General features: G+C 37.9%; 2 protein-coding genes across 4 annotated transcripts in view; both read right to left on the bottom strand.

Annotated features, from left to right (window-relative positions):
- Window positions 1–5,477: 5,477 nt before the first annotated feature.
- mink1 (misshapen-like kinase 1) lies at window positions 5,478–48,156 on the bottom strand. 3 transcript variants are annotated; one of them, XM_084731026.1, is made up of 32 exons: window positions 46,819–48,156; window positions 38,681–38,746; window positions 38,084–38,266; window positions 37,884–37,994; window positions 37,698–37,788; window positions 37,475–37,605; window positions 36,407–36,461; window positions 32,966–33,044; window positions 30,182–30,357; window positions 29,978–30,047; window positions 29,676–29,886; window positions 25,195–25,302; window positions 24,557–24,643; window positions 21,681–21,857; window positions 20,938–21,108; window positions 20,361–20,627; window positions 18,729–18,808; window positions 18,502–18,605; window positions 18,307–18,398; window positions 17,994–18,017; window positions 16,443–16,594; window positions 16,130–16,247; window positions 13,803–13,919; window positions 13,394–13,502; window positions 12,631–12,780; window positions 11,697–11,840; window positions 9,672–9,806; window positions 9,437–9,537; window positions 9,174–9,323; window positions 8,929–9,088; window positions 8,676–8,815; window positions 5,478–6,671 (listed from the first exon to the last, which is right to left on the bottom strand). In XM_084731026.1, exons 1-32 carry the CDS (start codon window positions 46,873–46,875, stop codon window positions 6,588–6,590), a joined length of 3,900 nt encoding a protein of 1,299 aa, XP_084587152.1. In that variant the 5' UTR covers window positions 46,876–48,156; the 3' UTR covers window positions 5,478–6,587. The 3 variants fall into 3 exon arrangements, with proteins under 3 accessions (XP_084587152.1, XP_084587154.1, XP_084587153.1); XM_084731028.1 differs by having other exon boundaries at window positions 20,361–20,519; XM_084731027.1 differs by lacking the exon at window positions 17,994–18,017 and having other exon boundaries at window positions 46,819–48,155.
- Window positions 48,157–51,915: 3,759 nt separating this feature from the next.
- pld2 (phospholipase D2) overlaps window positions 51,916–57,688 on the bottom strand; it is a 19,040-nt gene continuing 13,267 nt past the window's right edge. The window contains exons 18-23 of the mRNA XM_084731025.1: window positions 57,631–57,688; window positions 56,174–56,220; window positions 55,751–55,885; window positions 54,310–54,463; window positions 53,903–54,020; window positions 51,916–53,002 (exon numbers count right to left, since the gene is read on the bottom strand). The exon at window positions 57,631–57,688 is cut by the window's right edge and continues 56 nt beyond it. Of these exons, the coding sequence (XP_084587151.1) occupies window positions 52,778–53,002; window positions 53,903–54,020; window positions 54,310–54,463; window positions 55,751–55,885; window positions 56,174–56,220; window positions 57,631–57,688 (737 nt within the window). The 3' untranslated portion in view covers window positions 51,916–52,777. The remainder of the gene's footprint in view (window positions 53,003–53,902; window positions 54,021–54,309; window positions 54,464–55,750; window positions 55,886–56,173; window positions 56,221–57,630) is intronic.

Below are 57,688 nucleotides of genomic sequence, written 5' to 3'. Positions count from 1 at the left end.
CAATGACAGGGACAGCAGGCTTGAACAGATTTTTAGCACCATCATGTGGTTAAACACTCATGTGTATTTCACATGTTCACCTTTATATTGTTTTAACACTGTGTACTTTGGACACCAAAAGAGATGATTTTAATTACTCTGCCTGATAAGGCCTCTTCTCAGGACTGTGTGGGCATGTGCGCACAGATTAGAGCAGGACAAATTACACCTTTATCATTCTTACAACATTAAAGTCTGGTGATGTCATTTAATTGTAGTGCAGCTCTGCCCAACTCCATCCTGAGCAAAGATCTGTTCAACCAGTCACTGATAACACCTCCAGGAGGGTACTGGACTGTTAAAAAGTATGTAAAACTATTATTTTTTTTATTTTGGAGAGCTAAGCTCAGACCCCTAGTAATTTTATTTCAAAGAAACATATAATATAAATTGGAGAAGGACCAGTTTGTAAGATTTATGATGGTTTATATGGGAGAAAAGGAATATAATATTCATAACCCTTAAATGTTTTATGTGTCTGGGGGGATACAGTCATTTAACAGGCTTTGGGGTGGAGGGTACTAAGTGGGTGCACTTTATATCATGAGAAACACTGTAGGAGAGATAGGTCATGTGACTTCATACCAGCATTCAAAAATATCCTCACCATTTCTATCAAAATACAAGACAGCAGCGTATGTGGACAGAGTGTTATTTTTCATTTCATGTATATTTTTTGTTTTATAAAATTATGTTTGATCGTATAAGTTTGTCGAAAAATTTTTATTATATTTTCTCGACTGTGGTAATCAGGCACTGAATGTCTATGCTGGAGGATACATCGCCCCGATACGGATATAAAACAAGAATAATCACTCAAAAATATACTTATGATGACAAAATATTTATATGTGCTTGCCCTTTGTTTTCATTCTTGTGTTTTCAATACCTTAGAATGAACCTTTTATATCTGAAGCGGGTGCACGCTGCTTCTTTAAATCAACTGTATAACGGATGCTTGTCAGAATATAAAGAAATGAAACAACTAACAACAGACTAAGATGAGATCAAGGTATTTTATTTTTCAAACAATTCTGTATTAAGACATGAATTCATTCAACACAATCTTTTGAAAGTTTAAAGTTTATCAGTCTATGAAATACAATCTGGAGTTAACCTCTCACAAGTAACACAGACGCGCGCACACACACTAAAACATTGCAAAGATGTTTACCGTCTTAAAAAAAAAAAGTTATTGAAAAAAAAAGAATAGATATTGTAGTTCTGTCCAAAGATCCATGTTGTTTTAGAGCTCCCCAAGTTTGATCCGCCTCACTCCCAGCTACAGCTGCTAATCCATTCACACATCATTGATTAGAAATGTGAGCTATAAGAATGAAGTGCCTCGTCAGAATGTTAGTTCAGAAAGGCAGTTTGTGGGATTTCATTGCAGCAAAACAAGAACAAGCATCCCAACAGGTGTTAAAGTGACAGAGAGAAGCAGTTATTTCTTGTGATTACGAACAAAAGTAAATTACAGAGCGGTTTCTGTAACAAGCAACACACAAACCAGCCTACATTCAGTCTGCCAAAGGCCACTGAAGAATCACCTCCTGCCAGTCACACTGAGGTGGACAGCCAGCCACGGGTTTGACTTGTTCAAATGCTTGTATTGCTTCTTAAAAACAAATGTCATCTTCCTACAGGACACCTGTCTCTCACATGTTCTACACCCTCAGCGCTCCACCTACGATTCGGTGGTGGCTCTTTCTTTTTTTTTTTTTTTTTTTGATGAGAAACTTTGTGTCAAGTTCCATGAATTCAGCAGTCAAATGTGGTCATGCTTGCACAAAGTTTCCTTAAAACTAAAGAGCTGTGAGGTTAAGGTCTTTTAACGGCTCTTGGCACAAAATGGAATTGCACTTTTACATCTTAAAGGTGCTTTTAGGTAAATCAACAACCAGAACCACTCATCTGTGTTATAAACAACCCATTATAAGAATGTCCACTGCGTAAGATTAGATTAATAATTGGAAGTGACTGCCTCGATCAAGTTGATGACATACAATATAACCTCACCCCAAAACTAGAGGCAGATATTTATCACAAGGCTTTCAGACCAAGTTTATTAGTAAAATAAGGGTCTCCTTAAGGGTGGGGTATGCAACTCCAGAGCCAGACTGTTGATATTTGAACTAATCAAACAAACAAATACACCCCTCCCTTCAGAAGCACAGAAGTATATGTGAGGAGATATCAGTTGTATCTGTAAAAATTGTATTGGATTCAAATCACATACCCTACCTTTAAAATAAACAACTGCTTTTACTAAGTCAAATGATCCAATCCAGAAAAACAACTGTCAACACAAATTAGGCAATAAAGATGAAAAGCTATCTCCTGTGTACTTTAGTTAGAAATCCTGTTTATTTAACCGCAAGTAGTTTGATGTGCAACAATAAGCTTGTGCACCATAGCCGAGGTAGAAATACAGTTAAAGTATTCCAAATAAGTTTGACATTATGGAAAGTACTTGTGTTTAAGGAGAACTTCACTGATTTTACTCATCAAAAACACTGAGTAACTAGCTGGCTAATGACTGATGTAGATTAGCTAGTTAGGCAGAACTAATCAACATCAATCCTTAGCTAGCTAGTTACATTTGACAGCTAATTTTAGCTAATTAAGTAGCTAGCTAATCTACATCAATCAGTAGCTGTCAGAGGTAACTAGCTAGCTAACAACTGATGCAAATCAGCTGTCTAGTTCATTTGTGTTTTGCTAACATTACCTCATCTGATGTCACTAGCTAGTTAGTGATTGATGAAAATTAGCTAGCAGAGTAAAAATGATGGGAATTGGGGTCAATTGCCACTAAATGATCAAAGCACTTAAATGCTGCCATTTTTGATCCACAATCCAAAAGCCAAGAGCCAATAACCTCACAAGGGCCATCGCACTCTTCACATCACAACTGCACCACCTGTGTGATGATACCTGTCGTCACCTGAGCATATTAACCGCCTGTCAACCTCACATAGGTAAGTTGCACCCAAGGCCAGATCAAACTCGAACCTGAGTCAAGACAAGCGTCTGAATCAGAGCCACAGTCGACTCTTCTGGTAACAGGAAGACAGACATTATTCTTCTGTCTAGATAACTGAAATGTTGCAGTAATTGACAGTGTCCACATACAGACAGCTGTCCCAGCGGACTCCACCATTCACTACAACCAACCACTCAGACTGGTTACATATTGACGAGTTTGACGACTGCTGAGTGAATGAGGGAAAATAAACTCCATCTCTCTGTTTTACGCTAACTTATAACTTTGATCTCTCGGCCTTAAAATACATTGTGCTTTGATTAATAGAGCGGTACACATTTTTATATAAATACAAATCTGTCTTATAGATGTACATTCACTTTATTTCTCAATATAGACTAATTTACATATTTTATAAAATAGGCTTCTCAGAATATATCGAGCTAATTTCCCCACTACGAGACCACACAATCAACATCATTAAAGAAGAAGCGCTTAAACTCATCCTTGCTGCGAAAACCTAGATTTTTTTTTTTTTTGAGCAGACATCACACAGACTTGAATTTTAATCTGTGCACAAGTACTAAGTTTTCTCTACAAACATGTTTCATACGTATGGCTTTTCTCTATGCTGGCTCCCACTGTCAGTTCACCCTTTACATGTTACACTGGTTTAATTGGACATTTATTAACTAGCTTCTCTGTTATTGCAACTTTCTGAATGGATTATTATCTCTTGATCAGTTTAGGTAACATATGTGGTGCCAAAAAAGCATTTCAAGTCCATCTACAGGATATTGTGGATTTGACTTAAGTGCACTTAACTGGCACAGGATTTAAAATCGTAACAAGTGAGCAAATATAGTTGTGCCTCTTCTTCAGGAGATTTCAAGTAAGAGACAAGTGATGGGGGCTCATTAAACCTCTTGTTCTCAACACCTCTCACTAACTTCCCAACTCCAAGGCACTGCTTAAACTGTAAACATGGCAGATTGATAAAAAATTATGATTTGACCATAAAAAGCATGAGTGCCAGAGCTCCTGGTGGATTGTAATTGTGACATTTGAAATGTTAGTCATGGCACATAAACAGATATTTAAGAATAAAAACACATTCGCTAAAGGGGAAAACAAGTTCGATACAGTACTCTATACTCTTATTTCAATGGCTTACATGCACATCAAAGTATCTGCTCACGATATATCTGTAATGTTTACTGAAGTGAAAGTGCTTTCCATGCCCATTTATACAGTTTGTTTTTATAATCTTTTATAATCTTTGATTAAACGCTCTCTGCCCTGACCGTACAGTATACTGCATTCTTAATAGCTTTCTTTCTGAGTATATAAATATACCTCCTTAGCTTAAAAAGCAGACTATCCCATTGATCAAAAACCAAGATTCCTTTCAAAACATCCAAAAGCTTTTCATACTCGCAGTTTGATGAAAAAATTACAGATGTTTTCTCTTAACATTAACATGTCAGCAATTATTTATAAGCAGATGAAGTAAGTTGTTGAAAAATGATGATACTGTCTCAACTCCATGGTGATAAGCTGCATGAAAGGAGTGAAGAAAAAAGCTCGACTTTAAAATGTCCACCTGTTAATAACAGTAAAGTGCTGTGGCAGCACGATGTTGTTGTATCCGAGTGAATCATATGTTGACCTACCCTCTGCTGACAGAAAAATCACGAGCTACTTCCTGGTAACACTGCCTCATACTTCTACCATACTGCCTGGTGTATGAGAGCACACAGAATCTCCCTTGTGAGGCTGCCTACACAAAGTGGACCCCTGAAAAAGGAAAAACCTACACACTACTAACAAACACACAATGTGAGGATCTCGAGCAACTAATAAAGCATGATACCATAATATTATTATTATTAGTGAGAAGTCAGCTGACATTTTTGGATGTATATACTGAAAGGAAAATTGGTTAGTGATCTTTAGGAAGAGTTTCAGCTTCATTCCCCTTTGGCCTCCCTGTTGCAGAATATGCTGTGAACTTTGGCAGAATGTATATAGATATAAAATATATTAAGTCTCATGTGTTCCAGCTGTGTTCTCCAAAGTGCCTGATGAGATGGAGCCTTCTGTGGTATTGCAGAGTCACCCTACGTTAAATCTTTCCACTGGCCTAAAGACAAATATGAACTGTGCCACACTAAGAGCTGTTCTACTGCAATCCCCCGGGGATAAACACTTCTCACAAAAAAGATCCACACTAGTAGCGAAATAGTCTAAGAACTGAAATATAATACAGTAGAGTAGATCACTGCAGTAGGAGGGTGAAAAAGCCCCGAAAGTGATCTCCCTTAGTCACTTTAATCTCAGACACGCCCTCCTTCTTTCCACGTTTCTCTAACGTCCTCAATTGTTGTAAGACTACTAGCCAAACACACTGAACTCCCCTCTTCAAACAAAGACTCCACAAGAATAGCGTATATTGCAATATAATAGCAATATAATTACAGTAAAATTAAGGATACCAGTAGGCTAATACCAATACAGAATCACTACATATAAATAACAATTTTTTGTATTTTTGTAAATCTATGAAAACAAAAAGTTTAGATACAAGCCTGATGGTTTCACTTAAAACCATAGAAAAAAAGGCAAAGCAGGAGATTTCACAGTACTCATTAATGTGTACTGTACATTTAATGAGACATCTGATTGGTTTTCATTATTTATTTGTTCTCAAAATGAAATTTTATTTTGCTTTTGAAGCATTGTCATGATTAAAAGTTGCAACGTCATTTGCCATTCAGGCCAGAAAAAGTTAGCAAAAGCAGGACTTCAGGTTACTGTCTACTACAGATAACTAAAAATATCTAAACAAGCTACTTTGTCCTGACTTCAGTGTCCCTTTGTAGTATTTTTTGTACTAAATCCTTCCGTTTAGCCTCCCTGAAATTGTTGGGGGAGAGGGTCCATAAGCCACTGCAGATGGACATTCCAGCATTTTATTATTTGACGTCTGTGTGTCCGGTGATGACACACTGAATGGAGGCTAATAAGAGGCCTGCATGATTTAGATCTAAGTGTAAGGTGCTACCTATTTACAGCTTCATTTCGACGTACAGTATAGGTAAATAATGCCTTCTTCAAAACCTACTGTAGAACCATCGAGGAATGTGTTTAACATACTTCACAATTAGGAACTAAATAGTCACGACTGAACACAGGTCCACCAAGTAAAGTAAATCAAGACGAGAATATATACAGTACAAATTAATAGATGGAATATTAACATTTGAAGCTCATCAGTGATTTTTCGTGATGATTCAAGGGAGAATGTTATCAGGGGGCCTCGGTAGAAACTGTGTCTTCAGGAGTGTAGGCTGGAATGGATTTAGAGTGTTTGTGTATGTGTGTGTTTGTCTATGTGTGTGTGTGTCTTTGGAGCATGAGTGCATGAGTGAGAGCGAGCTGGAGAGAAAGAGATAGAGAGCTGTTCACATTTGTGTGCATGCGTTTTGTGAGATTTTTCGGATGCACTTCTTTCTCTAAACCCTGCAGGATTCCACACACACTGACCGCAGCAGCTGTTCCTTCACCAGTTCATGATGCAGTTTCTGTTCAAGGTCATGAAGTACACCTGGCTGCTGCCACCAGACCGCACTGATGCGAAGAACACCTGAGGAGCAGCGCAGACACAAAGGACATGTGTGTCAGTAATGTCTTTAAATTCAGCTGCTGTTAGTGACCTGACTGTCCAACGGTTTAAGTGTCTAAGTGTCCAAAAATACATAAAATTGGCAAAGATAGCAAATAATATACGGTGCAGGGAGAGGCAGAAAACCCAGTGGGTTTATTTGAAGCCTCCAACTGAATAATGTTAAAATTTCACAAGATTATTGAGAATGCAAATTAAAATCTAATAATAACAGTGTTATAATGTGTATGATAACAAAAATAACAAAAACCGTATAATATCCATTTACTGCTAAAAAAATGAATGTAATGTAAAAATGAGATGTAATGATACCAAAAACTGGAGGTGCTATAATATTGAGATAAAAGGTCCATGATACAATAATTAGTACATTTAAAAAACAAAGAAAATGACAACTTGTCCTTTATTACATAATGTATATGATTTGCACAGCATTTTGTTTGCACAGAATTGTGCATGTACAAAACACTGGCATGAACTGTCTTTGGCAATGAATGCTTAAACTTTGTATGCAAAACACCGCAAAACAAAAACAGTGTAGCAGTGAGAAGTCCTTTTCTAAAATAAATTAAAAATAATAAAATAAAATCATTAACACTGTAATATCATGGCAGATCGTCACAGTCTAGTATTGAGACATTTTATTGTTGCAATATTGTAATATTCAATATATTGTTAAATTCCTAGTAAAATGCACATCATTATGAGTATAGCAAACAAAAAATGGATAACAATATATGACGAAAAGCAGTTACAAAAAAATGTGTAAAACGTTTAAAAAGTAAATAAGACCAGAAAGCAATGACTTGCAAATCCTTTTTGACCTATATTTAGCTGAATACAGTACAAAGATAACACATTTAATGTCCAAACTGATCAACTTTATTGATTGTTGTAAATATACACAATTCTGAATTTGATGCATGCAACATGTTCCAAAAAACATGGGACAGAGGCATATTTATCAGTGTTACATCACCTTCTCTTTTAACAACTTTCAGTAAGCACTTGGGAACTGAGGCACAAATTGTTGGACTCTGAAAGTGAAATTCTTCCTCATTCTTGCTTAATGTACAACTTCAGCTGTCCAATTGTCATATTTTGTGCTTCATAATGCACCACATATTTTCAGTCAGGTCCAGACTGCAGACAGGCCACTCTAGTACCTGAACTCATTTACTATGAAGCCAGACTGCTGTAACACATGCGTAATGTGTTTTGGCACTGTCCTGCTGAAATAAGCAGGGATATCTGTAAAAAAGATGTTGTTTAGACAGCAGCATATGTTGCTCCAAAACCTGTATGTACCATCCAGCATTAATGAAGCCTTCACAAATGAGACAGTTACCCATGATGCCATGGGAACTAACACACCCCCATACCATTTGACTTTTGAAGTTTCCGCTGGATGGATGGTCCTTTTCCTCTTAAGCAGGGAGGACACAAAGCCATGATTTCTAAAAACAATCTGACATGTAGCGATTTCTCTTAATCATCTGAATCGATTGTAGATGTGAAATCCCTAAATTCCTTGAAACTGCGTGTAGAGAAAAGTGGTGAATCTCACCCAATCCATGCCTGTGAATGACTGAGCTTTGCAAGGATGTTCCTTTAATATCAAATCATGATACTACCACCTGTTACCAATGTTAATGTTATGTTAGTTACTGTTGTAACTGTCAAATGGTCCAAGCAGGTGTTTTCTGAGCACTCCTCTACTTTCCCAGTCTCTTCCTGACCCTGTCCCAACTTTTTTGGAATGCTACAGGCATCAAATTCAGAATGAGAGCACATTTACAAAAAACAACAACAAAGTTTATCATTAAATATCGTCTTTGTATTGTATTCAACTGCATGCAAGTCAAAAAGGATAGATGCAAATAATTTCATTTACACAGTGTTTTTTGGATTTCATGTTTGAGGTTTAAATGCTTTTTTAAGCATTTTTTGTAACATCTCTCTTACCTTGTCATTTCGCTCACAAAGGAACTTCAGCCTCTGAGCTCTTTTGTGCATGAAGACACCGTCCAGGTGGCCGGTCTCCACAGAACGAATCTCAATGGCCTTTTCTCCCCATCCCATGATCTGATTTGAGCAGATATGAGCTGCAAGGAAAGACGTAATATTTACAAAAAGCAAGCCGATTACAGTTTATACAGATGACGTGTCTACTTTTATCTAGTATTTATTTATTATCTTTTTTGCAATCGACCCGCACCAACAGATGTGGGCATCTCGCCCCACTGCAGAACCACATCTTTGATGATGCGTCCATAGGTGTTGACGTAGACGCCCTCGTCTTCATAGCACAGCAGCATCTCCATGCCATCTGAGCTGGGCAGGAACACAATTGCGTGTGGTGTCACGTGGCTCTGGATCTGTTTGAGATGAAAATGGGAGGGATGAAATCCTATAGACTTCACAGCTCACAAAACACTGCTGTCTGACAGCTGTATGACTTACATGAACAGGGATATAAATGTCATAGTTGTTTCCAGAGTCCACATCAATGGCATGGAAGCCAGCACAAGAACCGTAGATGACCTTCAACCTCTGACCCTCCTCCACTGTCAGGTCAACTAGGACAGGCCTGTGTGGTAGGTCTGCAAAAGACTGGTTAAAAAGGAGACAAACAGAAAGTGAGCATGAAAAGACAATCAACTCAAACGCTCGTCTGGTTGACTGATTGCATAACTAACCCAGCTCAGGGGAAAGGGGAGACTTACCTTGAAGGCCATGAATTTGTGATATGGTTTAGGCGCCCAAGCATACACTTCCACGGCATTCTTCAAAGCAATCACCAGGAACTTTATCCTCTCATATTTCACTGGACAGAAAAGCCACAAGGCCATCAGACATCAGATACTTATAATCAATAATTCACTGAGCCAGATGCATTTATGAGAATTTATCCAGAGTGGAACAGACGGCTGTGATAAACAGTCATCATCTGTCACTCACCCACTTTGTAGTGCACACAACCCTCCATCTCCCCCACAGTGGTCCAGCCCTGCTTCTTCTCCACCTCGGGATCATTGTGGAGAATCTTGTTCCTCAGCCAGGCCAAGTAGTAGACACGTACCTTGTTTTTCTTGCCTTGATAGACACAATGGAAGATCAATTAAAATGAAGATAAATTTCAGTAATTATTTAAATGAATTTAAACTGCTGTTAAAACATATTTTCACCTTATTACCATTTGCAGACTATACACAGAAGAACAGAGTTATATAACCTAAACTTAATATGATGATTTGGGTTCTCTCAAAACTATAATATCTAACTCCTGGTCTAATAGGTTGCTTTACACTTATCAACACACAATGTTTAAACTTTTAGTTGAGCAAATATGTTGGCTGCATCCTTCTGCTTATTATTAGCATTACTACTGATTGTTTCTCCAAATTTTTTATGTTGTGCCCACACAGAGAGACGTGTCCCACAACTTCCAGCATCAAACTGCTGCACTTGATGGGCAGACCAGTTCTGATCTGATAGGTCACAACACAAAGACCACAGCAGGATGAGTCCGTGTTTACATCATTGATGCTTTGTGCTCAAACACAGTCAAACACAGTCAAAGTTGATGGCAGTGTTTGCCATATGTTGAACTTTTTATGTGATGATGTTAACTATACTATCATCCACTTCTTATTGCTGCTGTTTTACATTCAACCTGATGCAAATTCAAAAGATGTACGACAGAAGTATTTCCTGGGTGTATTTGTGTACATGTCTAAATAACTGTACATATTACTTTATTTTACTGCATTTTATATTAGCCTATTCTACTCTGAATTGAATTAATAATTAATAATAATAATATAATAATAATAAGTAATAATTTAATTATCTGTATCGCATGTGTGTTTAGCATGAAGGAACGACAACTCTCACTTCTCAGTGCAACCCTGTGTTGTATGATGATAATAAATTACCTTGATATCTTGATGCAAATATCTGATACAAGCATCAGCCAAGATCTGCTTTACTGTAGTACAGTATATTGTAGGCCTGGACCATAAACCAGGCCTGGAATTTAATAATTTTAGAGGCCACTTAGCCTACAGTTTTGTCAAATCCATGCAGTAAAACAAATAAAACAACAACAACAATAATAATAATAATAATAATAATAATAATAATAATAATAATAATAATAATAATAATAAGTCCACAGAAATAATTAATTTAATGGGAAGGTTATTCAAAAAAGGAGTCAGAGTCAGCTAAGGCAACATAGTGATATACAAGCAAAACCTAACATGATATGCTGAGTTTCTTGTCTTATTTGTTCACTAATTTATCAAACTCTGGTCATAAATACGCTGGGTTTAATAAACGCGCTGTCAGAATTCAGAAGCTGCAAGAATTCAGAGTCTCAAAAACAATAAAAGGTGTCTAAAACGGAGTGACAGGAAAGAGGCAGAGGACAAAATGTTGAACTTTAACAATGAAAATAAGAAAATGTTAAATATTTTCACTTAGATGCATTAACTGCAAACTGCCATGAAAGCACTCAAGGATTATGCTCTTGCTCATAAATAGCCTATGATATCCCCTGATAATGGAGCATAGCAACTGTGACACGCAAACAGCCAACAGGTGTGTTGTTCAGTCAATATGTGACACAACAACAGAAACATCCTGGGTTGAGAAAATGAGTGCAGAAGGTGAGGAAAGCATTTCAAATATTTTATCATGATAATTGTTTCTGTTATTTAGCCCAAAGCCTAGTGTATTGAATATTATTTGCTATTTCTAATACTCCTAAATCAAAACCTTGATGAAAAGGAGGTATTTGAAGTGCAAAGTTAAAATTAAATGCAAAATTATTACTCTGAAGGCACAAGCACAATTTGGTAAGTAGTGTTTGGTGTCCCATTAGCAAAGTTAGTAGTAGTCAGTAGTTAGTAGTAGCCAAAAGCAGAGACAGCTTTAACCAATTGTAGTGAGAGCAGACTGGCGATGAGCCACAGTAATGACCTGATATAGTGATGAGCAGGTTGAGGCCCTCTAGGACGTCCATCTGTTGGAACCTGCGGGAGTTGATGAGGGGGTAAACCTTACCCTGACCACTGCGGTCCAGCAACTTCAAACCGTTCTCTGTACCGACCAACAGGTTCACACCTAGGGGCACACATGCACAAATAACTAGCTATTTCATTTTGAATAAAATTATTGCAATTATTGCCTTTCCTCTAGCCACAGCTAAAAATATAACATGATTTTTTTTTTTGTTGTAACCTTTGTTATTTGACATCTCATATGCTTTCATTTTCCATTATTATTTCCAAATAACAACCTGCAGCAACTCTAATGCCATGATATGTCATTTCGTTTGGGTGAGAAACGAAAAAAATACAGCTTTAATGAATATGTGATGTAACTGAGTGTGACATCACCCATTACTAGTGTATCTACAAGCCTGTTTGTACACACAGTTTGGCACATAACTACTCAACTTTGAGATGACTTTTTCCACATACCACTGAGACGAAAACAGCTTTTGAGAGGAGGCTTGGAGAGCAGGAATTGATTTGATAAAAATAGCTTTGATAATGAAAGCAGAGACACCATGTTCTCTCATGTAGAGTTATTAATGTCACACTAAGACTAATTGAAGGTACACCAGCGGCCTCAAATCTAATTTTCACATCACAGGTTTTCAGTTGTGGTCATGTTTGCAACCAGCGGAGCTGACATATTACTTCTTTGTCAGGATACTGAGCCGGAGATAAGAAGGGTTAAAATAATTTGGCTCTGACACAGCACCAACAATCTGACTGACCTGTCAGTACTCAGAGTTTTTATCCTGAGTCTGGTCACTCCAAATATAAATCATACTTTGAATAACAAGTTGGTTTTAGGTATCTAATCTTTCTTTGCATTTACACTCAAGTACTGAATCTGTTCTCACCCCAGAGCGCAGCACACAGGATCTCAGAGTTGAACCTCTTCTTGTACTTGCGGATCTCAGGTGTGTCATTGGGGGGGCGTGTGTTGGTGGGGTTGACATTCACCATAGATCCTTTTCTCACCTCCATCTTCAGCTGCTCAAACCTGGAGCCTACACATGGAGGCAGCAATGAAAATGGCTTAAATGAGGAAGGAAAAGACAAACCAGGGCAAAATGCTAAATCTTAAATAAAATAATAATAATAAAAATGAATCTTCCATTCATCCTATTAAAGGGAAACAACTGTCAATTAACAAGTTACTTTGTATAGAATTTATGTTGTAGTGTAATAGAAAATATTCTATCTCAAGCAAAACCTAAATTTCCAACAGTACCTGCACAAGAAATGTTTAAGATGTGTAAGAAATGTTTAAAGGGACAGTTTGGATTATTTGAAGTGGAGTTGTATGAGGTACTTATCCATAGTCAGTTTGATTGATTTTTTTTTTTAGGTGGACCTTTTTTCATGACCCTGTCCACAGCTGTTCACTGCTTAGCTTCTGTGCTGGTACTCCTCTCTGTTTCTCCAAACTGGGGTGTACCAACCACCATCAGCTGTAGCTAATACACTGACTATGGATAAATACCTCATACAACCCCACTTCAAATAATCCAAACTATTCTTTTAAGGTTGGAAATACTTTTTCAGTTGTAGCCCTTATGTTTAATGCTCAAGTATCTCCAAGCAGATGTTGCTGCAAATCTTAAAAACCTTCTGACTCACCAGTGACAGACATGTTATCCCCTGTACCTGGTGACTGGTACATTCCCAGATCCACAAAGGTGGTGAAGGAGGACTTGCCAGATGCTTTAACCAAACCTCTCGATTGATACTGGTGGAGAAAAAAATGTGTATGAGTTATTAAATGTTGTTTTAGGTTAACATCATATCTGAGAAGATTTTAGTCTGTCAGACAAAATGTTAAAAACTAACATTTTCTAGGCATATATGGCATTAAAACAGCAGTTCTAAGATCTATATTTTTGATGGTAGTTCACAAACAAGATGAACTGATTTGTCATGAGATTAAGTGTGCTATGGGTGGACTGTTTGGCAAGAATGATGGCCGTTAGGGAACATAAAAATAAACCAGGAATTTAGGACTGATATACTTAGCATCAGTTAAACTCACATCATAAACAGAGTCCTTCCCAGGGGAGGAGTGAGTGGCTGAATCAGTGGGGGAGTGGGAGGGCTGAACCACATCTGGCAAGTTAGTGTACCCATTATGGCTCCGTTTCTCTGGGGTCTTTCAGGTAAAAGAGAAACACACACACACAAACACCTCCATGTATTGCATAACGTCAATGACAGACTTGAATCTAGGTTAATCTGCTGCACCAATTACCAAGGCATGATCTCTTTGGTTAACATACCACAGTAACCACAAGAAGTGAAGTAACAGTCGTGACCACACTTTCTTTAAAAAATCAAGTTCATGTTCTAAACACTAGCAGAACCAGCCAGCTGTTTTGTCTTGTATTAATATATAGAATTAATATAATTAATTAATACACAAAACAAACATATTATGCATTTACAGTATAAGGGTATGGAGATAAAAGATGACCTGAAACACCAGCTGTAAACAGTGGAGGTCTACTGACAACACCAAACACTGCCGGTGGCTGACAGACGTAGTTTAAGCCCCTTGCTTGACCTTCAACCTCCACTGTATAACTATTTTTCACCACATTTACACATCATAATTTCTGGACTCAGTTTTGCCAACTTTCCTGCCAGATTTAGCAACGTCATAAACCCTCTTAGCACCTTTATTTCTAAAAACAGATAGCGACAAATTTAGTGCCTTTTTCAGGCCATAAGGGAAAAGGTAAGAAATACATTCATTTTTTTTTTTTCAATTTTCTTCCAAATCTCTGGATATGTAAATAGTTTGTTCGATTTTCTCCCTCTCTTCGTAGATTTACTTTTTGTAAAAATTTAAATATATATTGTCCCTATAGTGTAATTTGTGATTATTTGGCGAAAGCTTTCTCTATCTATATGGCTTAAGGTGATCTCTCCCTCACTGCAGCTGATATAACCACTTGTTACGGTAGATCACCATCAGTGTTGTAATCTGTCAATCTGTCCGATTTTTCTGTCATTGTTTTAAAAACTCTGTCAGTGATGGAAAATATTTGGTTAATGCGACCTCTGATGAACAGTATATGTCTGTAGTACATGATGTTCCCTGAAAAATTCATGAATTTCCTGAAGATAGTTCACACCCTCCATTTTGTCTCAGAACCATTATTAGACACACTCAGTGGTAAATCTCATTCGCACAGTGGTATGAAACATGATATTAATTGTCTAATCTCGTAGGTGACAAAAATGTCGGACTGGCGCTGTTCAAATGTGATGCAGCTGAATTTATGTGCTGTCAGTGAGGTCTGAAGACTCGCTGTAAATACAGACAGCATATGTACTGTATGTGTGAGCTTATCTTTCTTCCTGATATTCAGTAATGTAACTGTCGCTTGGCACAAATGTACAGCACTTATTGCATCTTCAAATACACACACAAAACTATTGCACTTCAGTGAAGGTGACACTTCCCACATTCAACTAATCATGAGCCACCTGCAAGAAGCAAGCCGTCTGTCACTGAATCATATTGCTGTGACTGTCTCTCCACAAATCTCACTTATGCCAACCCAACACAGGGTGGCTTTAGGCAACACAGAAAATAAAAGAACAATATTGCAACTTTATTGACACATGCACATTTACAATGTAACTATATACAAAAGGCTTGCAGAAATTCTCACTGCCACCTTTGGGCTGAGTGAGCTGCCTGTGAGCTACCCAGCAGCACTACTTTTTTTCTAAAATTCATAAAAATACCAACAACACATGGATACTGAAGCTGTGGCTATTTAATATTAGGGGTGGGCAATATGGCAAAAATCCTCTATCACAGTGTATGTAATTTTTTATCATGGTAATGGTATATAATTACAATACACTAATTCTTCTGTAAATTCTGATTTTTTGTACTTGATCACATATGATTATTTTCTATTTTCTTCTTTTTTGGAAGTTCAGAATTCATCAAAATCACAATTCAATTTGACATTTGATTTTAAGGTCATGATTCAATTTTCGATTTGAACATATTTTTTAGCACTGATTAACTCTTCCTGAGTGCTGGTACAAAATGTTGACAAAGACTGTCTTGGTTCTTATTCTTCTTGATGTTTTTGACATCTTATTTTTTTCTGCTATTAAACTTCATTAAGAGCACACATACAATGGCTCCATATAGCATCATATCTTCTTATTTGGTCAGGTATGTGTAAAAATAAACAAAAAACATATAACTGTAAAAAACAAAATGGACTCAATGCCCTTGTCCTGCTGCTCTGTGATATTCTTTTGACATGTGTTGCATTGATTTCTCCATCAAGTCACAATGCATTTTAAGCACCATTATGTATCCAGATGACTCACCCTCTGCACCAACATGGTTTGATCCCCGTAACCTCCAGCCTGCTCGGCCTCTCCCGCCTCGCCTTCATCTTCATGAACCACCATGGTGTTGACTGAGTCAGTGTCTGCATCCCTGTGACTGAAAGCACAAGAGAATTAGAAGTCAAGGATGACACAGGACCTTGAGCTTGATAATGGAAGGGAGTGAAAAGAGAGTAGCACAGACTGATAGGAAGTATTGAATACTTAAATTAAAAGTAAAGTTGAAATATAAAAACAATCCCCTGCTTCCTGAATTGTTAGTATTTGTAGGCGTAAGTGTTGTTAGTGTTACCGGTCTGTAGGGCTCTCTTCCTCCTCTGCTCCCTCGCCACTCTCACTCTCCTCACTGCTCTCGCTGCTCTCTGAAGAGGAGGAGTAATCATTGGCCTTGACAGGAGGCCTCGGCTGCTCCTCAGCACGCTCCTTGGCAAAGAGGCCATGGTCCTACACACAGATACATACCATCATTTACTTTAAGAATGCATTACAAAAATATGAAGCTATATATGAACTAGGCAATAACACATTTATAAATACAACGCTAACATTAAAGGGAAAGTTCAGATTTTTTGAAGTGAGGTTGGCAGAAGAGTTCCAGCACAGAAGCTAAGCCATGTACTGCTGTGGACAGGGTCAAAAACAAAACGTATTTTAGACACTTTTAGTCCCCCACCAAATATTGTTCTGTCCAAAGCAACCAGACTCCTCAAGCAAAAACATTAATTTTAAAGTGATAGTTCAAATTCACTGCAGTCACACAATAATACAAATAAATTAAAAGATCGAGGCAGCTGAAGACCAACAATTCCTGTGTTCTGTGAGGTAAAATTACTTATTTTCCTTACAGTTCACCCCAAAAATAGTGCTGTTTATCCATCTTAATTGTTTTGGTGAGAGTTGCTGAATTTTGGAGATATCGCCTTAGAGATGGCTGCCTTATAGTGGAGCTAAGTGGCACCAGGCTTGAGTTTGTCAACATAATGCACAGACCTTGTTGTGAGCAGTTTCATGTGGGAACTATTTTCTAATTCACAGAAAGAAAGTAGTTCTTGTAGAGTCTACCATAGAAAGAAGGTAGTTCCTACATAAAACTGGTCACAACTGACCATTTAGTCCCATTATATTGAAGAGAAATTAGACATCTCTATGACTGATATCTCCTAAACTTAGCAACTCACACCGAAACAATCTAGATGGATATATAGCAACATAGGCCAGAGGAAAAAATATGTATTTCTGATTCTGGGGATTTTGGGTCCTTTTAGGGAGTATGGTTGATTAGGAGAGAACAATATTTGGCTTACACAAGGGCACTTTCCCTTCGGAGAGGGCTGTCTGACAACAAGCTAAAGTGGTAAAAATACTCTAAATATAGCGTATACTTAAATTGGTATTGATTTTATTGGGTCAACCCTTTTTAAGTGGCTAAAACACTTATTGTTGCTGACTCTGTCCACATCAGTTCATTGCTTAGCTTCCATGCTGGTACTCTTCTCTGCTTCTCTAAAGTAGGTGTGTGCTGACCTCCATATACTGTAATTGCTACCTCATACAACCCCAGTTCAAATAATCTTAACTATCCCTTTAAAGCAAATCCAAACACTGATGAAATTTTTGGATGATTTTGAGGCATGGTTACAAGGCCTATAATATGTGTGGGATGCCCACATTGTAACGAAAACATATAAAGTGCAATTTCATTCAAAGACAAAACATGATTTACCCAACAAATGAAAAAAAAAAATGTGTAGCGCATGCAAATCATTCTTCGTACTACGGCCAGTAGATACAAGCAGATACAAACTGAGCATTGCACAATACACACAGACACATTGATACTAACCTCCCCTATAGCTCTCTTGTAACTCTGTATTTTTTGAGGTGAAGTCAACAAACAAAGAGATTTGAGAAGAGGAGAAACATGAAGGAAAACAGCAACAGTATGGAGTACAGAAGGTGAGAAGGAAAGGTATCGTGAGGAGAAAACCTTCAGTTAGTAACAGGTGTGTTGAGATCAAGTAAGTTAGTGCTTTTTATTTTACAACTCCTTACAATATATGTCGCATGCACCCCTTTAGCAATATTAAAACTTGTTCTACAAGTACAGATTACGGGAGACAATGCCAATGTAATGTCTGTTTCAAAGACCCACTTACAGCAGGGCGCCCAGGGCGGGAGGAGGTGCGAGACTCCCCTGGCTTATGACGACTATCATGGGATAGAATGGGTGAATCCATTTTGGAGGAACCTGCAAATAGCAGAGATGTTGTAGAGTGTAGTTATAATTCTGAAATCAGACTTACTGCAACGACAGTCTGCAGAGAAATAGCACTGGGGAGGCAGGGACTCACTGAGGATGCGATGCCTCTCTAGAGAACCTGTCTGGGGCAGATTGGAGATGATGCTCATACTGTCTCCTCTCTCCCAGCGATCATTGCGGCTGAGATCTGGATTGCTGCCATGAGGATATAGTTAGGATACAAATCAGTTATGTCAAGTCGTCACTAAAACCTACCACCATTTAGGAGGCACTAATTTAAAGAGATGTCTTATCAAATTGTTTGGCTGTCTTCGGTACCTGGCTCTTACTGGATGCCTTATGCCAGAGCTCAGGTTGGTGTTGAGAGCTGTGGCAATGGATGCTGTCCTCTGAGGAATCTGAGAAGAGCAACATAATAGTGTTACAGTTATTTTGCAAAAAACAGTAGCTTACAACACTGGTTCCCAACCTGGGGATCTCAAACCCCTTAATATGGGTTGCCAAAGCTTTATGGTGGGGGTCACGAGGCCTTCTTGATTTTAAGGGCTATCTCAGCATTTCATTCATTTCTGTGAATAAAACTAAATGAAATTGTTATTTTTGAAGTTTAGATTATTATTCAGGATATTAAACTTAAAAAAAATCAGATTAAGGGCACACTGAAGACCTGAGCACAAGCTACATTTACAGGACTTTCACTATCTGCGGAACGACGACGCCCTGAAAGGTATGCAGTTACAACAACCAAAGAGTTAGGAGAACAATGGCCAAGTGTCAAGCAGAAGAAAATAATTTGTCAACAAATAAGCCTATTAAGTATGTATGGTGTTAAAAATTAAAAATATATAATAAAGACAAAAAAAAATGCATTAAAGTTAAAAAAAAAAAAAAAAAACTCAGGAAAATGCATCTCTGATGTAGCATTCACAGGAAATAATCTGCTAAAATTCACCATCAAATAGACCAAGCAGCCTTTACTGAAAATGCAGGAAAAAAATGCAACAAAAAATTTAATTGCATAAACCACCTTTGAAGGTATACACATAAATTTAATCCTGGTTGAGAGTTTTCCCTCAATGTAATAATTTGAAGACATAGTGGGATATTAACCACCACCACCACCACATGCAGGTCAGAGTTCGATGGATGAAAATGTTATACTGTGTGAGGTAAACAGTTTTTATTTCTTAAAACTGAGACATTTCTATGTCAGTTTAGTAAATGTAGTGCAGCTAACATAGATATGGGAGTCTTGATAAAAACAAGAGCAAACTGGGGTTATGTTTAGTGTTTGTACACCTACTGCTGAGTCAAAACCAGCTACTAGGGCTCCGTTCACACTGCAAGCCATAGTGCTCAATTCTAATTTATTGCTCAGATCTGATTTTTTTTGTTTGGCTCAACTGATCCACATGTACAAAAGAAAAATTACAAAGACGTCCCATGCTGCTTTATAGAAGTAAATGTGGTGGCCACTGAAGTCAGCATTTACCATTCCATTTATAAGGTGATGTGCACTGGAATCCATCAAATTCATGAGCAGATGATAACACAGACAAGGAGGAGACTTTTTTTTAAAATAATGGCTTTTTGCAGAGCAACTGCCCATTTTTTTGTTATGGAGACATGTGTGGATGCAAAGCTGGAGCCTGTAGTGCTGGGACTGTGATGTGAATGGCTTCACAGGCACAGATTTCATTCAAAATCTCAGAATGTTAAACTACTATGTCTGTCAAGGTCTCTCTACACCAGTCTTGCAGCAAGACAATATGACTGTTCAGAATGAGATCACATTGCAAAAAATCAGGCCTGTATCTGATTTAGGACCATGTATAAAAGGGGCCCATATTGGAAGTGAAGAGATCAAATTCCATTCCATGTGATTTGTGCTGTTCACGCTGGCAGGAAAAAAAAAGGAAAAAAGAAACAGGACACTTTTGTAGATCTCACCTTAGGTGGCAGTTCCACATCAGGAAGGCGGATCCAGGGTCCACGATCCTCTCTGATTTGGTGTGCCTGTGGTGCCGGGGTTTCAGAAGTGGGGTCTGAGTTTTGACGCACCAGCTCTCTAGAGTGGATGGGGCGGGGGGTGGGGGTAAGGGAGGGATCCTGGGTGGGGAAGGCAGACATGGTCTTAGTGGGCTGATCACAGAGGGACTGGGAGCGAGGGACAGGGGCAGCATAAGGCTTCAGTGGAACCAAGTGAGCCATCTGGAACTGCAGAGGACAGGAGCAACAGCAGCAGCACACCGGGAGGGAGGAGCAGCCGAGTGGAAGTAGAAGGCACAAGACAGTTGGAGAAGCAGGCCGAAGAGGAGGAGAATGCAAGGTGTTGTTTGTAATCCAAGGTGATATACGTTTGTTTTGGTTTTTTATGTTTAAGTGATTACAGATGGGTGGAGAGGGAAAGGAGGGAAAATAAGAAAAAGAAGGAATAAATAAGGTAAGGTAAAGCAGCTAAACAATCAGCAGCAGAAAGGCATACGCAGTTGTATCATCTGTATTTTACACATTTGCAAGTACCCACCTTTCCCTGCCCTCCTTGCGGTTCAACAGGCCTCTGCATTGGTGGTGTCTGAGCAGACTGGACCACTCCTGATTGGCTGATTGAGTCAGAGCGCGATTGTATGGCAGTGTCAGAGACAGTGGTGCAGATCTTGGGTGAACCCTGTCTGTTGAGCTTGCTTCGTTCCTCCACCTAAAATAAGGACAACACGGTGAAAGCAGGTTTTCTCCACAGATCAGCATACAGCAGTTTAACTTTAATTCAAAGTTCAAAGTAATTCAACCCAAATTCCAAAAAGCTGGGATGTTGTGGAAAATGTAAAGGAAAAAACAAAATGCAATGATTTGCAAACACTTTCCCAACTATATTTGACTGAATACAGTATAAAGACAAGACATTTAATGTTCAAACTGATTAACTTTATTTGATGCCTGCAACATAAAAAGTTGAGAGAGAAGCATGTTTAGCACTGTGATACATCACCTTTTTTTCTTTTCTTTTTTTCTCAGTAAGCATTTGGAACTTGAGTAGATGTTTAAGTTTTGAAAGAGAAATTCCTTCTCATTCTTGCATGATATTTGACTTCAGGTGCTCAACAGTGCAGGAGAGCCAGTTTAGTACCAAAAATCTTGCTCCAAAACCTGTATGTACCTGTCAGCAGTTTAGCAGTTTTAATATTAGATATCTTGTCTTTCAATTGAATTCAAGTCAAAATTTATGTTTTCATTTGTTTTACATAAAGTTGTTGTACTTCAAATTGGTACCTCTCGAGCCCAAGTAGGTTTGTTATTGGGCTCCAGGTTTTTGTTGTAGTGGTAGAGCTGGGGCTTCTTTTCTTGCTGCTGTTGCTGCAGAGACACCAGGTAGGCATGCTCCTGCTGCAGCTGTCTCTGCAGCCGCTCTGACTGACGCTGCTCCTCCAGCTGCTTGCGCTTATACTCCTGAGCAAAGAAACACACTGCAGTCAAGCCGTTGCTTGCCTCAGATTGGACAACAGACAGGTCAGGTCAGGTCATAACCAAACCAGCACATTTAAAAACAGCAAGTCTGCATTCACTGGGACTACAGACAGAGATTTGCATATTTAGCTTTAACCAAAATTGAATTCATCCACTAAGATAATAAATGTTTTGGGCAGATTTTAGCATCTCTAGTGTACTAGTGTACTGTATTTTTAGTACAGCAGTCAATTACCAACCCACATCAAAAGAATATTGATTGTGTCTGTAGCTAAACCTTTTTGTACTGTATATTAAAGAGACAGTGTAAAAGTGAATCAGTTGACTTATTGGGTTTTCATTGTGAGCTGTAAGCACAAGTCTCCCAGCCGTTTGATGGCCACTGTGTTCAACAGGAAACAGTAAATTACAGAATAAGAAAAAGAGTTTCATCCATGAGTCACTCAAATGGGGACTCAAATTCATGCTGCTTTTTACAACAGCAGAGATTATATTTCCAAAAAGTTAAATACTTGTCATTTCTCCTTCTTTGTTCTACTTACTGCTTAAAACTGTAAATTGCTATGGGCCACAAAGCAAAGCACTAGATTTCCAAGTAAATTTTCATTATGATGCTCACATATGGCCCACATGGTCTCGGTTTTTGATTTTTCAGAAAGAAACTGACTGAGTAAGCTCCTGTGGAAAAGGAGATACAGGCTTCCAGAACTGCTGCCGTTGTGACCCTGACAGAGGCACTACTACTGTATAACTTGGATAAATTCAGTATTGGAGAAAAAGTGTTCCAAAGCTTTGATTGTCACTTTATTTGAGGCCAGACCAGTGATTTGAGAATTTATATATTTTTTCATGTAAAAATGAGGTCATAAAATGCTGATATTAACTAAAGCATAATTCCAATAAAGCAAAACAAAAAACCAAACCAAATTCTTTTTTTGGTTGAACTTCTATACTCCTGTTCATACTTTACGAGCCTTATTGTTTTGAAATGTATTTATTCCCTGACAAACAATAGCACCAGAAAACATCTGAATATAGATTTTGATCATTTGTCTGCAATGAAATGTAGCTGACTACACAGGTCCTGAAGCTACCCATTAAAGCCATCATACAGTTCCTTTTCACTCATGCCTTTTGTTAGATTTCATTAGATTTTTAGCTCAGCTTGGTTCACGTATTGCCAGTTACAACCTTCATTACATCTAATGAAAGGCACTACATGAAGGCTCTTACTGTGAACCAACTGCAGGAAATGTTTGCAGTTTGCATTAACATATTTGATTAAAATAACAGGAGAGGAATGGAGTTCATTACAGGCAGGTGCATTAAGGCAGGCTCACACTAGCCTTGTTTAGTCCAGCTGAACGAATTCTGGTTTCAAATTCCAACGCGGACTAAACAACCACTCTCTGGTCCACCTTGATTTCAAGTGTGGTTCATTTTTGGTGTGAACACCATTCAAACCAATCAGAGAAGCGCACCACTGTAGGTGTAATTTGATTGATTAAAAAAACACTCTCTCTTACTGTTTTGGTGACTGGTGAACTAGTAGTTTGTTGGCTATGAAAAGACTGGACTAGCAGGGGACAAACCCAGACTCATGACAGGATGAGAAATGCCTGCATTATTAAAGGTAGAATCGGTGGGATTTATCCGAGCTGTTCATAAATGCACCAGGAAGATAGTTGATTGTTGATTGTTGAGTCTCATTCTCAGGACCTAAAATACTGATGTTTTGGGTTGGTAAGGTGTCTCAGCTCAGGATGAAGGTTTAAACAGATGTAGCATGTTGACTGAATTCAAAATTAATTACCTTAGCAGTTGATAAATACCCACAATTACATGGCCAGGGACATTTTAAGTGTTGTATATATATTTATATGTATTTCGGTGTTCATGTTGTTCCCCATCTTCATTGTCATTGCCATACAGACCTACCAACAGTGACACTGACATTTTTTGGAGATACTTTGAATTCAGGACAGGCTCTTTGCCATCCTAACTTAGGAAATTCTTAGGATGGTTTCTGTAATATGTATATTACTATGCTTAAATTTCTGTGATGAGGTCCTAGGGTTTTGTGAACTTATTGAATTGCCTGAAGTATAAAGCATACAGTGAAGCATACAGTAGTGAGAACCTGGATCTTTCCCCACCAACTAACAGGAACTAATAGCTTATGCTTTGGCTCAATCCGAATGAGAGCAACTCCTTTGCACCACAGGAGCTTGCTTTAGCAAAGATGTCTGGAGTGTGAAAATTCTTCCCTTCATTGTAAGCAAGATAGAATACAGTGAAATATGCCCAAAACTGCCCCAAAAATCTAGGGCAGTGCCTTTTCAAGACATGCAATACTATGGGAGATGCACCCACATTAAAAAAAATGTTCAAGGGCTGCATGTCTAGAACCTGAATCTGCTTTACTTTCTTACAAATACAAGTAGAAATGTTAGTATCTGATTGTTAAAGTATTCATCTCAGCTGCTTTTTACTCCACCTAAAGGCATCGAGCCCAAACACAAGCAGACATGTAACACTGCAGTGTTTTGTTTTGACAAAAACAGGAGCCACATTGTTGTGAGGACACACACAGTATTTCCTTTACTGAGGAGGTATTATAACCGATCATAACCTCTGCAGTCAAAATAAGACATGGTAAAGGAGTAGTGAGGACTAGTTACCATAAGCAGTGCTTGCTCCTGAAGCAACTGCTGCTGCAGGATTTCTAACTGCCGCTGCTCTTCTTCTAACTTATGTCTGATAAACTCCTGAGGAAAAGAAAGAAGACAGGAATGAGGGATATTAAGGTGGGAAACAGGAAATGAAAGTATATGGGGGAGGGGTAGATGATAAAGGCAGATAACAGTTATGTAATGTCATTCCAGTAAACAACCAAGACTAGGTGTTGCCATGATAAAAATCAACAACTCTAATACCGAATTTCAGACAAATCATGCACCATTACTGTTTAGAGGGTGAAAGAGACAAACTTCATCAAAACAGCAGCAGTGCATTGTGGGTGCAGTAAGGTACCATACTAACATATAAAAACAGAATTTGGCACAACAAGGTGATGGTGTTATGATGCCAGACTCTTGTGTTACTGAGGGTAGACTGGAAACAGAGCATAAGAGACGCAGAGAGCTCACCCACAGAAAACTCATCTCTGAATAAATACACTAATTTAGACCCTTGCTGCTATGGCAACCTACCCGTGGAATTTCACCACCAGAGCAACTTGCATAGTGTTGCCGGTGGACACACCCACACTCTGTACTCATTGGCTGTTTGCAGCCCCATGTCTCCTGTGGTTGGTTACCTGCTCCCTCTCAGCCAACCTTCTATCTTCCTCCCGTCTCATATCGTCGAGCCTCCGATGGGGACCTTTTTCTTGCTGCCTCACCATCTCTCGCTCTTTTCTCTGTTGCTGGGAGAGAAGGGTGACAGGAAAAAGAGAAATGAGTATAGAGGCTATGTTTGCACAGGGGAATTCATAATGGATAGCCTGCTTATAGGCAAACCCTTCCTTTGTTTTTGTAAAAAGAGCTGGGGAAAAAAGAAATGAAGGGAGCGGGAGTGCAGGGCAGAGAATAGAGGCTGTGAGTCATTCTCACAAGCACACACATACCTATTGCATCCTAATCACCTTCCGAGTGTGCAGCTTTGATTAAAACTGACCACAATTATTCACTTTTGGCATGGACCAGTTTTTAAACTGTGCTTTTATAGGACACTGAAACAACAAGGTTTATTTGGTAGTGACAAAAGACTGAGCTCTTTTGAGCTCACTCAATTGTTGTTGGCACTTTGCAGTTGAACAGAAGAGCCAGAAAAGATAGAGGAGGAGGTGGAGGTATATTAGGGGAGTTCAGTCCTGCTGCAGTAAAATAGCTTACCAATACTGCACAAAGCTTACGAGAATGATAACAATATCAGTGTAAGTATGTGTGTCTCATTTGAATCCCAAATAACCACTCAACCATTTCACAGCTGCTGACACTTTGTCAGCCCAACAATGAGCTGAGTTACATAGGTACAGTTTGTCTTCAGCAAAGGACACAACCTTTATTTATATAATGTCTGAGAAGCATGTTTAAAAGCAGGGGTTCTCAAAGTATGGCCCTAAGAGACATTTTGTGTGCCCCCCAAACATGACATGAAATGCATGCATTATATTTTAATCATTTCATTTTGATACTTTCATTTTCAACACCTACATTTAATACAATACTTAGCAAGCATGTCAAACTGTGCCACCCCTACAAGCCACTCTCGGGTTAAGACTGACAACTGACAACCTTGCTAGTGTTGCAAGAATTATATTTCGTCTTCAATACTAGTGCTGTATTTCAGTAGAAAACTCCTCCACCTCGGAAAAAAACACTGTATGGTTGGAGATAAAATGTGGTTCCAGGAAAAATGTATCAACTTTTACTTTGTCAGACTTCAGGGGACAGATGAAGTGATTTGCCTGAATTCAAGGAATCAATGCCTTTGTCAGACAAATCTTAAATCAACAAGCTCCTGGTTTTCCTGCTCCCTAAATTGGCCCTTAGTCATCAAAACTTTAAGAACCCCTGGATTAAAGCGTTACCTCACCCTAGCAATTAGATCACAGCATAAACATGAAATCTTCATTTCATTTTGTTCTCCTGTACCTTAATAGCAATATTTGCTCTTTAGTCCTCTATCAGTCAGCCAACAACAAATCACAATATAATCACTGAGTGGCATGTTTATGAAGTTTCTGATATTTGTTTGATGCACGTGGTGACATGATACATTAATGAACATGATCATCTCACTATACCAGCCAATCACTAAACTAACTGCTAGCAAGGGCTAATAGCTACAGACTGAAAGGCAGAACTTTGCACTAGAGATGCATCGATTTCAATTTTCTTGACCAATTTTTTTTTTTTTAGGGTCTGACCTGCCGATTCCACTTTTGACTGATTCTGATTTTTAGTCTTTCTAAGAACTATAATTGACAGCACTCACCATTCAACATTTTTGCAACTTTTCTTGTAAAAATTAAATTGGATGTTCATAATAAAACACTGACTATTAAATATTCATTAAATCTATTTTACATTTTCTCTTCAGTCCTCCAGGTTACAGCCAGGCCTTATTATAGTTTTATTTTAAGATTATGAATGGGGGGTGCTCGCATAGCTCAGTTGGTAGAGCATTCGCTCCATGTACTGAGGCTGTTGTACCTCTGCAGCGGTCACTGGCTCGATTCCCACCTGTGGCCCATTTGCTGCATGTCATTCCCCCTCTCTCTACCCTCCCTCCTGTCATATCTTCAGCTGTACCTATCCAAATAAAGGCAAAAGCCCCAAAAAAATCTTAAAAAAAAAAAAAGATTATGCCCATTGTGGCTCTCTCTTACGCACACACAGCTTCATCCTATGTCATCCACCTGCAATCTGTTGCTATTAATCAGAATGTTAATTTTTATGACCATAGATTAGCTGCAGTATCTTAGAAGCAGATTGTACACACGTTATGAACCCACCAATGTAGGTGCATCTTATTGTCTGAATAATGCATCCTTCTAATAGCAGGAAATTACTGCACTACTGACTTTAGACCAGGTTTTTGTTGGTCAACGGTGCAATCGATTTCTGTTGCCTCAAGATAGCAAGGCACCAGCAATGCACCTGACCACACCTCATTATAAGACCAACACACCCATGGGCACACAGAGGGGCGCAAGCACATTTGCTACTTACACAACGTGGATGCTTTGTGCCAGGTGGAAAATAGAGCCCATTATGTTATCTGCTACAATACTTGTACTGTACAAGCATTTTAATCACTTAAGTCAGAGGAATTAGTATTGTTTTATTTCATACAATGGTGTGCATACACTGTCAACAGAATTACACTCTACAAATCAACATGTTTTGGGTAGAAACTTTATGGGTGAAGGTGATGAAATGTAAAATAAAAATTACAATGAATTCTTAAAGTTATATTTTACAAGTCTCTGTAAGTACTTTTTAAATTTGAAAGACATAGGATTTGTATCTGTCATTTCTTGGTCATACTCTTTTTTTTTTTTCTAGCTTCAACACAACTATTTTGTTGGCTGGCTTTCTTAGGGCTAGACTGAAAGCCTTAAAAATAGACATAGCTTGAAAAAAAAAATAGCATGCATATAGTTCCTATGCTTCACATGAGTTAAATTACCACATGCAGCCTCAAGGGCTGGTTCACAGCCTCTTAACAGGCAGATTAGTGTAGAGAAACTCTAAATCTTGAGCCACTAATACAACTGACTAATCTCCATACTCCTTAAGGGTGAAAATACCTTTTCACAGTTTCCATGCATTTTACAAACTTCATACTCACAAAACTTCTCACTGTGGGCTACAATACCATCCCACTTAAGGAATATGTTTGCAGAATTAATAATTCATACTTGTGTTGCAAGACGCTGGATTTTTAAAATCTAGCTTTTCAAACGTTGCTATTCTTACATGCCGTTTTACTTTATTACATATAATTTACTTTATACATTCGGGGTATTGCATAACAACATTTAGTAGGGCTCACAATACAAGGCAAATCATAAATGCTGTTCACTTATGACCAAAGCAAGCAGTGACAAACCACCTACTGACCTGAAGATTGGAGACCTGATAAATAAAAGGGCTACAGCAAGTAGTTAAGTGGCTGAAGAATAGGACGAGAGCAGGCACATTACAGACAAGGAACAGGATGTTTTTAGTTGCTTGCTTTACAGTCTCTGAATTAAAGATATACTGTCGTGTTGCATAATGTATTAGTATCCAGGACACCGTTGTTCTGTCTCTGACAAAGACTGGTTACGTTTGTTTTTTTTATAAATGCATTACAATGAGTCAAAACCAACACCACTCAACACAAAGATGGATCAGGATGATAAGCTATGAGAAAAGTGGGGTAAATGTAGTATCTACATTGCTGTGAATGTATGTTCCTAAATTACACACACCCAATGATTATGTTTTCATTCTCTGAAGTTGGTAGACTTGCCTGGGTCATATTTCATTTCAAAGTCCATAACGTAAGTACATAACAAGACACACTTAATCCTGGGAGCAGCACTGCAATAATCTTGGTAAATACTAAAATTTTAAGTGTGAAAAACCTTGAAGTAACCACAAGACAGAAAGAAAGTCATGATGAAAGCAACAAAAAATGTTCTGGATTTTCTTACACGATTAGCTTGATATTTTGAGAAATATACTTTTTCCCCAACTTTTTGAGTTGGGAGAAAAGACTGACACAAGTCTCATGGCTGTGCATTAAGAATGAAGGTAGAGCCTGGAAATAATTAGCTTAGCTTAGCTTAGCCTGAAAGCAGGGGGAAAGAGTTATCTTGGTCACCTACAAAGTTTAATGAACTATGCCTACAAGCACCTCTAAAGCCAACTAATCCATTGACTAGTTCATACATAAACAGATGTATGAAAATATCAAGTGTATTTTTAGGGAGAATTATATGTTGTGATGGTTTCTCTCTGGGCCCAGTGGTTGCCAAAAAAAAGTTAGGGCAAAAGTTTTACAGGCATTGGGGGAGTATTTTTTTTTTAGCTTTGGAGAGAGCCAGACAGTCTTCATGCTAAGGTAAGCTAAGCTAAGGTAAGCTAAGCTAAGCTAAGATAACGGTATGCTACATTCATATTTAGTATATATAAGAACAGTATCACTCAAACCTCAACCTAACTCTAAGAAAGAAAGAGAATAAATATATTTTTCATGATGTCAAATTCCTTTAAAGAGTATAAATTCCTTGTTGATTCTTACCTCTTCAAGTCGGCGACGCTGTTCCTTCTGCTCTTCAATGCGTTTCTGACGGTCATGCAACAGTTGCCTCTTGTGTTCCTCAGGGTCCCTGCGCTGAGCAGCCAGTTGGGCCTGCTGCCTCTTGTGAGCCTCCGAGCGCTCTTTGTTCTCCTGCTGCAGACGCTGGAAGTCTCGCCTCAGGGTGGACTCGCCGGGCACATTAAGGATCGAACTGATAATCAAATTTTGGGGACAGTCATTTCCACAGAGAACACGGGTCAGGGATTCATACTACTTGGACAAAGGTGATAAACAGCAATTACCTTGACTCTCGGTCATCTCCTCGATTTTCATCCTCCTCATCACTTCCACTGTACTCATATTCTGTCTCTTCTATAAGAAAACAGAGTAAAAAGAAGTCAACATTACATGGAAAAACATTGGGGCATACTAAACTACAGTATACTGCTGATAACCGTCCATGATCATTAGAGCCAATTTTGGCCCTTTCTATCTCATTGGCTAACCTTTCTCTCCTCTTTTCTTTCGTGTACGGTCAATATGGTCTTTGAGCTGGATTCGGACCTGGCGCTCAGTGGGCTGGTCTCTGATGAAGGAGTGCTTGAGCAGCTGCTCTGTGGATGGTCGGCTGGGATATGTCTTCACGAGACAGCCCTCTATAAAGTCAATGAATTTCTTGGACCTGGGATGAAGGGGGGGTTGGAGGATAACAAATCAGCGAGGGAAAGAGGGAGGGTGAGGAGGCATGAAACAGTTGGCAGCTGGGCTGTTTCTGCCCAGAATCCTGATCCAACATAATCAGAGAGATTCAAGTGGTGCAAGGTCTGTCTTTAGCCCCTTTAATATCTCCAGCATTTTCTGGAGAGGAATCGTTTGTGTGTGTGAGGAAAAAAGGAAAGTGCAAACTAAAGCCTTTAAAGAGATGTTATCATCCTGTAAACAGAGTGAACAGTACATTAACAATCTGAAAAATTACTTAACTAACAATTATTTACTTCTTCTCACTCAATTTCTCTGAAACTTAAACTGATATGTGAGCATAACATGTTCATTATAAAATACAATTTAATGCACAACAACCATGCAATGAATACTGCCTGTAGAAGGTCAATAAGGTTGTTGATCCCATGTTATTGTGTATATAACCCTTACTGTACTTATGTTTTTGTATTGGCATAATTGTTTGTTTTGAGTCACACCAATACTGACTGAGACCTTCTTTGTGATTAGAATTACAAAAACATTGTGAAAGACATGCATTCTGAATCCAGTGGGACCATAAACTCCACTAAGTGGGTCAATTAACGAGTAGCAGGAAAAGTAATAGGAGCAAACATAGAGGGTAGGAGAAGGAATATGACAAATTAGAACAAACGCCTACAGCTTTTTGTCTTGCTTACAATCATATATTTGTCTCAATACTGGGACAAAGCATGTGACCTCTCACACTTTTAAGGGACCTGGGCTAATACAAATGTCTTTCTCAATCAAGGGACAAATGCACTCAAAGTAACCTGAAGCAAAACATCTGCTTAAAGAAATAACAAATTTTCCTGCAATTCTGTATTGCTTCTGGTAGCAGCATTCTTTCCATTCAGTGCTGTTCTTATTAAATGTGTTTATATGCACTTAACCTGGTTTTGGTTTCTCTGCAGTAACCTGTTTTCTCAAACATCAAGTAAACAGAGTAAGCACGTTACTGTGGTGCATGTAAATGTGCTTTCCTGTCATGACCTGATTTTTCACATTTGGGTACATCACATTTATTTGGTGGATTTGGCTAAGTAATTATTAAGAAACTTATGTTACCTAAATACAAAGACATAATCTTCAATTGTTTGTTTGATACACTACATACAAATATTTCCATGTAATTTGATCAGTAATAAGAGTGGAACAGAATTTATTTACTACGTAATGTACTGCACAGTCTCATCAACATGTTTTTAAATGTATTGTTAATCATTCTTTTTATTATTTAAAAAATTATTTAGGGAAATATAAGAAATGTTCTTTTTGTCTCTGGCAGCTGAAGGGGCATATCGCTGTCTGTGCTTGATTGACAGCAGCTGGCAGGCTGCCTGAGTGCCTGTGCCACACCGTAGGAAACAAGAGACAAAATAAGGAAACTTGCTCTGTAGCCTACATGTCATGTGCAGCCAGGATGTTGTTAATGGTAATGAAGAATAAGGACCACACCAGCATCTACCCAGACTGAAGTGACCTTTGCAGGTATGCTTACACGCTGCTTAATGAGCTGTGGCTGAGGAGCTAATGAGCTAGCTAACCTGCAAAGTGACCATAACCATGCACTTTTCCCTAGTAAATGTTTGTTGGCTCTTTCAGCATGCTAATGTGCAGGACAAGGTGTGTGTACATGTTTGTGGGTTAGATAAGAAGGAGACTAAGAAGGACAGATACTGTGGGTTCTTGTTCAGACTGAGTGGCTTTTGAGTTGTGTAGCAGGCTGCTGTCTGGCACAGTGTGACCGTCTGCTCTGCCTCTGATAGACAGCTGACGGCACTGCTTTGTAGATGATGTGATTGATGATGTGGAAGATGTGATTGGTTGTATCAAAATAAGGTATTCTCTCAAATTAATGCAAAACAAAGGTTCACACTTTTGCAGCATGTAATAGTCATGATAAATTACATATTTATATATGAATACTCAAAATGATTATTTCACCTCTTGATCACATTAAATCACATGTTATTGTGCTATAAACAACCAAAATTAGGTTTCATGATAGCATTCCATGGAAGGGTGACAAATTAAATGAAAACACAAAAAAGTTTCATGCTTCAATACACGTCACCTGTCTGTAAAAAGACTTGGGATCCTATACAATCTGGCTGAGCCAGTATCCTACTTATCTAAAAAACAAACTATTCAGTCCAGTAGGGATTTGTTACCAAAGTAATTCAATTACAATTTCAAGCATTTTCATGCACTTTATCCAAAATCCAAGAACTTGTTAAACCTTGAAAAAAAATACATGAAAAGTTTTTAAAGCTTTCCAGCACTCATACAATCCCTGCATGAAACCAAAAATTAAAAACATTAATTCCTCCCTTTTGATGTATAGACAGTGATTTTCAGAGTAGATATGTATGTTGTAACAATTTAATAATGTTTGGACTTCTTCAACTTGCCTTTGGAGACATTTTTTACAGTTGTGAGGCTTTTACACATATTTAACATCATGTGAAGGGAGCCTGTTAGGTGTCAATGATTAATGTAAATAAGTCTTGGAACTCAGGAAAACAGCAGGATGGTTTATAACTCACCATTTTTTGGATTTAAGTTTCGGAGGGGGGTTCCTGGGAATCAGGAAGAGGGCTCTCATTGGGTGCATGTCACACAAGGCTACAGAAAAAAAGGAGATGGTGAGAGTTGTTGGCCATTATTAAATCCTCCTTCCCATGCTTTAAGCTACGGTACAAAGAAGAAAAAGGCACATCAAAATAAATTTCATGTTAGACAAAATGTCATATTCCCACACATGGTAGTCTGTAATACTATCCACCATTACACATATTCTTTGTATCCTCAAACATGGTTATAGCTGCTGTTATCCAATATTTCCTGGTGCCCCAGGCTTATTGTTACATTGAATGTAAGAGCAAGGCCTGTGAGTCATTGTGTTCACAGCGTAGGTAGGTAGCTAAACCTGACTGGTTAGTTTTAAACTTTCACAGTAAATAGGCTTTTGTAACGCAGTCTTTTGGACATATGCAACGTGACTGAGACAGACAAAGACAAGAAGGAAATTTCCTTTCAGCATTTTAGGTGCCATATTAAAACAGAGGGATCACAGTTATACTGATATGCTTCATATGATGATGCGTCATATAACATGCATGTTAACATGTAATATATATGGTCATAATGTTTCAGAAAAAAAATAGTCTTCATTCTGCAGGCTTGCATGGTTTATTTTCATTAAATATAGGACTAGATCACCCACTGACAAGATGTTGCCAGTTTTGTCAACATCCTGTCAGTGGAAATGATCAAGTACAACAAGTTATATACTGCTATCCATTTAGTGCTTTACTAAATACCTGGAGTGGACTGCTCTATTTGTTAAGACTGATCAATTGTACAGACAATCCAAAAACTGTGTGTTCAATTTATATTTTATTCACTGTACTGACAGCTCTTTGTCTTCTTCAAGTATTCATGCACCTTAGGTGAACAAACAACAGAGGTATGGACAGTATCTACCAGCACAGAGTGTGAGAAAAATTCTCAAAAGTTTGTGAAAAGATGGTGGACTTGTTTTTAACATATGAATTATTAACAGTGAGCATATCATGCAATTATATAAAAAACAGTGTAGCGGTCATGTTTGGCCACATAATGCCATTTTGAAAATACTGAAACAAAACATTTAGACAAATCTATCCCAAAAACATAATCAAACTCAAAATACATAAGATATACTGCATGTGATGTTCATTAAAAAAAAAACTCACACACACTGAAATATGCAAAAACAAAATCCGCTGAGCAGTGTTTGAGGTTCTACATGACATACTAACATTCAAAACAATGTTGCAGCAGAACCTGCAGTGACTTCATTCAGTGTTGCTTCTCAAACAAAACAGTGACTATATCATCCTATATAAATGTTGTCAATCCTGTCTTAAGTATGTTGTAGATAAACTAACCATAGTCCTCCTGTCACACCTCTCCCAATTCCATCATGGAAGACAAAAAGGAACTTTTATAAAATGTAGGAGGCCATGTGATCAATAGAGACATTCTGTGGAATAATTTGACCACCAACTCCAATGGCACATGTTTATAGAAACTGACTACTGCAGTAGTTATAGTAGTAGTATTAGTTATAGTTACAGTTTCCATAAATATCCTGATTCCTTTAAGCATTTTAGTTCAACACTAATACTAAGCCTACTAAAAACTGCTAACATGATCCTTACAGAAGAATGAGATACACAAATGGCAGACTATGAAAAAACTAAATCACGGCAAAATTTCAGGATTGAATAGAGGCAGGAGTGTAAGTGGCTAGAAAATGACACATCGAAGGACATAATGTAGTGCATGCCACCAGTTTCCTCAACTAGCCGAGAAGCCTAGCTACAACACAGTCAATGAAGGCTGTATTAAGGTAATGTTAAATTGCCTTTTCTGAATTGTTTTTACAAGTTTACAGCTAGGCCATAAAAAATTTACTTTGGTGACCAAACCTTTGTGCTTTGAGGCCTGTGGAGCCACCGCTTAAAAATATTAGTGTCTGTCCAGGGTTTAGCAAAACATAAAAATAAAGGACTGTTTTAAACAGAGAAATTAACTAATTAATAAAACTGTCATCCATTATTTTCTGTTGATGAACTACTAAATTAGTTGACAAATCATTTCAGTGTTGCTAACAAAGACAGGGTAACCAAAAACAAGGAATACTGTAATTTTATTAGTGGGGAAACATACTACAGTAGTGAGACTGATAGAGTGAGTAAGCACACACTGAATAATTTATAATGCTGCATCAACACCAGCTTGACAGTTGGCCTGTATGCCTTATGTCATTAACAGAGGCATCAACATGGTCTGTAGGAACTCTGTAGTCTTCATCAGTGATTTGAAAAAATACTAAAAAAAATTGTAAGTTCTAGTGGTACAAATGTATTCTGACTAGGAAAACTAGACTCCCTCCAGACATGTTTTGAAATATATAAAAATAAATTTCTTAGAATAATTATTTGAGTCTGATGCTTTTTCCACAGAAGAAAGTTCAGTAACCTTGTGAAGAATTCTTAAAAAACACATCTACCCTTCTTCCTCATTGAAAAATCAAGAATCTATAAATATATAAGTACTGCTAGATACAAGATGTCCACTTCAGCGGTGCTCTAGAGGCTTAAAGTTGCCACATTGCACTTGGGTAAGTTTCATATTGAACCATGACTGGCTTCAAAACTAGTTAATCAAAACTGTAGGTAAACACTGTGACTACAGAAAACATCAACAGCCTTCTAGTGACATAATAAAACCTGAACGTTTTGAAACATTTGAGTGGAGGAGGAAGTCAAATTTGACTTTAATCTCCTTCAAAAGTACTCTCAAACTCAACAATTAGCCACAGGCTGCTGTAAAAGGCAGAGTGAAGACATATTTTCTAACAATGCAGAGCTCAAAAAACAGTAGCCCCATATTGCAAGCATTTTATATTACTGCTTTAATGTTCAATGCAATAGCAAGTAAACCAATAAGTAAAGTATGTAAGTAAATTCCTGCTGCTGGCAGGGTTATAATAACTGCATTATAACAACATCCAGCAAATGAAGCAGCATCCTAGTCGCAGTAAGTTACTCATGTTAAGCTACTGTTTAACGTGGATTTTCTTTACCACAGCTGAGGTTATTCATTTTGCAAACATTTTGGCTGCTACTCTTAAGTGAGATTTTCTCTGCTTCTTAGTCAGGTTTGACACCAAATCTCAAGGCAGACAGATCTCCCTGCTAAGCAGACCAGAGAGATCTGTGCAATCAGCCTCCACACGCCAACTGCCAGCTCACGACTACACTACCTTGATTACAGTGAGTCAGCTGTCCATCTGAAGATACAGACAACAAGGCCGCATATGCAAGACAAGACTCATTCATGAGGTCTTTTAGAATGAGACAATGAAAAATGATCTATTGCTGAGTACATAGACATGCATCATATAACCAAGAATAGGTAAAGAAAGGTGCACTTACGAGGAGCTCCCTCTGCCATCTCAATGGCTGTGATCCCCAAGGACCAGATATCGCTCTGTAAATACACAAAGGACTAAGTCAGTCTCCATCTTTCATATACTCTCATGGCACAGTGCTCACACACAAACAGGGAATACAGTATTTAAAATACAAGATATGAGTAACTGCATTCTATTACAGTTAAAACCTGTGGTAGTCTGACTATAGTTAGTCTTTAAAAATAAACTACTTGAAGGGATTCATTTGTTTTTGTTTTATTTTTGTAAACACCACACAAGATGAGACACATAGTGAGAACAATGTCAAGAATGCGTTTTTGCTAAATATAAAGAATATTTTACCTAAACACATAGTCAAGAACATTGCAACGTTAAAGTGTAGTGCACGCTCTGCTTGCCATCAACCAACCTGCATTCTGCATCAAAAGACTCCAGGTCTAATTTGAAGAAGCACCTTGAAGTAACTTTAAGTCATGCTAATGGTTGCTGTCATTGTAATGAGGGTCTAATGAGGTAAACTGTACAGTTTTTAAAGTCCCCTGAGACAAAAAGTAATTTATTTTGGGCTACATAAATGTGTGTGCGTGTGTATGTGTGTGTTTGTGTGTGTGTGTATGCACATACATACAGTACTGTGCAAAAGTTTTAGGCAGGTGTGAAGAAATGCTGTACAGTAAGCATACTTTCAAAAATATAAAATGTAATTGTTTTTTTGATTTTTCAATTTACAAAATGCAAAGTGAGCGAACAGAAGAAAAATCTAAATCAAATCAATATATCAACACAGGATTAACATTACATTTTTTGGATGTGTGTGGCATGCGTAAGTTATTCAGTGTAACCAAGTGAGAGCAGTAAAGGGATCTTTCTCTTCCGAAACACAAGTGTTAACTACATTCAGACTGACCCAGGTTGAACAAGATGATTTTGGAGTATTCTAAAGTATTTAGGATACATTATTTAACTTGATTAATTTAATGGAAAACATTTCAGGGCATGCATTAAGTAGTGGAATACATTCTGACAGTAACCCTGCCAACACTGCACACAAACAAAGGGCTGCCGTTACCCTGTAGTCATAGGTGGAGTCCGGGTTCTCATCACAGGCAATAACCTCAGGTGCCATCCAGTAAGGTGTGCCGATGAAGGTGTTCCTGCGCCCAACGGTCCTGTCCAACTGAGCACTCACCCCAAAATCAACTGAATGTTGACAAAGTAACCAGAGGAGGAAAGGATGTGAGATGATGAGGGACAGCATGCACCTACTTTTTACTTTCAAGCATTCTACGTACCAAGTTTGACCTCTGCATTCTCCGTTAGCAGCACGTTCTGGCCCTTGATGTCTCTGTGGATAACTTTATGGGCATGGAGGTGAGAAAGGCCCTGTGCACAGACAAAGAAGATAAAATTGGTCAGTAAGGACTTGGAATGACCTTTGCTTCTGGCTTATTTTGTCTGGTATGGTTGTGATTTCTCACCCTTAGGATCTCTCTGCAGATGTAAGCAATCCAATCCTCCTTTAGAGAGCTGCCCTTAGTGTTTTTCACCAGGTCAGTCACTGATCCCGCCCCACAAAACTCCATCACCAGCTACATACAGACAAACTTAAACTTAGTAAGCACAATCAACGAGGCATGCTGCAGGAAAATGATCAGACCAAGCACAGGGGTAGACAGACCCAAAGTTGGTCATCATGTCCTGGTGGACTCTTCTTGACAAAGGCACCGTAGTATGTGGCTATGTTGCGGTGGTGGCTGTATTTTTTCAGCATGTTGATTTCTGCTTTGATCTCCTCTTCTTCCTCCTCTGTAACATCCATCACCTTGATGGCAGCCAGCTGGCCTGTCTTCACATGACGGCCCTGATTCAAGAACAAGTTGGATCATTGTGATAGTGGTCAGCAAAGTTTAAATGGAACCTTGAAATCTATGTTTCTGAAACTCTTTGAATTTGCCCATTAAGTGTGGCTAATTGCTTCATCGCCATTCTTATTTCACATTTTCTTCTGCTGGAGTGTCTTATCTTTCTGTAACAGCCACTTAAAACTTTTCAGTCTGACAGCTGAAAAAAAAATTATCGACATAGCAGTGAGATAAATCAGCTGTAATCTGAGAAAGTAATGCACAGAACATTTGACAAAGAGCAGGAACTAGAGTGGTCTTTTTAGCCACACTCAGTTTTATAGCAACTCATTGCACAAGTGACAACTTATGTTCTGAATGCTTCAATCTCCAATAAAAGTCCTACATCACTCAGATTTGATATCATGTCTCACCTTGTACACCTGCCCATATGTCCCATTGCCAACGACCTCAACCAGCTCAAAGATTCCTGCTGGATCCTATGAGAGACACAGGCAAATGTATACATCATACAACATGCAGATAGAGCAGGATCAGATACTAGGACATTCATATTTTCTGCCCTGGTGTGCCACACACAAAAGCCCCCCTATAAAAAAACAGCATTTCAATAAAATGGAATTCATTTTGCTTTTTTGCAGATTTGAGAGCAGCAAAATTAAAAAGACTATGCTCAAAGGACACCATGTTTATTTTTGTTTTTAAGTGGGAGATGGTTGCTTTGTTCTTTTTGGAATCCTACACATCTACACTTCAATGCTGACCTTAAGTGGAGGTCGTATTTCATGTTGTTACACTCATGTTTCTTCAGTTAAGAGTGACCCCTCACTACTAAAAACCTACTAAACTGCACCTGTTCTAGAAACGGCTACAATCTGGCCTCAGTTATGTTGGTGCAAAGGATGAAATAAAACAAGTCTGAATTGAAACACTGCTGAGGACACAAAATAAAGGCAGGCCAACACAATTTAAAGTATAAGTCATTTTTCTGTCATTTTACACGTTGAGAATCTTTCATTTAATAGGCAGAGTAACTCAGAAAAATAAACTTTTACTAAACGTTACTTTTAGAATTATTTTCCTGGGCAACAGAAGTGTACCTCCATTAAAAGGTCCATATACTGTAGCTTTAGATCTATGGATCCTTTTCTGTTGGTAAACATTATGACATTTTTTTGTGGGTGGAGCTTAGTCAAAACAATTCCCTTAACATGTTACCTAACACTAGCTAGCAAGTTATTGGCTGGTTTTTAACAATGGCTGAAGAAAATACAAGCTTTTCCAAATATGTACGTCACTCACTCTCCAGGACTGTGAGTGTTACTTGAAAAAGGTCAGTTTAACCAACAACGCCAGACTGGCCGATCCATACATGCCTACTCAGGAGATGGACCATCTTTCTACAAATGCTATAGGGGTTGGGCAGTTGACAGTTGATTCCATTGCGATTTTTGTCTTTGCTAATGTCATGGTCTGCATGAGTGAAAGGCACTGCTCCACAACACACTCAGCAGCACAGTACACACCCACTGGACTAGAGGACAACTGAGAGGATAAAAGCCTGTCGAACCAAACTATTTTCATATCTAAAGCAGTGAGGTTTTATTTGAACAAACCAGAGTGGGCAATTGTTATAACAGTGAAAAGAGTGACCAAGATGGTTTTGGTGAGTTTTATTTTGTTTCTGTCTGCTAAGTGTCTTAAGAAGTTAACAAGGAAATTAAAGCTTGTGTTAGTTTGGTGAAAGAGAAAAACTTGAATTCGGAAGGTGATCGGTTGTATTTTTCTGTTTAACAAGGACAGCAGGTGTGAGAATATTTCCTTTCTTGATATTTTGTGTGTTCATTTTGTTCAACTTTTCACAGCTCACACACATCTCCCAGCTTTCATCTTGTTGTGTTTAACCACAGTTTTTTTTTTTTGACTGGTAGTGGCAGTAGGAATGCCATAAAATTTCAACTCTGAGTCATTACTACTTTGACTCTGGCACTCAACAACACAGCAAGATGACATTTTCACATGATTATGGAGCTACAACAATTAATTGATTATTAATCGATTACTATTATTATGTTTATCAATCTCCAGCTATTTTGATATCCAATTAATTGGTTTGAGTAATTTTTGTTTTCTTTACCTCTCTCTGACAGTAAACAGACTATCTTGGGGTTGTGGACAAAGCAAGAAATTTGAGGACATCATCTTTGGCTTTGAGAAACACTGATCGACATTTTTTTACCATTTTCTGATATTTTACCAGCAAACAACTATTAGTTGAAAAAATAAGTGACCATTTAATTGATTATGAAAGTAATCATTAGTTGCAGCCCTACTTGATTATATGGTCTACTTCTCTGAGGTGATTCATGTTTGCTTCCTATAGACTTCCTATTCCTGTAAGGCCTCAGTAGATTAGAAATAATACATAAAAACAAGAGAAAGCAGCCCCAGTGGTCAGTGTACTCTATGTACACAAAAGCCAATTTAAATCCTATATTACAATTCCATATTTCCATATAAATCATGTGAACTCAATCCTCCTAGCCACCCACTCACACACTCATCACCCTCCCACAAGACGTTACATGGAGGAAACAAACAAGCAGATACACTAAATATTGACAATAGATTACATACATACAAATATGGATTCTGACAACATGGGACAGGACTTCTGGCCTTTTCCTGATATGCTCATTTTAAGTTTCATTGCACTGAATACACATTTCACTAATAACGAGTAGGTTGCTTTGACTTAATTATGCAACCCCCTCCCCCAAGAGACAAGGGAAAATGACAAGCAGTTCCACTTTCATGCAATTTCAATATGGCTTTAAGAAGATGTGTGGGTGGCAAGACTGCTGCTTTGGGTTTAGAATGTACAGCATGACCTATCCTGCTTTCATCTGTTTCCAATGATGGGTTTTCTGCTTTCAACAAGGAGGGGAAAAATTCCTCTGAGACAAGGAACATTTATGTAAAGTAAATAGTATATATTTGTGAAAGACTTGGTGGTAAAACTGGGAAATGACCACATTTTTTATTCAAATTCACCTAGTTCATATGATGACATAAACACAGCAGCTAGATTTTGAAGCATGTTATGTACAAGGACACAAAAGAGGGGGAACCGTGACGTCAAGTAGGAGGCAAGAGAATGATGGTATGAAGAGAATAATGTAATGATAGTGTGGGTGGCAAGGCAGGGGCGGTAGCTTCACCCACGTCCAGCGCAGAGAGTGGGATGAGAGGAATGAAATGGTAGAAGGGGAAGGGAATGTTCAAGGAGTAGCACCACCGGCAGCAGCATCAGCAGTCAAACAAATTGCCAACAATGATTGCAAAAAAGGCGAGGAAGCAGTAAAACTACTGAAGGAGAAATCTACAGGCAACTGGCTTAAATCATAAAAGCGGCAGCTTGGATACTTCTTGTAGATATCATGCTGCCATGTTAATGTGTAAACTCAATATATTAGAGAACCACAGGGAACAATGCAATGAATTTTCTCAAATGTCAAGTTGCATCCACCCTGCCAGTTCAACGAGGTATGAACTCTAAAAGCAGTCCACGGGGAAGCTGACCACACATTTCCTGCAGGAGTGTCAACTTCGCTGACAGAGGAAGTCTTTTTAAAAAAGCCTCTTCTCTCTGTGGTTACACAGCTGCAACAATCGTCAAAATCACAACTCAAACACTTCCCATTCCATGAATATAATTAGAGAACAATTTCCTAGTTGACCTTAAGTGTTTTTAAATGCCTCTCCAAATAATTACATTTTAAGCTATGCAGTCTTTTCCTAACAATAAAGCTTACTGTTGGAAGGAATGTCTGTTTTCTAATTAAACAAAATAATCAACAGCTTGTCAATGTCTCAGCAACCTCACATAATTTGCATATCACAGCTAGGGTTGAACAACATTTAGATTTTTTAATTCATCAAGACTGCCATCATGCTAACATTATGGGCTTGGTGTCAGTAAACAAAACCAAATGTTGTGTTCAATGACTGAACCAAATTGGCCACATTTAGAGATGAAACGGTTTGATTATGTTGACCACAATTATGGTTGTCTATAAGTATTACAGTGGCGTTGTTAAAATGTACTGAAAATTTTCAAAAATTACTGTTACACACTCTGATTATTTCACCATGTTTTATATTGATTTATTGACCTCTAAGTGATTTGAAGTAGCATCACTTCTGTGCTTTCAATAATGCAAAGTTACATTTGGTGGTCATGCTGGAGAATATCCACAAACATCTCAGTTTCAACAGTTGTTTTTTTTTTTTCCCCCAAGTAACGTTTTCTTTACGTCAAGTTACAAGATGACATTTTGAATTCAAAATCATGTTGTGAGAAAAGCAGTCAATGAGGAAAAGGTAGCTGACAACCATTTAATGTCCGACATCTAACTTTTACTGGTGTTTACAATAAAGCTCTGTAAAGTGCAAACCACTCTTAGTCACAGCTTTTCTTAATATCACTGCATTCATTTTTTTCCCTCACACTTATGTAAGGATATTTATGCCAAACATAGAGCATGGACTGTTTCCCTGCAACAAAATAAAACCGCAGGACTAAATTTCTCATGAGTTCCATTTCCAGAGGGCTGGTCTTCATTTGCTAATCAGCCTCTAATATTCTCATCACACTCTTAAAGTTTCTGTTTGAAAATGAAATACATACTTTCCACTAGTATTAGCTTAACAACAAAACCAATGAAATTCAGCAGACACTTCTGTTGGAGTATGACTTTGTCACTCTCTGTTTTAATTCTAAAAGCCTAACTTATTATGCCACCTGTAATCAACACTATTGAGCAGGTGGGTTGAATTTATGCAATTCTATTGGCACTGAAAAAAAGTGTTTCTGCACAAATGATTTGTTGTTTCCTGTGTGACTATTGTTATGTAATGCTAGTCTTTCTGTACTCTGTAGCAAATTACATTTTAAAAAAATGCTACAATTGAGCGACTTTAAGGTCCCCTGTAGAGTTTTTGTCCTCCACTATGGAGCTGTTTTTTTATGAGTGGGTTTCAGTTTATCTCAGACACGCGCACAGGGACGCACATGTATGTGCACACACGTGGGTGACGCATTACACAGTCCTGCCAATGGTTTCACGCTATTGCTCCGATCAACAGGTGGCGTAACACACAAGATATGCTGCAATGCGCCAAAAAGACAGGGAAGAGGAAGACTGCTAGCTAGTAAATATGGAAATGAATAACAGTGGATTTAAAGGTGCAATATACAACATTCTGCCTCACTAGATGTCAGCAAACCACTACTTAAAATGTAAAGATATAGTGGAGTGATGGCGTCCTGAACAGAGAATGAATTCACACTGCCTCTGTGTGTGTTGTAATCTGAGCTCCTCCATTCTTAGGTTTGATATCCGGCCTGGCTGCGCATGCATGTTAGTGCACGTACGCATGAATGTTAGTACATGTGTGCATGCTTGATAACACATGTGAGTGCATGTTCGCGCATCTGAGTACCTCTCTGTCCTCCTCGCACCTGTCTACAACATAGCAACCTGGTAAATTACGCTATTGTATTACAGCTGATCAGTACACTAGAAATATATTTCTGAAAACATTTAGGCAGGAAAATAGTGAAGTCTATCCATTTTTGATCCACTGATCCATATTTGATCAATACTGCCTAGTTTGATCTGAGTTTTGTGAGCTGTGTGTGTTCAGATGCTGCTTTTTTTTTTCTCCAACTTTATTGAGTAATGCTGTAATGGGACATCTAGTGGCAGTGAGTATTGCATGTAGCCTTTGAGAACGTTTTATGAGGTAGGAAATGCATTCAGCACATTTGTTAGTGCTCAAGGATACACACAATGCGTTTTGCTGAGTAACACTGAATATAGGCCTAAACATAACCTTTGTTTGTTTACAAGAAAACTCCACAGGGCAGCTTTAAATGGTCTACTTACCCAAATCTCAAAAACTGTTTCACACATATCTCTAGTGGTACCTTGCCATGCTAATCTGGCACCTCAATAAAATGGATTAAAATAGATTTTACTGTTCAAACTCAACAGTAATTTCACTTTTCACCAACAACTGATGGGTCAGCGCCCAACCCAGTCAGCAGTGGCTAATGTAATAACAAGGTCAAGATCCCTAGCCTGCTACCCACCCACAAACAAAGACAATTGATATCAGTATATAATAAGTACATTATGTTTGTTTCCACTGCATTGACATATTTTCTAACATTGCTCCAAGGTTATCACTTTGGGTCAAAATATCCACAACAAAATCCTGGGAGATTCTATTGAGATGGATAATCCACTTTATGAATTCAATTAAGTGATTGTATTTCCATTCAAAATGACCAAATAAACTCAGATACTAGGGGGAATATTCTCATGTTGCCATTTTATATCTATTTATTATTAATAACTGTGATTTTAAAAAACGAGACGAAATTCTCAGGTGAGCCCTCTTAAGTCCGGGAAAGAGGTAACGCAGACCCAACAAACCAGGATTTGGATAAACTACCCCTGATCTCCTGCTAAGCCTCATAAATCTGTTAAAGCTACACCAAAGTGTTCCCAAGTTTCCAGAAATTTTCACAGGGCACAGGGAAATTTTATTTTCCTCTTAGACGTTTTATGCAGTAGCTTATATGTACTGATATGTTATTAATTCCAAAAGCATAATCAATAGCACAGTTTTTATCAGTGATTTTCTTAACAATATTATTTTAGTGATACAGACTGCTTTTTTCCATGGAGTAACCACCAAAAAGGAAAGTCACAGTTTTTAATCTGGCATCAGGCCCTCATATTCTCAATTCTTACATTAGAGTTTTAATGGTGCCAGATGCACCTTTTTAGTAATCTTTTAGTCATTATAACTCTAGACAAGAGACTTAAAAAGGGCATCAAATATAAAAGTGAAGCTATGGTTATGTTTAAAATCCGTACCTAAGAGGGTGAGACAAGGCTGTAATCCACTCAAAAAAATTTATAAAATATTTCTTTATAAAGCTAATATGGGTCTGTCTTAAAGGAATTAACTGCTGCCAAAAAATAATTTATTTTTTTTAACCTGCTTTTGAGATGGAGAGATACATCAAAAGGAAGCATCAGAACTGTGCTCTAAATTCAGAAAGTGTACCCTTTTCATCAAATGTAAATAGTGGTGAACAGGTTTGTTTTTTTTTCCCCCATCTGACTTAATTTCTAAAAGTGGTTGAAGAAGGGTGGTCAAAAAAGCAAGATAGATTTTTAAGACAGGCCTTCAAGATGAAAGACTGAAATCACCAAAGAACCAGAACTTTATTGTTATATTCCTGACAATGTCTAATTTGTTGTTGTTTCTTTTTAATATAAATATACAATATTAGAATGTTGCTTGATTGAGTAAAAATCCTTTTTGATCACTGATATATAAATGTGTACCCTCTAGCCAGAGATGTCCCAAATATGTAAACTGTCAAAAGAATGAAAACACAACAAAGCCCAAAAGCATATTTGTTGTCAGTAATCTGACCCAAACCAAAAAAAAATAAAGATAAATAAAATTCACAAGGTTATTGTTAGAGGATCTGCAATTCAACTTGGGATCCATGACTTAGGTCCTCATATGCAAAAACACCTCCAAAACAACAAATTACACAAGAGGCACTGTTTGTGCATTGCATGGAGTTTATAATTGGTGGTTGAAAACAGAAAGCAGCCTAATTGTTGCATAATGAAAATGATCATCATGGGTACTGTATGTACTAGAGCCAGACAGATATATTGGTCAGCTGATATTATTGGCCCGATATTGGCCTAGCACAGCTATGTTGGTATTGAGGTAACTGTTGTCCAATTTTTTTTTTCTTTCACAAGATAATGTTGATTGATTGTGTTTATTCATTTTTTTAGTGTTTAGTTTAATGGGCAGCATTTTATGTACCGTATATTTGTTTTTTTTTTCATAATTCATGTTCTTTTGTGTATTTGTTTTATAATTATCAAAAATACCAGTTGAAGTTCACTGTTTCAGTGCCCTGATGCTATTTGGGAGTTTATATACATATAAAAATAGAAAAATATTGGCCAATACATTGATATCAGAATTTTTACTCTCTAGGATTAGTACAGCCCCAAAAATCCAGTATCTGTTGGGCCCTAGTATGTAATGAAAAAAAAATAAAAAATACATGCCAATCCCAAAGTGTATCAGGAGCTGTGTGTTATAGCTCTGGAGAGAGGAGCAGCTATCATTATGTTTGCTATTAATATACTATAACGAAAAGGTCTCAGGGCTGGAGATTAAGGTTCTTTATTAGATGGAGAAATGAAAATATATTTTTGATGGGAATCTGTGATACTATAACAGCACAGCTGCCTATAGAAACACCAGGCCAGGGATGTTTATCCCACCTCAACTTTGTTGCGTGGGTGTTAAACGGTCGTGCTTGTGTCAGAGACAAACTGACACTTCAGTTCATATGACATAACACCTAATGAGTCCGTCTGCCATAATGTTACATGAATAAAGTACGGCACACTCATCTTATAATAACAATACTCACCCTCAGAGCTGCGAGGTCTATGTCATCCAGGCTTCGTGTGGGGGCGTTTTCAGACATAGCTGGCGAAACTTAGGACGTTAGCTAACAAGTTAGCCAGTTATTTGATAACAAGTACTTGGGGAAATTTAAGTGGCTGTTAAAGCGAGCTTGATTGGGCTTATCTACAGAGAAAATATAGCAATCGGGCTCTCTAATATGCTGGAGCTGTTGCGGAACAACACGGTAGCACTTAGGTTGGAGCTGCCTGCCACAGACGCACCCAGCTGGCTAGCTCACGTCAACTCTGGCCGAGAGCTATGTTATGTTATCCGCAGTTGTTTTACAGAAATGCCGGCGGAAATATATGACCAAAACACATTCAACTTAAAATAAGAGGTTTCAACAAACAGTTAACGTCACCGTTAGCCAGCCATCGGTGCTGTTCTAACAACTGGCAGGTTTTCAATGCGATGCACCTCCACTGTTGTTGAACACCTTGCTGCGTTCATTTTGACAAGACGCCGCGTCTCTGCTGCTGTACAACATCTCTATCCAATTGATAAAATAATGCGTGTCGTGCGGAACAAAAAAAACTACCAGATATGTCTGATGTACCGCAGAAACATTCCTTGTCACGCTGATAAAGTGTAAAATATAATTATGGCTGAGCAGCGCAGTGGTTGTTTTTGAGGAGAACGCAACGTCTGATGTGATGGCGTCCACCGGGTCCGTCCGCACCAGAACCGACTGTCAGTCTGTCATTATCAGCCTAAAATATACGTCCTCACACAATATTTCTGTAGACTAAGTGCAGAAAATGAAAATAGCGGCCTCGTTTGAAACACAATTCTTTGCGAATGCAGTTGTCAAACTTGTTAACACGACTTAAATATTCCTCCGTTTGGTCCAGAGCGCTCGGTAATATATGGAGTCAGGTGCGCGTGATCAATCGAACGTTAACTGGCTAGCTAACGATGCTAAGCTAACAGGCTAAATAGTGTTTTCCAGAATAAACTTTCCGTCTTCATCCATTTTCTGTGTTGACAGTCGCGCCTAGCACTGCCAACCTTCCGGGGAAAACACAGGCAGGCAGGCAGACAGACAGGCACTGTGTCCTCACCAGCCACCGTAATACTTGTAAGCAGCGGCCCTCGACTATTCAAAGTTAACCGTTGACTTCGTTATCCGGCATCCAGATCTGAATGAACTTGAAGTTGTAGTCCAGCGCTACAGATACGGTGCAATATCAAACTGCAGCTAACAGCCAAACTTGTTATTTCGCCATGTTTTGCTTCCCAAGTCCTCCCTCCCACTCCCAGCCTTGTTGTAGTCTTGCGGGGTTGTACTAACGATTGGCTGCACACAACACTCCTCAAGTGTTTTCGCCTCTTGGATGGCTACGGTGCTTCATCAGGGACAAATTACCTGAAAAATTACCGTGGACCTCAACCTACGCAGCTGCCTCTGTCTGCCGTGAGCAGCACAGCTGATGTCATCCTCTGACATACCTGTCCTGCACTGACCTACAGTCAACACACCCTATATAATAAGTTAAGTTAAACTTTAACACGCTAGAGATGTCTCAATACACACCAAAACACTAATGAAAACATATTTATGAATATTATATGCTAGGTCTTTCATATTCTGCCAATAGGTCCTCGTAAATCTTTCCATATTGACACACACACACACATACATGATCATTTTTTTTACTTCATAAATAGACTGTTTCTGACTGCTGCATTGTTTTTGATTTGCAAATGTACATAATTCAAGATTTATTGCTGAAGACAAGTCATGCCAGTTTTTTGCACATGCTTGTGTCACATGCTTATGTCACAGATGGCTTCTTTTATTTGAATTTATTTAAGAGTGAAAGCAGAAGTACATTAAGTTAAAAGGAAAACGAATGCCACAATTCTTCAGTCACACTGACAATACATTCCAACCATTTGATTTCTCTTTAAACTCAAACAATGCATACTGGGAAGTCTGCTAATATGTTGATCATGTTTCTTAAAAACCTTAATTTAATGAGTTGATTGAACTCTGTTCAGTACACTCATTTAACTCATGATTTCAAGACTTCACGTTTTAACTCGTGTTTATAAGTTCTTACATGTTCTGAAAAAAAATACTGATAAGTTTAACTTGAATAAATAAAACTTGTATGTTTACTTACTGAGAAAAGGTTAGTTGATTTCACTAAATTCCAATATTATTTTTTATAGTTTATGCACAAAATGCTATGCACATCAGATTATTTCATTTTTAAAAATAATCATTTTCTTTGTTTTATTATGTATGTGTTATACCATGAGCTTTACCATTACACCCCTGTAATACACTAACATACTATTCCTCATGCGTTTTGTCATAAGTAACTAAAGTGACCTCATCTCACTCTGAAGTTTTTCCTGTTCTTGGTTTCACTCTGATGTGTCTGCCAACAGCTTTATGAATGCTATTGTTATTTTTCCATTAAGGCAGGCCTACCTTATCTCCAACAGATCATAATGCTTGTCAATAATGCATGATTCACTTCCAAAGCAGTTCACCAAGAGCTCAAGAGAACAATATGGTAAGTCATAAAAAAAACCAAAAAAAAAACCAAAAAAAAAAAAAAAACCCTGATGCTACCAAATGGCAATTACCTGCATATTTCATTGGTGATTTATTGAACATTCCAGCATTTGCATAGAAAATAGAGTTTATTTCATTGTTGTGTTTAATAGTGTATTGCTCCTGTGAAAAGAGGTTCAGTCTCAAATTTGCTCTGTGAGAATACATTCCTTGATCCAAGCATATAGAGATAGCAAAGGACGTTACAGGAATTTACAGGAATAGTGACACTAGTGGTTTACAGAGAATATAAATCTCACTCTTTAGTACAAGATCACATATCAAGATTTTTCCCCTCCTTGCTTTTCTCTCACAAAGTGTCTCTAGATAATATCAGTAGTTTCTGGTTGTGGAAGGCAATTTTTGATTAAAAAACAAAACAAAACATCAAGACAGTGGTCTATTGTCTAGATTTTAGGGACATCATGAATAACAATGATTCTCTATGTAATAATAAAACTAGACACAGGTATTAAATTCTATTTTAACATGTCAATATATTTACCTATATGTATCAAAAGTACAAATATACTATATAGTCTTATATAACACCACCACATGGGATGTTTGAATAACAATTTGGGCTGATAAACAAGTAAAAGTAGATATTCAATTGGAACTCCATTAAAAACCTAGTTTATTGAGAAAACAAGTAAAGTAATATACCTTAAAAGATACAAGTTGTTCATAACTGTTCTTAAGCGACTGATTAAGAATCTCTACCCCTGAGTGTTAGTAACTTATACATCAGCAAGTTTAAGGTAGTGACCTAGATTTACAGATTTGCATACACAAAGGTATTCACATGGTGACTGTAAGGGATAATAGTGAGGAGTTAAAAATCCAAGTTTCTGTTAATAATTTATACGTAAAAATGTACTGGCAATGCCGGTTATATCTTATATTAAGAAAAACAAAATTCATGATAGAAACAGTATAAGGTCACTTCTCAGTATATCACAGACGTTTCTGTGGATTCTTTAAACAAAGGCAACCATTTTGTGCTGTAGGCTAGAAACACCCAGCTTCTAGTGTGCAAGGGCTCACAGTGGCTTTTTTAATATCTTCCAAAGGAAAATGTGAGCAGTTCTGAAGGCAGCAATGCACCAATTTTAAACACAGATGGTTTTACTAACTCTTCTGTTAAAGGTGCTTCATGTAGAGCAAGGCCACATTTACGTGGGACACCTGTCATCTGTTGCATTCACAGACAAGTTTGCAGCGAAACCTCCTCGGTGGTGTTGTTGACTTGTGGGAATGTCTTGAAAAGCTTATAAAGCTGTCTGCAATTTCACCAGCTCTGTCACAAGTTGAGCAAGTTTCCACAAGTTATTTTGGATTGTAAACTGGATAATGGTAATGTTGTGCACATCAATCCATCAATCCCAGTCATTCACGTAGAACAGGTTTTCTTTTTCACATACTGCAAAAGCCAATGAGTTCACCACCGAAAGACTATACTGGTATAGACTGGTGATACAACCTGAACGTTGTCATTTTCTCTCCTACTTATGCTCTGTGCTACATTTGTCTATGTTGAAAAGAAAATCAAATTTTGAAGACGGTTAAAAGATATTGCTGTGGGACCTGTAAAAGTGACATATATAAACTAATCACATGTTAAGTTAGCTAATGTTGTCAAAGTGCTAGTTAAAGAGCTAGCAGGCTAAGTTTTCTGGTTAGCTAGTGGTTTGTTAACATCTGCTATCAGTTTTTACCAGCTAGCTTAAGATTGATGTAGATTAGCCAGCTTAAGATGTGGCCATATATATTGTATATGTTGCATTTACAGGTTCCCCAGCAACGTCTTTTAACCATCCCCAAAATTTGGTTTTCTTGTCAACATAGATGAGTCTAGAACATAGCATTTCTAAATACAGGACTGTAGAAAATTGATCAAGGTCCCACTCAGTACTAAGATCGCTCTCCTTATCTTCATCTTGGTCAAACTCCTTTCAATCACCCTTGTCCAAAAGCTGAGGACACATACTTGCATGAAAGTAACCAAAGTCCTGTTTTAATACATAGGGAATGCAACTACTGTATGTTCTGTTGAGTTATTATATGATATTTCCAAATCAGTAGTTACCACTGACGCTACATTTGTCCTATGCAAAACCTTTTAAAGATTGCTAAACAGTAGTCACTCAGTTTATTATGGCTCAATAAAGGGTAGTAGCAGGTTTCAAGTAAATAAGTGATTTGATTATATGTTGAACAAAACCTAAAATTCTTTGCATCCTAACATTAAAAATATGACTTGATCTGGCTCAAACCATGGGAATTGCACAATCAATGGAAGCCACCTTATGTCACTACTTAACTACAGTGTTATGGCTAAATGTAATGCACGTAAATAGATGGCTGGTGCAAGTAAATGAATATGGGGTAGATATGCAAGACATATATGGCAGCTGGACACAGAATTCTGCGATATCTGAAAAATGCAATGGTCAAACAATCTGCTTCACGCAGCTTTCACAAAGCCAAGTGGATAGTGGAATGTTCTGTTCTCGACATGGTGAAATAATAATTCACTTGGTTGTCATGGTGATTTAAAAAAAAAGAAGCAACAATTAACGGTAAATCAACCTAACACCCTTTAATTATCTTGTCCTCCTTTTATTTCCCTCCCACAGTTTTCCCACCTGATCATTTATCCAAAACTATTTAAAAAATGACTCCATGTTTGCGCAGAAATCGTCAGTCCTCTTTCAACATATTACCTTCTATTTTCCGGCACACCATCCTGATTTAGTAAGTTATATCTCTCTTATCAGTACTCTCCCTTCTCTGCCCCATCCAGTCTTTATTTCAGCTACGGATCCAGTCATCTCTTTATATCCGTCACCATAACAACCACAAATGTTCTGACAGATTTGCTGGCACTGCAGTGAGAGGTGAAGCCTCAGAGGGAGAGAGTGAGAGCGAGCGTGAGAGAGAGAGACACAGAGCCACCCACCCACCCAAAAACCTTGCACCAATAACTGTACACTATGTTCCCAGATCATGTGAGATGCTTGATTTCCAATACAGCCTCGCGATCCTCTCCTGACTCATACATTCATCTTGTTTTGCAGACACTGCCATCGTGAACAAACTGGCCAGTACAGTTCTATCAGATAATCATCATAAAAAATCTACATTTCAGTGGTTATGTTCCAACTAGCTCATTGTCAGTCAAAAAGACAGTATAAAAACATCAATGATTAACAAATAAATTGTGTTTAAGTAATGTCCCTTCTTCACTGTTGAAGAGCTAGTGCTCTGACTACTTTAATGCACTGCGCTGAACATTAGGTGAGCATGTGGTGCAGCAGCCCCTTTAGCTATTACATAGTGGTCTGAGCTGTGGTTATGTCCACAGCCCGACAGGAGCCATGCCTTCTTTAGTGTTCAGTGGAGGCAGCAGGTTCTCCTCACACAGGAACTTCAGGGGGAAGTGGACCAGCAGCCCTCGGACGGCCTTCAGCTCCTCTATAGCCTGCTCGGGGTCTGTGTCGCAGAGGCGGTCCTGGCCGGTGTACTCCTTCAGCTCCCGCATGTTGTGGACAGAGTCGTAGGGCAGGCACTTGAAGACCTGCAGCACAGACAAAGCCAATGAGAACACAGCAGAGGTCAGAAAACTGAAACTACACACTGTAACAGTCAAAGTCAGAGGGCAGAATTTCCCAGGTGAGATTTCCAACTCCCAACTTCCAGGTGTCCCAGGTGCACAAAGGCAAATGTAAATAATTGTCATTGCCAAGTTTCTTTGGCAAGTGAACACAGAATTGACCTTTCCTAAGTTTATATACTAGGCTCGTCTATGTTAAAAAGAAATTTTGAGAGATGGTTAAAAGATGTTGCTGGGGGACCTGTAAATGCAACATACACAATATATATGGTCGCATCTTAAATTAACTAAAGTCAACAAAACACTTGCTAATTAATCTACATCAACTGTTAGCAAGCAAGTTAGCCAGTGTTTTGCTCTGCTCAGCTCTCACTCATGACATGAAACACACTTTCTATAGCATCAAATAACTTATCAAAACAAAACTGATCAGAAAAATAACAGTAGCATTAACACGCTGACATTGACATGCCATAACTGGCTAATAACACTGGTAACATACTAAATTTCAAGATCAAATTATACGCGGAACAGGTTTTACTGTATGGAATTATGTATTATTTATATTAAATGCATTCAAATATAATGTACATTGCATTTTAGTTGATGGTTAACCATTTACAATCAGCACTTACATTAGCACTGCCATTGTTGTGTGAAGTCAGACAACTACTTCTTCCTAATGTTGGGGTTGATGGATTTGCCCCCAGTTTACAAGTTGTAACTCAGAGTTTGAGTAGCGTTCCATTGTACTTTTTGCAGCAGCAGGTCAAAAATGTTCAAGTTCTGAGTAATTTGGAACACAGCATAATGAGGACTAAATGTCAGAATTTAATGATACAACATATTTGGTTTAATTCATACCTTGTCATAAATGGTGGCATTCAGTATAGCAGCTGCATTCCAAGCCAAGAAGAAGAACGAATCACTGATTGGATCGTCAACATTGATACTAGGGTCTGAAGAGGCTCCAACGAGAACGCTGGAAGGGAAAATAAGTAAGGGCCAAGAGTTCAGTAAGCACAGTGCATTCAAGTAACACAAAGGTTCTGTTAATGCAGACTGGCACAACATTGTTCTACAAATTCTTAAGCAAGCATTCATCTAGGTTCTTCATAACGAGAACAACAACTATTTTTTTTATGTTTGTCATGACAAATAAGTAGGTGATAATCTCTGCCTAAAACTGTATCACATCTAGAGATACTGTAACAGTTCATGGTGATATTTTAAAAGAATACCCTTTGAGGAGCTGCATATTTTGTCCTGACCTGAAACATTCTTTGCGCAGAGCGAGTGTGAGGCGTCCTGCCTGGTACTCCTCCCCTCCCATGACGGATGGGACTAGCTCTTCATCTTCCACAAACACTGCCATCTCACTGTCTCTGCTGCCCAGCATGCTGCGGTCATTGATGTTGGCTGAACCTGGAACACAGAAAGTACACGTATTTGCAGTCTGTCCTCTGAGACAGACTCTTGTCAAACCAGTATTCGGCATATGAAGCCACCATCAGAATAAAGGAACCAATAATATCTGAAGTGTTCATCAGAATGAATGCTGCTTTTTGGATTGTCTTTAGTTCAGTACATTCAGTTCATTCAGTACTAAAGTAGTACTCATGATTTGAAATGAAATGTTTCAGGTTTATAGTCTACATGACATGAAATCTTCTCGTGGTCAGTTGTGGATTCAGTGCACAACAGTGACAAATCAAAGTGCTTGTAGAAGAAATTAAACCTTGGCAAGTAAAATGCAAATTTAAGTCTTTTGATTTAAGTTTCACTCTTTCAACCAACGTAGATTAACATAAAAAAAATGTGCTTTAAAATAAAAATCCCAAAGACTTCATTCCTGGCTGCATCTTTGGTAAACAATTGCTGTAATTGCTAATTTGGTCACAACAACTCCACTGTGCTTCCTGGGAATGTCTCCAAATCAAAAAAGGCATTCATTGTTTTGCTGGTTGAATGCTTTTAATGTGAAAGAGCAGCAACAGGAAGTGTTACTTAATTAACTTAATTCAGCTCTGATACAGCACAGTGAAGTTGATATCAATAAGATTAAACAAACAAACAAACACACAAATAATAATAAAAAACAATAAAAACAGTGATGCTGGACTACATGCATTCATAACTCCCTGTGAATCCCTTGTGCACAGGAATGGTGGACTCTACGCCACTAAGAATGAAAACAACTATATAGTGAGGCAATTACATATTTTTAAAACACATTGAATGACTTACTAAATAAATTGCGACCATAATTAGTTTTAATTAGTTGATTTCATGAAAATCTTAAGGATCCTAACTTTTAGGCTGCATAAACACGAAATTAATGACAAAATCTCAAAGTAAGCTCTTCATTATTTGTGCAACATTCAATATTCATAAAGCACTCTGTCCTTCATTGCTTGATCTTGCTGTCCTCAGGCCACTGTGCTTTAGTACACTTTGCTTAAGAATCTTACATTTGTAAATATTAAAATTTCATCCTCTTAATTACGCATTTTTTTTTATAAATCAATGTCTATATATTTGTTCATTTTCATTCTTTTGATTTGACCATGGCTATTTCTGTCAGTTTTGAAAGGTGCTATTAAACTACAGCTGAAATATGTCAATTAAAATACCCTGTAATTTCATAGCTTACTATTTCAGCACTCATGTCTAAGTTTGGTCATGGAGCTCAGTGATGACTCAGTGACTCACCAATGATATAGCAGCGATCATCAGAAATGAGGGTCTTGCTGTGAACATAGATAAGCTCTGTGACAAGCGACTGGGAGAGCTGGGAATGTGTTCTCAGGCCGCAGAGTGTGATGTACTCTGTCCACTTGTCCTCAACTGTTCAGGGGGCAAACAGGCAACGCATTACTCACAAGAGATTGTACAGCAAACATTTATTAAGAACTCACAAAGACATATGGACTCTTAAAATTGATGTGAAAAGAAGATGAACTAGTAAAGAATGAAAAGCAGAGACTGGTGGGAAGATACCTAGTAATAGTAGCTTCAGTTTAAAGGAGCAAGAAGAGGAGAAAGAAAGACACACACATTAGAGAGGAAACAGGTGGTATTTTGTGATGTCAGGTGGATTTTTATTTGAAATTAAAGCAGATGCTGAAAACTTACCTTCTTTAAGTCTTGACAGGATGGAGTGCTCTCCTCGGCACATGGTCCTAGGACATTAGAAATCAATTGAACTTATAAGACGTTTATAAATGAATTAAACTGATAAAAAATAATGTCTTCAGTAGACAGAACATTCACAACAACAACTTGGAAATCTGACGGATGAATGCAAATAATATGATAAACCACTCAGACTGGGCTGCACTAACAGAGATTAATTTATCTAAGATTACAACTAAACTAGGTTAAAATAAGAAAATCAACATTTAAAATTAAGTAGAGCTCGATGGCACAATTCAAAACTAATCTCAGTTTCATTAAAAAAAACTACGTTTATTGATGTAAACCAAAATTAAATAGAGTTGAATCAAATTAGAAATTAGAATAAATAAATAAAGGAAACTAAGTAACTATAAAACAGAGGGGAACCATTAGATTTCAGCTGTTCAGTATTCCTTAACAAAATGTTGCATTGTTTCCTAGCTAGCTATAAAAAAGTAGACAAACAAAAAATGTTGGCTAACGGCTAAAAAGTTGACAAAATGGTAACTTGTTCGCTAGCTATCTTCAAAGTAAAAAAAAAAAAAAAAATATATATATATATATAAACAAACAAACAAAAAAAACCCAGCATATTCTTTGCTAGTTAGCTATAACATAAACAAAATGTTACATTGTTTGCTACTTTGCTAAAAAGTAAATAAAAGACGTTATATTGTTTGCAACTGAATACTGGGTAGCATTTTAAATAGGAGTTTAATGTTTTGGTGCAACAGAGTTAAACTTAATCTAGATTTAGAGTTTATTTTTTATTTTATTTTCCTTTGAAATTTAAGCTGTTAAAAAGTTTTGTTCGACATAATTTAAAGTTAAACCATGATGTTTGAAAATTAATCCTTGTTGGTGCAACCCCAGTTATAAGAAAACAAAAGCAGCAAGGTTCTTTCAGTTGTACTTTTGGTACTTTTGCCTTATGCTATTAAAACAATATTACACTGCCAAATTAAATTACATAATTTAATGATCTGAAAAAGCAAATGATGAAAACAAAAAAATCTGTAAACAATTTATTATTTCCATAATACACAAAAGTCAAAGGAGTGGAATATTCTCTCAATTTAATTTGAACAGGCTCTCACCTTTTTCATTTCATATATAAATATATTTGCCTGTTAAGACTATAATGTCTACATGTATTGAACAAACAGAATACAAATGTATAAATGAAAAAGTCTTAAGGACCTGAAACTTGTGACACACATCATTTCACCACAAACAGGAGCCAGTTGCAGAGCTGAAGAAAATCTAGAAGCACTACAGCTCCTCATGATTGGAAACATGTCTGAGCCAGATGAAAGATCGGAGGGTGTGTTTCCCTGTGGCTTGTTGTAAGTTGTAGTGCTTGTTCTGTTGTGTGGGCTGAGTGCAGAATGATAACGGGAGGAAAAGGTTCTCACCTGTAAGTAAAGTGCAGAATAGCTTGGATGGCATTTCCACCTCCTGCACTGATGTCTC

This window comes from Lutjanus erythropterus, chromosome 11, assembly GCF_056507025.1.
Source record: "Lutjanus erythropterus isolate fLutEry1 chromosome 11, fLutEry1.hap2, whole genome shotgun sequence".
Lineage (NCBI taxonomy): Eukaryota > Metazoa > Chordata > Actinopteri > Lutjaniformes > Lutjanidae > Lutjanus > Lutjanus erythropterus.
The sequence above is the reverse complement of the archived record's forward strand: the minus strand, read 5'-3'. Positions and strand labels throughout refer to the sequence as shown.

What these genes read in the sequence shown, in the direction of transcription:
- mink1 (XM_084731026.1), bottom strand. Translation starts at nt 46,875, where the DNA reads ATGTCTGAAAACGCCCCCACACGAAGCCTGGATGACATAGACCTCGCA. An exon ending in AGCGTCGCCGACTTGAAGAG is followed by an intron (nt 25,303 to 29,675) that starts GTAAGAATCAAC and finishes CTTCTCTCCCAG; the next exon opens with CAACAGAGAAAAGAGCGAGA. An exon ending in AGGAGCAAGCACTGCTTATG is followed by an intron (nt 21,858 to 24,556) that starts GTAACTAGTCCT and finishes TTCTTTGCTCAG; the next exon opens with GAGTATAAGCGCAAGCAGCT.